The 62,278-nt window shown below is 32.8% G+C and overlaps 3 long non-coding RNA genes across 3 annotated transcripts; 1 reads left to right on the top strand and 2 right to left on the bottom strand.

Moving 5' to 3' along the window:
* Positions 1-18,190: 18,190 nt before the first annotated feature.
* Positions 18,191-24,708, bottom strand: LOC134258335 (uncharacterized). Its single transcript, XR_009990147.1, has 4 exons — positions 24,544-24,708; positions 23,407-23,495; positions 23,232-23,287; positions 18,191-18,972 (listed from the first exon to the last, which is right to left on the bottom strand). It is a non-coding gene; the product is annotated as an uncharacterized LOC134258335 (long non-coding RNA).
* Positions 24,709-49,256: 24,548 nt separating this feature from the next.
* On the top strand, positions 49,257-50,280 carry LOC134258336 (uncharacterized). The gene is made up of 3 exons (XR_009990148.1): positions 49,257-49,419; positions 49,808-49,911; positions 50,078-50,280. It is a non-coding gene; the product is annotated as an uncharacterized LOC134258336 (long non-coding RNA).
* Positions 50,281-52,146: 1,866 nt separating this feature from the next.
* Positions 52,147-59,094, bottom strand: LOC134258337 (uncharacterized). The gene is made up of 2 exons (XR_009990149.1): positions 58,956-59,094; positions 52,147-52,461 (listed from the first exon to the last, which is right to left on the bottom strand). It is a non-coding gene; the product is annotated as an uncharacterized LOC134258337 (long non-coding RNA).
* Positions 59,095-62,278: the final 3,184 nt, after the last annotated feature.

Here is a 62,278-nt window from a genome sequence, read left to right on the forward strand (position 1 = left end):
AGCACTAATATTCGTGGAGATTTTATTTTAGTGGTTTTTAAGGTATGAAGAGACGCTTAAATTTATGTCTACCACGGAATGCAGTTTTTCAAAAACAATTCTTCAAAACAAATTTTTCATCCAAGAAATCAAATTGCCTTGAACCAATGTATTTGTCTAAATCCACGAAAATTTGACCCCACAAAAATATGTGATTTCGCAGTATGTACTGAATGTGCCATCTTCTCGATGAAAATGATAAAGAAAATGAACAGTGATCGGCCTTAGAAAAACAATACAAATCTGTGAAGAGGGCGTAAACATTGAACCCCTGAATTTCCAGAAGTTGGATCATGTGTTTAAATACATAAGGTTTGCTTCCGCGCTGCTTTTACGATTACTGTACTTCCATTTCGCTCCGTTTTACAACTTAAAGCTGAACACGACTCGTAAATAGGCATACGTCATTTTCGATAGCATTATCTACGACACATCAATACTAGGGTATACTCGTCGCATTCGTTACACCTGACTGCTTTATTGTCACGGGTTGCGCCGTGGAATGGCGACCCGTGTTCCTGCTGGTTATCTTGCATTACCTTTGTTTATATTTTATTGCAGTTACGTTTATCTGTGTTGTTTGTATACTGCACTTACTTATATACAACTATAATTGTAGACTTATTTTGTATCTTATTTCCCTGCATTAGACGAAGTAAGTAGGCATGTTTGCATCTTCCTAAATCGAAATAAATGCAATTTTATTTTTTTCAAAATCTTAAGTGATCAATCTGTGTCGATTGTGAGCTTAATTCAATTTAAATTTAACTTGTAAAGGATTCATTGAAGGTTCATTCATTATAATTTTGAATTTCATAATAATTTTCTCCAGCTATAAAATGCAGTCTGATGCACTATGTATCAAAGGGCAAAAATTAAATTTAATCAGTAGTCAATTTATTTTGAAAGTCAAAATTAGTCATACGAATAGAGCTCTTACTTTATGTTTTGATCAAATAAGAAATATATATTACTTTTAGTATAAACTTTTAAAATAAGTAATTAAAGGGAAAGTACACTTAAATGGACTAATCCTCGGACAAAAACATTACATTTTTGTGAATATTATTTTTGCAAACTGTAAATTTCACATAAAGTGTATTCTTACGTTTTCGTACAGATTTCGAGGAAAAGCTGGAAATGGGGAAATCATTTACTACAACACCGGTGTTTTCTATTCAAAAATATTCAAGAAACAGAAAATGAAAAAAAAAATTACAGACAGACAGACGGACTACAGTCAAAATATGATCAGAAAAGCTCAAGCTTTTCCTCGTCAGGTGATATATTAATTAATATATAAATTAATATAAAATGAATGTGTATTGTGATTTCTAATAGTTGCTGTCGGGATTTCTAAGAATTTTATAAATATTTTCAAAATGTTACGAAACAGTTTTATATAACATGGTAAATATTGGTTACACCTGACTGCTTTATTGTCACGGGTATCGGCGTGACTGGCGGCCCGAGTTCGTGCTGGTTATCTTGCATTATACCTTTGTTTATATTTTATTGCTGTTACGTCTATCTGTGTTGTTTGTATACTGCAGTGATCTGTACAACTATAATTGTAAATTTATTTGGTATCATATTCCTGCATTACTAGCCATTAGACGAAGTATTATGTTAGCTTATAGCTGAACATGATTCGTAAAAGGAATCTGTCCGCCATTTTTGTTCACGAGTCTCGCCCACTCTGCAGACCCCCATAAATAAGGCAGAACTTTGTCACTGCTCATTGTAATCAGTCGACACCGGTGAAGACGGAGGTATGCTATACAGAACTCGGTAGATAGAATTATAACGTAATACTTCGAGGAGTATACCTTAGTATTGATGTATCGTAGATAATGCTATCAAAAATGGCGTATGACGAGCCGTTTTCAGCTTTAAGAAATACTTAATCAAGAGAGGTTACTCTGATAAGGAAATTGATCCCATTATCACTGCAATGGGCAAAGCAAACAAAAAAAGTACTTACATGAAAAAATCATGAAAGAAAAAAATATTAAGATTACCAAATACAAGCCATATATATCAAGGGTTTTTAAAAAATGCCTTCTCAAACACTGGAACAATCTGCAAACAGACACAATTTGCAAAGTTGTTTATCGATGAACCAATAATCGCCTACAGTATACACAAAAACATACGCGAAATGATAATTAAGTCACGCTTACAATAGCTTTTAAAGACTTATAAATAAAGTGGGGTCCAGATGATGGCGGGCCTTAAGAGTAAAAAAATAATTTCTCTTTAAAAACCGCCGAAGCACTCTTTGCCTTCATAATAACATTTTTATTGAAAAAATCATAAGTGGCCTAAGAGTGTCGATCCCTGCTTGATTGATTGATGTCTTTTTTCCAAAACAATGACAGTCTATAATATAAATGTCTGTTTTTGACATTTTGAAAATGTGCTTATGAATAAACATGAATGCAGGATTCAACGAAAAAAAATTTTCTCCCCTGGTTTTATTTTCCGGGGACTTAAAATTGATGTGAAGTACAATTATTTATGAATACCTGGGACAAAAGAAGGTACTAAGATAATTATCAGTTTTCCTAGTGCCAAAGACCAAAATTTTCAGAGTTTTACATTAAAAAAAATGACTCGTTTTATATTTTCCGTGTAATATAAAACTGCCTCGTAACATTTTGAAAATATTTATAAAATTCTTAGAAATCCCGACAACTATTAGAAATCACAATACATATTCATTTTATATTAATTTCGTTAGGAACGGAAAATAATCTAATGATATAGTAATTTTAAATAAAAAATCCATAAAACAAAAATAAAAAGATGTGGAACACATGCATTAAACAGAGATGCAATATTGATTTTTTTTTCTCTCTCTCTATAGATATATGACTGAGTTTATATGGTTTAGTTGCATTCCCATGGCAACCAGACAGGAATGGATTGACTACGTAATGAGAAAACAAGAATGTACAAGGTAATTTTTATACGGTAAGAAATATTATTTCAAAATTTGGAATTGTGTTAGATTACTTACATGTTGATGCAATTTTTCCTAGAACCATTTTTCCACAGAAGAAAAATACCGGTACAAATTTTCATTGAATGAGGGTGGTGGGGATGGACTTTGGTACAAGTTCCCTTCTTTAAAATAGCGCTTTGATCTTATAATATCGAATATATGAAGTAAAAAATAGATAATTTGAATTAAATTTTCTTTTCTTCCCTCAGTAGCTGACCAACCAATTCGATCTTTCGTAGAATTTAATTCCTATCCTCTTCATCTGGTCAAACTGTCCTCTAAAAATGATATAATGTCATCGTTTGGACAGACGTTTTTAAACTGTATTAATGGAATTCTATTCATAATGGATTTTTTTCCAATGGTATTTCAAACTACATGACTGTACGCTGTGTCTCTCCATGTCTCTGGCATAGGCGTCGGAAGCAAATTGAAAGTGTGAGGAGTTAGAATAGGTGTCTTAACCATAAATTTAAAATCAAGCCATTTATTTCTTTTAAAAGATGACATTTTGCAGATCTTGAATGTTTGATCGATCTCAGCCTTCGAATTCAATATAACATACTTGGGGTCAAGGGGATATACTTATGTTTCGGCTTGCAAAAGCAGTCTTTCTCGTGTTGAATTTTTTTTTTTGGTTTTGTTTTTTTTCCTCGATCTTTGATTCAAAAACTCACAAAATAGTAGGTGGTAACTATCAACAGGATAAATTGAGTTTAGATCACCTGACGAGGAAAAGCTATAAGCTCAAGTGACCTAACATTTCAGAGGCCTGTTCAGCAGAGCGAACGTTCGCGAGCGCTCGTCAAAATTCCTGATACCTCCAATAGTAATTCTGGCGAGCGCTCGCGAACGCTCGCTCTGCTGAACAGGCCTCAGGTGTGTGTTTCTTATCAATGCAAATTCAACACACCTGAAATGTTAGATTTTTGTCGTCTATGCAATCGTTTCACAAACTGAATTAAAATAGTAAGAATACGTAGGAGAGGTTGTGAAAGTTTCACTTCCTGAAATTTGATACATACTTAAAAATCTGTGCCTTTTGTTAATACGGTACAAAAATAGTATGTCTCCCTGTAAGTATTTTAGAGCTTCAATCAAGGCGATCTAAATGTCTTTAGTGTTTAAAAATATGAAATGGAAATTAAATATCGATAACACCATAGTAATCTTCTTTGATATTTCACATATCAATAAAATACACTTTATGTGAAATTTACAGATTGCAAAAATAATATTCAGAAAAATGTAATGTTTTTGTCAGAGGATTAGTCCATTTAAGTGTACTTTCCTTTTAATTATTTATTTTAAAAGTTTATACAAAAAGTAATATATATTTCTTATTTGATCAAAACATAAAGTAAGAGCTCTTTTCGTATGACTAATTTTGGCTTTCAAATTAAATTGACTACTGATTAAATATAATTTTTGCCTTTTGATACATTGTGCATTAGACTGCATTTTATAGCTGGAGAAAATTATTATGAAATTCAAAATTATAATGAATGATACCTTCAATGACTCCTTTACAAGTTAAATTTAAATTGAATTAAGCTCACAATCGACACAGATTGATCACTTAAGATTTTGAAAAAAACTAAAATTGCATTTATTTCGATTTAGGAAAATGCAAACATGCCTACGGCCTTTAAAGCAAGTAGAGACATGATACGGACATCCTAGTCTAAGAAGTACACGTAGTTAAACCTGTCGGTAGTTTAAGGGGCTTTTTTTCTATTTATATTTTCTAACATGTATATCTTAATATTAGGATATGGAGTGGAGAATTTACAATGTTTTTCAATATGCTGAAATTTTGCTAAATTTAAGGTATGATTTCTTTTCAATTTATTTTCTAAAGGTAAAATATATCGTTAATAAGCAAATAAAAGTGTTATAAACGAACATAAAGAACGAGGATATAAAACAGGGATAAATTGCTATAACATGATTTGAATAATTTCAAATAAATATTTTTATGTTTGAATGGCTATCAATCACGCAAAAATATTAATATTATTTAAATTGCATTTTTCATCTTTAAAGAGAATGAAACTGATTTATTTTTTTTTTTGTGTAAATTGATAAAAAAAAAAATGGAATGAAATTTGTATTATGTGTTGTGACCATTAATTGTACAATAAAGTGTTAACAAAAATCAAGTATAATACAGATCAATAGAGGAAGTTTTGGCCCTGGAATCATGAGACTTAGATAACGATAAATTTGCAAAGTGCATGCAATTGCAAATAAAATGTTGAAGCCTTATACCTCAAAGAAAGCTTACATGTATGTAATTACAAGTTAAGTACAGTACTATAGATGAAAGAAAATTTAAGATACCGAACAGTTATCATAGCAGTGCAGAAAGAAACCAAAATAAACATGGACATCTAAAACATCACAGATGAGTCAGTATCCATAGAGAAGTAAAAAGCCCCTTGTCGATCGGTCAAATTGATATGTGCTCCGGTGTCATAATTAGACGAACAGAAAAAGCCATAGAAAACTCAATGTAAAATAATTATTAAATAGTTAAAGGGTCAGATAACATTGCATTATTAATGTTAAGGTAGTACAATATTTTACATTTGACGATCAGACAGTCGTTCTGATTTTATTGGTTTTCTTAAAATGAATGATGTCTTTTTTATGGAACTGTACAAGTAGTTCGAGGAAGAAAAAGTGTGACAGACGGACGGATGCACATTCTTTCAAAAGTGCGGGTATAAAAATGAACGGCATCGAGCTGCTTGGTATAAACCTAGGTACAATTTGATACAGACACTGTTATATAATAAAATAATTTAACCAGAACATGTCACACAAGTGAAATAATTTGCAATAATTAAGGTCTTCCGTTTCAACGGTTAAGGTCTTCCGTTTCAACAGAAGACCTTCTTATTATTCCTTTGTTTCTTTTCAACTTTTCTTATTATTATTCTTACCAATTTTGTGCAGGAGATTTCTCGTAAATGTGTCAATGGATTTTCATGAAACTTTCAGCATTGATGACAAATTGTATGAACTTAAGGCGTTTTTTTAAATTTGATGACGTCACTTCCGGTTCGGAGTTTTCTGCGATTAAGTGAGTTTTAGAAGGTCATTTTGTCCAGCAGTTTTCTCAGAATGCATTTAACACAGAAGCATGAAATTTTCAGTGCTGATAGAGCAACCGTTGGAGATGTGTATTTGGTATATCTCAAACACCGGAAGTACGAAGCGCCGACGCTCGCCATGGCCCGAAAATAGTCCTTTCGCAAATTTCAAAATTTCTGACACCTTTTCTTCCATATCTTTTTACCTAGAAATATTTTGTTAAAACATATAAAACAAAAGAAGTGTGGAATTACATGATCTTTCGAATAATATCTCGAAAAAAGGGCTGGCCCCTATAATTAAGGGCCGAGAGGGGCCGAAAGTTTTTCCTTAATATCTCAAAAAGTATTGAGAATTTGTAATATGTTAAAGAAGCAATGTTGTTCAATATGTCAAGATGAATCAAATGGCATCGTCAAAAAACGTCCGGTGACGTCAATTCCGGACAAACCGGAAGTAGTCAGAAATTGCTTATTTTTGCCGTTCTTGACAAGTTTTTGGGTAACATCTGTCACTGGAAGCATAAAATTCAATTTACTGTCCGTCGTCGTCACTTCCGGTTAAACTGGAAGTAGCAAAAAATGGCTTATTTTTGCATTAATTAACATGGATTTGGAGGATTTAAACAATGTTTAGACACAGGAAGAAACAAGACCTTTCAGTTAAAACTGAAAGGCGGCTTTCAGTAACTTTTCAGTGGCCATTCAGCCACTGAATGGCACATACATTTCAGTGACCTTTCAGTTGCCTTTCAGTCACATTTCAGATACCTTTTAGTCACCATTCAGCGGACACATTTCCGTCAACTTTCAGTGGCCTTTCCATCAACTTTCAGTGACCTTTCCATCAACTTTCAGTGATCTTTCCGTCGTCTTTCAGTGACCTTTCCGTCGACTTTCAGTGACCTTTCTGTCGTCTTTCAGTCCGCCACCTTTCAGTGATATTTAAGTCTCAATTTAGCAATTTTTTCACTAGCGTATTATTTTATAATCAGATATTTTTTCTTAACAAGGAAGCAATATTTTGAATAAAGATTTATTATTCAATCTTAATTGTGTTTTTTTTTACTTATCGTGATCAAATTCGGGTACCTTAGAATATGTCTTAGTAATTATTATTTTTAATTACAAGAATAAATAAATCGTTTATACATGGCTCTTGTAGAAAAAAAATATATATTAGGAGATTTTAGTTTTCTAAATAATATTGCTTTAATAAAATCATTCTACTAAGTTTCTAGATAGAGAATTTACAACGATCCTAAATCTTTGACACAGGAACAGGTGCCTGTCTCTGATAATTGTCATCATTCCGATAGAAGATGTGTCATTAATTAGTCTGTCCCCAAAATTAAATGTGTGAGACCTATTCAAAATGATTTTTAATTTTCTATTTACATTTAGAAAACAAAAATTCTTCAAGTGATAAAAAATGATGATCCGATAACCGATTCAAAATTTAAATAAATGCATAACATTCTATAGTGCTTATACGTGTGTTTTTTCATGGAAATATATAGTTTTGATTGATGAGACAGAATTTATATTATTTAAACCATTTCTGGAAGATCGCAAGTATTACTGATCAATTTCGTTTCTTAATTATGTCATTGTCAAAACTGCAGGATATTTAGTTTTTGAAAGACATTATTTTAAATTCATTTTTAATTACAAGAATAAATAAATCGTTTATACATGCCTCTTGTAGAAGAAAAATATATAGGAGATTTTAGCTTTCTAAATGATATTGCTTTAATAAAATCATTCTACTAAGTTTCTAGATAGAGAATTTACACGATCTTAAATCTTTGACACAGGAACAGGTGCCCGTCTCTGATAATTGTCATCATCCCGATAGGAGATGTGTAATTAATTAGGCTGTCCCCAAAATCCGCGCAACTAACATAGAATATACAAAAGATATACAAGATATATACACATCGCAGCTCCTCGATACAACAGGTGAACTGATTGTTCCATCGATTTCTATAAATTAATTGATTTTAAATCTTCATTTCTCAACAAGAAGTCGTAGCGTAATTGATAAGATCGCGGACACCTAAGCAGGAGACCAGGGTTTAATTCTGGGCATGGGAGCAATTTCTTTTTCTTGTATTATTTTTTTTCCTATTTTTTTTATTCGGAATTAGATACATTTAATGCTATTATACCAGGAAGAAGTGAAATAAAATTTTTAGGCAAAAAAATAAGCCGATTATTCAATAAAAAGATTCAACTGAATGATCACGGAAAGGTCACTGAAATGTATGTGCCATTCAGTCGACTGAATGGTAACTGAATGATCACGGAAAGGTCACGGGAAAGGGTCTTTTCAGTGACCTTTCAGTGACCATTCAGTGGCCATTCAGCCACCATTCAGTCGACTGAATGGTGGATTTTCATCCTGTGAGATGTATTTAGTTATTTTTCTTTAAAATGAAAGTTACTTCCTGTCAAACAGGACGGAAGACCTACTCGTTGCTTTGCAACGAGCTTTGCTCTAGATACTATTATCTTTGATGTGTGCTCTTCAATCATCATCTGAAATATAAAAAAAGAAAGATTTTTGACAACATGATTACACCTATTAAAACTATGTACATGAATAAGGTAAAGATTTGAATTTTCCAGGGAAAAAATTTCGTAAATTTGAAAAAAAAAAAATAAATAAAAATTGTCTTTTCATAGTGTATTTTTTTAAGATGAAGGATATGGAGATAAAGAACAGTATTCATTATCAAATTCCATAAAACAATACAAAATAGGAGCAGAACATATACAGACCTCAAAAACATCAGAGGTTGGATCAGGTGCCATGGAAGAGTGTACATCTCCTGCTACCGGTACGCATCGTTTATTACATAATGTGAACAATACGTATGCGTAAAACAATATGATGCAATATTCACATTTATAGTCATAATTTCGTAAGTTCTTTGGTAATACAATTTATCATTGAGTCGACTGCTGACTGACGTTTTTCATATTAATTGTTAGTCCATTATTTATACACTGAATTGACGACGGATTTTTTCCTTTATTTCCCGATCATGACACGGAGCACAAGGCGGGTGTGACCAAAGCCTGTTTTCCAATACTAAGATTCTCAAAATGAAATTTTGTTACAGGAAAATAAAGCACTTCCTTTCTACTTTATTTTGATATATGAAATGGGAAAGAGGGTGGTAGGTTATTAATCGTTATAAGGACAGGGCCATTTTATGCATAAAGTAAAGCTAGCTCTTTCAATGTTTTAACTAATGCGTCAACAGTTACTTATCATTTATTGAAGAAAGATATGAAGATATCGAACAGTATTCAATCTTAAAGTCCATTAAGCATCATTCATTATCAAAGTCCATAAAACAATACAAAAAAGGAGCAGAGCAAACACGGACCCTCGAAACATCAGAGGTGGGAACAGGTGCCGTGGAGGAGTGAGCATCCCCTGCTGACCGGTCACACACGCCGTTTGCTCCTTGTCATGATAGCGGGAAAAGAGGAAATAATAAGAACAATTTTTTCTTTCAAAATCTAATTGAAAATTGAAAAAAATAGATGGAAAATAAATCAATAAATAAAAAAAAGTGAATAGGTAAATAACAAGATTGATTGATTGTATATTGTTTAACGTCCCTCTCGAGAATTTTTCATTCATATGGAGAGGCCACCACTTGTCGGTGGAGAGCTGCAAACTTTGTCCAATGCTCGACACTCTGGGCCATATAGCAGGAAGGGATCTTTTTCGTGCCAGAAGCTACTGCGACACGGGACCTATGTTTATAATAGTCTCATCCGAAGTACCGGTCTCCACGACCCACAGATAAATAACAAGAAAAAAAGAAGCAAAGGATAAGGTATACGCCTTTATATTTTTGACAGTCTATTGCAGTGTTTTAATGGAAACAAAAAAAATTATTTCTTTTGAATACTTCTGTGATTATCAGTCATTTTTAATCAATATTGATTGATGCAAATGCCTTACGAAGATAGCTTTCTTTCGAATTCCATAACATAAAATAGAGAAAATATATAACCATTGAGTCTATCTGAATATGCTAGTATATCTAGTTTCGATTTTCGATCAATGTTGTTCAGATTAATATATATACGTATATATATATATCTAAGTGTTGCCAGCAACCTCCATTTTGTATTTAGGTTCCTAAGAGAAGCAAATAAAAGGTAATTGTTTTTATTAGGATACACCTTGTTTGACAATTATCTGTTTTAAAGTACATTTTGAAATAATAATAGATATGTACTTTCAAGTGTGAAATGCATTATATACAACTTTTTATCGAATTAATTCAATTTGTTATTTCTTGTTCATTAAAATATGAAAGTCAAGGTATGTTCATTTTGCATCATTTCGTATTATTTTTATTACAAAATATCATAGAATTATATTGAGTCAATGAGTTTAGACTGCCTTTTAAGGTCTAGCTTCATTATGACGCCATAATTGATTTAAAGTGGAACTAACGTAGTATGATGTCAAATCTAGAGTATGTGTTTAGCCTGTCTTTTGTGGTCTATATCCATTATTAAGTCATAATTAATTTAATGTTACTTTTCTCAGTGCTTCACAACTTCAATAAGATAATGTTGAAAATAAAGCATTTCGAAATTCGTAAAATTCAATTTAAAATCATTCTAAATAATTCTGAAACATCTGTTCAATTTATATATTTTAGGTAATTTCTTAAATTTGGTTTTATGTTTGGTTTCATTTTTTAAAATAGAGAAACTAGGGGAAACCTTTATGTCTAAATCTTGACCTTTAGTGGACAAATCTAAGCTGATGTCTCATGTAACAAAATTACACAACTTACTATGATAATGTAGATGACATGCAGCTATTTTGAAGATATGCAAAGAAATCTTGAGTATCCGATTATACAGTAAAATAATATCTTGATGCAATATGTCTGAGACATGGATGTGTTTCAGATTGTGTGTAAATTTTGTAAAATCTATCATGAAATGATGTGCATGACTTTTAATAATTATTTATTAATAATTCATGTGTTTTATTTATGGTTCGTGTTTAATAATATTTTTTCTCTGAAATAGGGTCAATTAACGGTAAATGCTCTAATTGTAAATCTGACATAATTTCAAACAGTCAATAAAAAATAAAACTCTGTGTAAGTGCAAAAAATTCCGGAAAAGTACATGTAGCAATGAAAATAAGCTCTTTTATTAATTTGCTAGGAAGGGTATATATTCTTATCATTTTTTTGTAATCATTTTGGGTACGATTTTTATCATATCGAATATTAAAAACATTCTGACAAAGACTTGTGAAATATTTTAACAAATTTAGGCTAAAAATTGACTAGAAATAGAGTTCATTTGTCTATTACCTAATTTTCGAAATTTGGACTTAATATATATTGACGATTGGATAAAAATAATTTATACTATGTTATATTGCTTATAATACTATTCAGTTTATAAGGTCTATTAATGACGAAGTTTAAAAAAGTTTTTTTTTTATGTTTTATCTTTATGACAAATACCCCCCCCCTCCCCCCAAAATGAAATGAACGTGTGCAGTCGGAGAGTGTAATTATCATTCTAATTCCACAGGTTGCTCTACATTCTATAGCAAGGAACCGTGACACGCGGTAAGTGATCAACAATTTTATAACTTCTTCAGTTGCTTTTGTCATAAAACCGCGAAAGAGACGCATTCCTCCTTGTTTTAGGCCAGAGAGATGCAGATAAAACAAATGAAGATAACTAACAGTATTTTAAATCACAGCCCATAACACAATACAAAAGAGAAGCAGAGCAGACACGGACCACCAATACATAAGAGGTGGGATCAGATGCCATTGAGAAGAGAGCATCCTCTGTTGACCGGTCACACTCGCCGTGTGCTCCTTTTTATGATCGGGAAATAACAGAAATATCCGTCGACAATATAGTATATAAATAATCATGACTAACAATTAGTATGAAAAACGTCAGTCAGCATTTGACTCAATGATAAACTGTACTTGCTGACGAGGTCATTGTATCGACCAAAGAACTTTCAAAATGATGGCTTTAAATGAGACTGTTGATATTCTTGATTCATCACCTTGTTTGTCAATAATTTACCTTGTTTTAGAAATTGTTTATACGAAGAGCATGCTCATGCATATCGAATCAAATGAAATATATTTACACCTTATGGAGGTGATGAAGGTATATTGCTGTATAAGTAAGAGAAGCGGGTGGTAGAACAGTTTAAGTCATCACGTTTATTATAGAGTTGTTATTGTTATATAACCATAAGCGTCTTTTTCAAGTAAAATATCCAAATGTGAAAAAGATGTGTCAGATAAATGATACGATTTATACTTTGGATAGTAAGAAAATAAAAAAAAAAACTAAAATTACTGTGATATAACAACTAGAATGATAATGTCCTCGACTTTTACATATTTATAATTATTTCATTTTTGCCTGGGAAACCAGATTATGTATCCATTCCAAAACGTTAATAAAAGGTGCAAAATGACACAATGTAATAAAAATTCTGTGAGAGTATGAATAAATTTTATATCGGAAGATTTTTGGATAAAAGTAAAATACTTCAAATGTATAGAAATATTCAAATTGTCTGTTTTGCAATTTGAAATTTAAATTACATGTATGTGTCAGATCGGTAGTAGCAAAGAGAAGGCACGGTTAAACTACCTAATAGGAATTCTGTAATGGTTTCATTTTATTTTATTCAGACGTTCAAGGAATGCTTTGAATAAGTTTTAAGTATTTCCTATATTTTGGAAAAATAGCCCTGTCGATGTCTTGTTATGTGAAACCTGAAATAAGAATTTAATCAAAATAATTAAAAGGATGAGTAAAATTTTACATATATATCAACATGTTATGAATCATTGAATTACATAGTTCATTTTAATAGCGGGAGGGGCAAGTTAAAGTTTGGGTACCTTAACCTCAGCAGACGGGTGGACATCGGATAGATAGAAAAACATCCCACCACTATCAAACCTCTAGTGTTTGGCGAGCGGTGGTAAAAGAAGTTTAACGTTTCAGAAATTAAACTGCTGTGTTTCAAGAATGTCTATGGTTTTTGATTAACAAATATTGAGGATCTGTGCACTTATCGGTTCGATTGTATGTTTCATACAAATGAATATTTAATAATTTTGATTTGATTTTTTTTTGTCTTTTTTGTTGACTATATGATAATTAAATATGGAATTGAATAGACTAATGAGAACGATTTCATCTAAGCTCATTTGAGTTGAATAAATAGTACTAATTGTTTTCTCATTTGGCAGATAATTCTTTAATACTTTTCTATTTTTAAAATTTGTTCAACTTAGAGTTCCATTCTAAACATTTAAATTCTTTTAAGTTTCTAATACAGCTGTTACTTGTGTTTTATAATACAAAGCCACGAATGTTTCAAAATAGCTCCATTTTCTATTCTTAGCTTCATAAATTCCTATGTTATTTTTGTGAAGCAATTTATAACGTCGAGTAATATATACAGACTGCCGTTGGTTAACTTTTTTGCTAAGTGTTATATTCACTTAGCAATAAAAACACATTAGTGAAATTTCTATCTACATTACTTGTTGCATTACAAAAAATTATCATTTCTCGTAAGTTTTATATGTAAAGGCTCTGTCACACCAAACTGCGTTCACACAGAGTCATTACGGCTTTGTTAAATTTTTAAAATCGCCATGGAACCGCAGGGAAATTGCACAAATTTCTGTAAATTTTTCACAATGTGAAGATGTCACGGCATCCCTACGGCGACGGACGCAATTTTACGGCCTTCTACTGCGTTCCCACGGAGATCTCTCGGCGATTGACTGCATTCACAATACGTTCACAATGCGTTCTATACCCATTGATATATATTCAGAAGGAATGTAAAACACTTTTGTTAAAAGATTCAATTTGCAAGTTACGCGATGTAAAGACTACTAATCTTGCCAAGAAATTTTCTTAATAATTAAAAATGTTCTATATGAATAATTTAGTACTAAATTTTTAGTAGCTATGTGATCAAAAACCTTTTTTTAATTTAATCTGTTCAGATGTTTTGTTATATTTTCTTTGACTTTTTTATGAATGTAAGAAAAAAAATAAGAACATTAAACGTTGCCACAAAATTTAAGTGAAACAACAGAACAAGTTCCGATGTAATTTTCTCTTCCATATTTTATTTTAATGCTCCTAGTGCAACAAATATGATGCCATTGCTCTTGTTTTGTGAAATGGCTGACAATGCTTTAACAACGCCGTGATAGCGCATTGTGATCACCACCTGACGCTGTAGAAACGTCAAGGAGCGCAACGATCGCATTGACAACTTCCTGTTTTCATGTGTAATTGCAGTCAAAAAGATAAGACAGTTATTCTTATTACAAGCTCCGTAAAAACGCAATAGAAATGTATTGACATCTCCGAGGACTCCACGACATCTCCGGAGGTCAACGTTGAAGCGCATGTGCGTCTTCACGGCGTTCATACGGAGCTCCCATTCCGTTGTCGGAAATCTCACCGCGCTGCTACGGCGAACACACCACGTTTCTACTGCGACCTTAAAACATTAGTATGACATCATCTTTTGTTCTTTTAATGCTTTCTATTTCTTGCAAGGCCAAAACAGTCCAATAAGTTACCTGAACTGTCCAATAAGTTTAAAAATCTGTCCATTATTAAAAATAATGGACAGTTTTCAATAACTTATTGGATGGCTACAGGTAACTTACTTGATTAAGAAAACACAACACAAATAAACACAAATAAATATTTTTCAGACATGAATCCAACAGTTTCACAGTGTAATTAAATAATCCATTCTAAGTCACAAAAACTGAAACTTTGTAATTATTCCAATAAATGATGAAATGTATATTCCAGCTCACAATGAACATCAAAACTTAAATTTGAAGGAAATATCTCGATCTGAATACTATTAGAATGTAATTTGCACCAACAACACACGAGGGGATATCATTTCTCCTGGCAAGAAACAGTCGCTCCTTAAATTCTTATTTCTCACTAGTACTTTGAATAACTGCTCATTTTTCTACAGGAGCACATTCATTGTTTTTCTGCTACAGGAATGCAAGGGTGTTTTGTCAAAAGCCTTGTCTACTCAACTCCCGATTTGTTTCTAATTTCGGCGAAGAGAAAGCTTATAATTTTGTTGATTCCTTTATCACTGAACACCTTAACGTACATCAACGTTGGGTACAATGTAACGTCATTCTCTCTGTCAGTTAAAAAACACAATAAATACCCGTTTACATTTCTGCTCTGATTATCCTCTTCTAAATCATCTGAATATTGTTGATTAAATTACGGAAACCTTTCTACGTTCCCTTTGTTTTTCTGCATCCTTAAAAACCCTTAACCCTTGAGAAACAAATTAAAAAATAAAACGTCCACCTTGAGCTCAAAGTTAATTTTCTTGACAATCCTAGGCTCAAAATGTCACAAGAATGACATACCCCGGTATGCATTGCCCTTCATATCTGAAGTTATTTTTGCATCAAAATATGCTTCCTTGGAATAAGACATGCTTTCACCATTCACAATCACATCAAAATGGTGATGGAATCTCATGCCTTGTGATTAAATATTCTTTAGTCAGTTGTTCAAAAATTGCACTTACCTGTAACTGTCCATTAAGTTAACAATAACAATGAATACAAGTTTCTTTTGACTTCTTTTGACTGTCATAAAACCCTCACCTGAGACAGTCCAATAAGTAGACAATGCTAACTTAATACAATGGATGAGAAAAAGTTCTAAGAGAGTACATTATGAACATAATAGTGTAAATGTTTTAAGTAGGTTAAAGGCCTCAAACTGTCCATTCTGTGAGAAAAAAGAACTATTATCGGGCCTAACGGCCCTTCAACAGTTCTTTCTTCTCACAGAATGGACAGTTTTTGGCCTATAACCTTTACTTAGAACACGATCACACGACGCGTACTTTGTGCATGCCCAAAGTGATCGCCGTCCCCTGGCATTCAAGGAGTTAATACGCGACCCTGCCGCGTTCAGTGAAGATCTCGCCGCGCTGTAGGAGACTTTACTGCGATCACTCGGCATTTTGCATTTTTATGGACGCCATGCGATCGCCGTGACGACGCAGACCCGGTGTGACAGGGGTTTAATCAATGAAATTTAAGGTTTAAGAATTCCAAATTCTAAAAACAGTGATCCATCAGTTCCCTAAAGGAATTTATTCGTTTTCAAATTCAATTTAAGGCATAATTTGGACTCTGTTAGGCCTATGATCATCAAACTTTGTCAGTTGATGCATCTTGGGTCCTTAAAAAATGTCAACTTAAAAGTAGGTCACCGTCACCTACTGTTTGAACTTTATGTCTAATCCTTGTTAAAACATAAAATCCCATTATTTCAGACACTGAGAGGTTTAGTCATCAAATCTTGTAAGTTGATGCATCTTGGGACCTTAAAACAAATTTATGAAAAAGTAGGTCACTGTGACCTACTTTTTGCATTTTGCAAGTATTTGTTTTTTAATTGTTTAAAAGGCATAGTTACTTTGATTACCTTCAGATCTAACCTACTTTTGAATATCGCAGGTACTTATTGCTTAGAATCATCAAACTTTGTCAGTTGATGTATCTTGGGTTTTCGAAAATTGTTTACTAAAAAATTAGGTCACGATGAACTACTTCTGACATTTTATTGCTTCGTTACTTTTTGACTTAGAATCAGCAAACTTTGTCAGTTGATGCATATTGGGTTTCCGAAGAATGTAGATAAAAAAGTAGGTCACAGTAACCTACTTTTAAATATACCAAATACTTATTGGCTTAGAATCTTCAATCTTTGTCTATTATTGCATCTTGAGTCCTCAGAAAACTTCAATTTTAAAGTAAGTCACTGTGACCTACTTATGATTTTTTGTATAGCTTTATCAAAATTTCTTCAGTCCTAATTGGCCAAGAATCATTAAACTTTGTCAGTTGATGCAAGTTGGGTCTTAGGGTACTTAGGGTTAGAGGCTTCAAATAGAAGTGATAGATTGATTTGTACAATTTATCAGAAGAGCGATTCAAGGCCCTTGGACCTCTTGCAATTAGATTGTGCTTAATCACGCTTGTTTAAAAGTCAAGAGTTTTAAAAATGTGTACGAAAAATTTACTTTTGGCAATTTCCCTTTTGTTATATGTGTATAAAAGAGTCTGACGCAGCTGATAAATATGTATTTATTTTTGATCCTTCGAGGAAATCTGTAAGAAGATTTTATTTTCTGAATGAACATTGTGAAAAATGAGTGATAGCTTTGTTTTAAAACAAATGTTGATTTTGAGTGGAAATACCCTCAAATTTATTGGTGAGTTGAATTTATTGTGATATATTTTTGTGCCAGAGTAATAGTAGCATATAATTTTTCCAAAGCTCGACGAGTTTATTTTGTGACAAAAAGTTAATAATAATTGTGTTTATCGGTTACATCGAAACGATTAATGTGAAATATTTAAAAAATTATAAATGCGGTACATAAAGGTAATCAAAGACGTCATTTGATTTGATAAAAAATATCTTTTTATATACCTGATATAACTAAGAGAACTCTGTTGTTTGTAAATACTTGACTTACAAATAAAAATGATAAAAACGATCTTGCAATGAAGTGTTATGTTTTAAACGAATGATGTTTTTTTTCTTATTGTTGAGTATTTTTATTAGGTTCGACACACAGAGGTTCAGTTGAGAGGGAATGTTACTCATGGGCGCCTTGTCCCACCTGTGGAATTTTCGGGGGTCCGTGTTCTAGTCATCTTCGCAGTTTTGTTTGTAGTTTTTGTTTAAATATCGAAATCAGGGGGGGGGGGGGGGGGGTCACACTTTAAAAGAAAAAAAATGAATAACGTAATGCTCGAAAAATCTTTAAAAGCTGACAACTTTATTCAAGTATTTTTATGATAAATGCTTGACGAGCTTTAAATGAATTGTCAAATGCCTTAAATTGGATATGATTCCTAAAAAAAGATAGCAGTAAAGTCTTTAATCAGTTATATTACAAACATTTTTCTTTAAATTTACTATTAGACGGATAATATTTAAATGCCCAAAAAGTATTTTAACGAAAAAAAAGCTTTATATAGCTCTTTGTGATAAAAGGAAGTTTAGAACTCTTTCTGCATGAAATACAGTAACTATATAAAATTTTACAACGCATAAAATTGGCATGTCATATTGGTTTCTCTGCTGAAAAAAGTTTTGGAGATTTGCTTAGCACCAGATTTTTATTTCGTAGATAATGATGTCAAATTTGCATGAAGTCCAATAAAATCCTCTACGGAGTCCATTATCCAACTGAAAACAGATTGCACTCTTTGTAGTGATTTTTCCCCTGCAGTGCATTTTACATGTTATGTATTAGCCATAATAGGTAGTTGGGACTCCATCACAACATTTTCATTCACTGCGTTATCTCCGTTTGATAGGCACATTTGGCATTTTAACCTCCCTCCTTCGAAGTATATGTGTCTTCTACGGTATGCTAAAAAACGTCCAACCACGAAAAGAGTTATACCAACTACTGTACATACGATAGCTATTACGATAGCTTCATCCGACTCTTGCGCGTTGTCAAGAGACACTTGTATGTTTCTAGGAGACCCTTGTTCGTTGCTAGGAGACCCTGTAGCGTTGTCATGAGACCCTACTGTGTTGTTTTGAGACCTGATTTGAGACTCCAGGCTGTTGTTCTGAGACTCTTGTGTTGAGGTTGTCTCTTTAGGGCATTTTTTAAAACCAATCAGAAATGTGTTTCCGCATTTAAGGAGGCCTATTACCCTAAAAATTTAAAGAGAATACTATTTCAATTGTCTTTAGAATAAACAATCAATTTTAAATTTAGTAATCTAATGTAATTACATGTAGTTTTCTGCCCAATTTAGTAATATTTCACCTGCTTTTAACTGTGATACGGTATCTTTCTACATGGATAATTTTAACCATGTAATGAATAGTACATGTAATACATGTATTAAGACAGAAAACATGAGATAAAAAATCATATCATTAAATAAAGTTAATAAAACAAAACCATACAAACTTTTTTTTACATGTATTCTGAATTATACTGAGAGCCTTTGTTGGAAATTTACAAATTCATAGCCTACATTTTCATACGTTATTCAAGAATTTATGCCTTGTGTTTAAATAATCAGATATTTTTGGTTATTTTATATCCCTGAAATGAATTTGGAAGGGATACATACACTGTAATGCAACAATCGTTTGTACAAATGTGTATGGTGAGGGAGAGAGTGCGCAACGGAATAATAGAAGTAGTTAGAGCAAAGCTCGTTGCAAGTAGGTCTTCCGTCCTGTTTGACCGAAAGTAGCTTTCATTTTTAACAAAAATGAGAAATAAGGCCCAAAAATGCTTTGAATCCTCTAAAGCTATGTTAATTAATGCAAAAATAAGCCATTTTTTGCTACTTCCGGTTTGACCGGAAGTGACGACGACGCACAGAAAATTAATTTTTAAGCTCCCAGAGACATATGTTATCCAAAATCTTGTCAAAAATGGCAAAAAGACGCGTTTCCCGACTACTTCCGGTTTGGCCGGAAGTGACGACGCTGGACGTATTTTGACGACTCCATTAGATTGGGCTTGACATTTTCAACAACTTTGCTTCTTTGATGTATACCAAATTCTCAATACTTTTTGAGATATTTGGAAAAAACTTTTGGCCCCTCTAGATCCCTTAATTTAGGGGTCAGCCCTTTTTTCGACATATCATTTGAAAGATCTTGAAATTTTGCACAAATTATGTTCTATATATTTTAACAAGATATTTTTAGTTTAGAAGATAAAAAGCAAAATATGAGTAATTTTTAGCTCTTTTAAGCGTTCTAATTTTTGACCCCTATATAGCGCCATTTTGAATAAAGAAATCGAAAAACAAAAACCGATGTGCACAACTTCAATCCTTCTATTATCTAAAATCAGTAGAATTTCTGCTCCAGCTTTAGCCGTCTCTGAGCCTTTGTCTGGAAACGAAAGCCTATAATTTTTCGTTTAAAGGGCAATAACTCAAAACCGGAAGTGACTTTTTGAAAAATTTGAAGGCATTCTGATAGAGTTTAAGAACTGTGCGAAATCAGTTGAGAAATGAGTGAAATAGGAGGCTTCAAATGTGGCATCTAGGAAGTAGAAGAAAAAAAAAAATAACTAGATGAGATCTCGTTGCGAGCAACGAGTAGGTCTTCCGTTGAATTTCTCGATAAGATGAGATGTGATTTTGACTGAGATATTAGTTAAAAGAGAAAGACATTAAGTTTTACTTCATCAAATTTGAAGTTTCTGATATTTATCACGATAGTCTGAACATCTTTTGTTCAATATGGCTTATAAAAATGTTTCCCCTTTTCGAGACGTAAAGCATAAAAAATATAGCATTTTGGCCCCTTGACACCCTAATATCCATAAAATATGACCAAAATTTTATAATATATTGTTGCAAATCATTAAGATGACTATACTTTTGCTTCAGTGATGTATAACAAAATATTGATCATAAGAGAGTTAACGATTAAAGAGTTTTGGCCCTTCTGAGCCCCTAATTTGAGGGGTCAGCCCCATTTTTTTTTTTTTTGGTATCAAATGAAAGGTCTTGTGATTTTGAAATTTTTTGTTCAGTATTTATTTGTTTTTAAACGTATTTAAACGAAGATTTTTATTCGTTGTGGAGATATGCTAAACGGAAATGTTATGGGGCCATCCCTACAAGTCCTTAATGGGGTCGTTTTACAAAAATCCAAAGTATGGATATTGTCATCGTCGCAAACCACGGCCAAAATGTACGATCCTCTCCCATTCTGGCCGTGGTTCAACGAGGAGAGAATTCTTCGTAGTTCATTAAAATATTGACCAATGCGAGTAAAGCATAGTCGGAAGATGAACTTTATCGCGACCTTTCCATATCCAATCACAGTAAAGGAAATATTTCTCGTATACTGTTGACGTCAGTTGTTGATTTCAATTGCGATGGAAACAAAACTTGCCACTGACTGAATATGACGTCACAATAGAGAGGCGTAAATATTCAAGATTACGACACTTTTTGTGATCAAGCAGCCATGGGTAGGAGAGAGCTATATGCGGACTCCGGACCGTGGCTCGAGATGATGGGATATTGTTTAGAACATTATTCTGACCATCCTTTGTTCAATATTGCTATTTAAAATATTCCCCCTGTTTGAGATATAAAGCGTCAAAGATTTGACTTTCTCCCCTTGTGACCCCTAATAACATATCATATGATCAAAATTTTATCATATATTGTTGCAAATTGTTAAGATGACTACTTTTGCTTCAGTAATATATAACAAAATATTGATCATTAGAGAGTTATAGATAAAAAAACTTTTGGCCCCTCTGAGCCCCTAATTTGAGGGGTCAGCCCCATTTTTTTGGTATCAAATAAAAGGTCTTGTGATTTTGAAGATTTTTTATTCAGTATCTATGCAGAGATTTCTTTTCGTTGTGGAGATATGCTAAATGGAAATATTTAGGGGCCACCCCTACAAGTCCTTAATGGGGTCGTTTTACAAAACTTCAAAGTATGGATATTGTTTAGAACATTATTCTGACCATCTTTTGTTCAATATTGTTATTTAAAATATTCCCCCTTTTTGAGATATAAAGCGTCAAAGATTTGACATTCTGGCCCCTTTTGACCCCTAATTACGTAACATATGATCAAAATTTTATCATATATTGTTGCAAATTGTTAAGATGACTACTTTTGCTTCAGTAATATATAACAAAATATTGATCATTAGAGAGTTATAGATAAAAAAAACTTTTGGCCCCTCTGAGCCCCTAATTTGAGGGGTCAGCCCCATTTTATTGGTATCAAATGAAAGGTCTTGTAATTTTGCACATTTTTTTTTCAATATGCTTTCACAAATTATGAACAGGTATGAAGATATGAAACAAAATGTGTCAAATTTTGTGAGATATTTCTGAGACATTTTTTCGTGCCCCACTGAGCTCCGGCGCCTTTTGCGCTAGAAAGATTTGGATACCCAATTACAACTCACCAAATCTTCCTTTATTTTCACTGAAAATCTTAAGTCGATATCTTAAGTCGTTTCGGAGGAGTTTCCTGGACAAGCCGACCCTCTGAAAATAAGAAAATCCTAAATATCTCGAGATAAGAAGTGACGTCATCAATCAAAAAAATTTCCAATAAGGTTCAGATCAATACCTACCAGATCTGAAAGTTTCGTGAAATTTGGACGAGTCGTTTCTGAGAACTTGCGTGCACAAAATCGGTTGGAATAATAAAAGGGAAAAAGAAACCGAACGAAAACAATAAGGTCTTCCGTTGGAGACGGAAGACCTTAATAATCTTTACCAACAGAATCAGAAGAAGGTCTTCCGTTGGAAACGGAAGACCTTAATAATAAATTTATATCGGGATTGAAATATTCTTAGCGATGAGGGGGGTCTAACTTGGATGGATTTCTTTTGTTAAAATTCTGTTATTAATATATACATTTCTTTTAAACATCTCTTAGCTACATTTATCAATTGAAAACTAATTCATTGCTTGTAAAATTTTACCTTATCCTAAAGGTTTATGAAAATGAATTTAGTTTTTTCGATTAAATCAAAAAAGAAGGTTAATGTGGAAAAGTACTTGTACTTAAACACCACTTTTTTCCACTGAGTTACAGGACACCTTATTTTAAAAAAAAAAAAGATATTAAATTGACATTTTCTGATTATTTTAATTTCTATCTGTGAACATAATATGACTCATTGTTAGAAGGGATTGGTCTGGGATATATAATTTGTTTTTAAAATCAAATAATTAGCATGCTAAAACAACGTCTGTTGTCTTCAATTTAATTCATTAAATTATTCCAATTATTAGTAAACGAAATTCATCGATAGTGAATATATATTTTAAATATATCAATGTAGTTGTCAAAAACTACTAACATAGTTAGAGGAACGGGGGGTCTATCTTACGAGCACATATCAAAACTCTGCGTATATGACGTATAAATCGGTCATGTTCATCTTTACTTACCAAGCATGTCCCAATAAGAGAAAGAGTATGCAGGCCTGATAGAGGTACATCGGTATCTAAAAGAAGGAACCTTTCATTTTACACAAAATCAGGAATTATAAAAATTATCGATATTGTATAAATATTACCTTTCCGATGTCATTAAGATGTTAAACAAAAAGATGCATATGCATACCTGTTTTTAAAATGTTAGAGAGAAAAATTCAATATAGCCATGTCTTTGCTTCCATAGTTTTGTTCATCTGTTTGTTTCTAGGTCTACAACTGTAAAAGAAAATAAGGTTTTGATTAAGATTTTTTATATTCAAGAAGAATGTTGATAAAATTCTCCTAGATAACGAAGGCAAGGCTCATCTCCATTAACAATCGAGTTAAAAATCTTAAGTACCTTAAGGTCTTATAATAATAATTTATGTTCAGAATCCGCAGTGCGTCATTAAAATGAGTCAGTAAAAGAGGAACTTTAAAAGTATTTTGTAGAAAAAATTTCAGCTATGAATTTTTATTAATTTTAGAAACTTCTGACATCGCCTTATATTAATGTGTTTATCCACGTGATAAATGCAAGTAGTTTTCATTGTATTTTGTTTTATAAATCATTCATTGAATTGGTATTATCGGTTTATTAGCTCAATTTTGTGAATCTAGTTTATATATTTTTTAATACTACATGTATCTTTGTAACCAAGACTTGTTCTCCCCCGTCTGTATAATTAGTAAAGTTTTGATGAACTCAAAATTAAAATTTTGAACAAACAGAAATATAGTAGATTTTACTTTGAATTGAAATCTGCCAGTAATGTTTCTTCTATCTCATTAATGTAACCGGTATTCTAGCTTTTATTTTTACAAAAATGGCTAATTGAAAAAAATTCAATGTTAGCACTAAAGTACTAATTATTTGGATATTTATTATTCGCACATCTAGAATCTTTATTATCAAAGCAAAAACAACATCTTTGTAATACATTAAATATGTGTAGATAACGATCAGTATTCGAGCTTTAATTAAAGTCCATTTAACAGTAAAAATTAAAATAGGAGCAATCCTAGGACCTGACTGATAAGGATGTAACATGTAAATAATGAAATACATCACGGTAAAATAAAAAAATAAGCATGAATAGCAGATGGCATAGGTAGAATAACTTATGTAAAGTGATTTTAAAAATAGATACATCACATGCTACACGGTTATTAGCATAATTATGGGTTTTCAAGTTGTAAAAGGTATTTACAGTTGCCTTAAAATATATTTAAAAACCAAGTAGAATATATTTATGTGTCTACAATTGTCTATTTTACTACTTACAAAATGATACAATGCATCTGTACGTATGTGTTAGCATTTATAATCCCGCTTGAAAAATGGGAAGGTATTTAGTGATCAAGATGTCCGTCCATCTGCCCGTCTGCATGTACCCTCTGTTATGATTTCATGTTCCTTTCTCGTATACGCAATTTCTCGTATACCACTGATGGCACCGTGTAATTCATGGACTGGAGTTACATGTATTGAGTTAATGAAATTATTCAGTATAAAAGTTTTCTCGCATATGTCTTGGCTGTTCATATTATTGTCTTGTCGCATGAGTTGGCAATTCGTATTATGACCTAATTAATTTTCTAAAGTTTCTGACAGTGATGTATGTATTTCGAACCTGCAAAAATTACATATTGTGAATAGACCAAAGTGATGCTGACATGACAACCCCCTGTTCTTTCAAAATGTTTGGAAACTGTTCAACATTATTGATAGATAGATATCATTATACCCCCCGCAAACGAAGTTTAGGGGGGGTATATTGGAATCACCATGTCCGTCTGTCCGTCTGTCTGTCTGTCCGTCTGTCTGTCTGTCTGTCTGTCTGTAGACGAGATTTTGTCCGGACCATTACTCAGAAACTATTGGAAGGATTTGTCCGAAAATTTGTACAAAGATTATTCACCATATGAAGTTGTGCATCTGCTTTTTTCATCTTGATTCGATTATTATTTTGAATTTTGCAGGTGTTTTTCCATTTTTATTTTGTGGTTTTGTCCGGACCGTTTCTCAGAAACTATTGCAAGGATTAATCTGAAAATTTGTACACTTATTATTCACCATATGAAGGTGTGCAACTGGAATTTTCATCTCTTTTTGTTCATTTTTTTGCATTTTACAGGTTTTATTTTTTATTTTATTTGACTTGTTCATTTTGGGCTCATGTATAAGGTTTGAGACATAGAATCTAGAATATCTTTACAAAAATACTACTGTATAGCTTGAAACAACTCATATAAACTTAAAAAAAAGAACATCATCAAGTGTTAAAAACAGTTTTTACATTGCACAGAAGATAATGTAATTTTATTTATCTCTTGAGAATAATGACTGGACATGCATCCAGTTAAAGATAAATTAATGAGTTTGGTGTGGGAAGTTGAACATTAAGGCATCTCATTATCAACCATGTGTAATCTCATGGGAATCAGGCACAAGAATTAAAGATCTCTTCTCTTATTCTCTTAATTGTAATTTATTGTCTGTCAAAGCACTTCATTATTGGATGACCAGCTCTTTATTTTCAAATGAATTTGATATAAAGTTATCAAGATTAATTTGATTTTGTATAATATGATTTTTTTTCAACAATCAGTTTGCAGAGTGACAAAACACATAATTGTAATATATTTTTTTCATGCAGAAATAAACAAATTAAATAAAAAAAATAATGTTACAATGGATTTACAATGTATTAGTGTTGATGTTTCATTTGGTTGCACCTTTGTTTCATTCAGTAAGAAACATGATGAGCAATTATATTTCACAGACTGCAAATTTTTGTAAGTAAATTGTGAACACCTCTAGATCCATAAAGTATTTTTGAATTGGCACCTTCTCTGAAAAACCCAGCGGGGGGTATTTGTCCCTATTGGACAGTTCTAGTTGGACTTACTGGTTGTTTAAATACAGTACTAGTGTTACTGAATGTTTCAACAAATCTGTCAAGGGCTATTAGGTTCAGAGTTTATACCATTTTTAAAGATAAAAAGGTAGTTTTAAAATAAAATACAAAGATTATATCACTATTTTTCATTCTATTTATTATATAGAAAGGTCCACTTACACTCTTACTTCACCCTGCATTAAAAGTGACATAGCTAATCTAAGTTTGTCACTCCCTCACCCTCAGAGACAACAAAAATAGATATGGGCCGTACCATATTTCCAGTGAAATTGTCGATTGATTTTGTAGCAGTTCTTTTTCCTTATTAATAATTGACAGTTTTCAGTGAAAGCTCTTTAAGAGAACATTGGCTAATAGGGAAAACACCACCACGTTTCAGACATGCTTTAGTTTTGTATGTGAGCTATTACTTAGTTCTCTACAACATGCATGTACTAACATCATTGAATTCTGTAGTATAGTTTATACAAATATTATGCATAATACACAACAGTATCATAATAGTATCTAATTATTCAAATTTAGGTATGAGAATTGATATTCTTAAATTATTTAAAAAGTTGCATATTAAGAAACCAATTTTATCTAGAGAAATAAATCTTTGAAAAATCTTATTCTTATATAAATTTCACCATGGAGGCTAACAATGTAAACTAATTTTCAAAAACAACCTTGTGAAAATTTATTGGCATTTAAAGCTGAACACGATTCGTAAAAGGAATGTGCATTTTTGCTCTGATAGGTATTTATTTGGTATACTACATATACATTTTTACAATGCATTATTGACAATTAATTTTATGATATATATGAAAGTTGGCACTAAACAATAGATTCAAGATAAAATATCAGAATCAATCCGTTTTCGAAAGACAGAATATATGTATGATTCACATTACATTCATATAACCCATGAAAGCCATTGGCTTATTTCCAAAGAGCTCTCGATACCCGCAGACCCCTTTATATTCTCAGTCGACACCGGTGTAGACGGGCGTATACTATACAGCACTCGGTAGCGACAATTATAACGTAATACTTCGTCCAATGCAGGAAAGTAAGATCCAAAGAAACTTGGAATTATAGTTGTACAGGTCAGTGCAGTATATAGAGATACACGTAACTGCGATAAAATACAAACAAAGGCAATGCAAGATACATGTAACCAGCACGAACACGGGTCGCCATTCCAGGCCAATACCCATGACAATAAAGCAGTCATGTGTGGCGAGTCTGAAGAGTATGTACCCTGATGTTGATGTATCGTAGATAATGATATCGAAAATGACGTATGCTTATTTACATGTAGTTGAAATCACAGAAATCAGCAACACTGAAGCAATTACAATCTCTTATTGGAATGCTCAATTTCGCTTGTAAAGTCGTTCCACCTGGACGCACTTTTCTCAGACGACTAATCGATTTGACAGTGGGCCTGAAAAAACCTTATCATCATCGTCGACTGAATTCCGAGGCCAAGGCTGACTTAAATGCCTGGGGATTATTCTTGGATCATTTTAATGGAAAAGCACTCTTCCCATCAGGCATCACTCACTCTTCTGCATCCCTACACTTATTCACAGATGCCAGTGACCTAGGATAAGGCTGTACCTTTGGCAAGCAGTGGTTTTTTGGACAGTTTTCTAGCAATTGGCTTCAATTTTACATTGCAGTCCGCGAATTCCTCCCAATTGTCATTGCATTAGAAGTATGGTGTCATCAATTCAAGAACTGCACTGTGATTCTACACTCGGATAATATCGCTGTGGTGCATGTGATTAATAAAAACAGCTCAAAGGACCCACACTTGATGACCCTAATGAGGCGTCTTATGCTCCTCTCCCTTCAACATAATATTCATTTTGTTGCTAAACATGTTCCAGGCGTTTTAAATACAGCGGCTGATATGCTTTCTCGTCTACAGGTAACAGAGTTCCAAGCTCGTTTCCCTCACATGCAGTCCAGACCCACGCCGGTTCCTTCGACGCTTGTCAGACTCTGAAAGTAACACAAGACTATTTGGTGCAGAATTCATTATCCCAGTCTACACTCTCTGCATACAAGTCAGCTTTCGTTACCTATAGAAACTTTATTAACATGCATTTTGGATCAGGTATAAATCCTTTACCCCCATCCCCCCAGCATTTGTCAGCATTCATTGCCAACTGCTTCCTTAGAAAGCTAGCTGCCTCATCAACACGAACACTGGTATCATCTCTAAGTTTCATTTTTCAACTTGGGGGCTACCAAGATATTACACAACACTTTATTATTAAAAAAATGCTGATAGGGTTTCAAAAATGTAAACCATCATTGGACTCGCGACTTCCCATAACGCCAGCAATTTTGATTCAATTGGTAAATGCCCTGCAGCATACTTCATCTTCTGCATTCCTTCGCTGCTTACTAAGAGCCATGTTCATTTTGGCATTTTGTGCATTTTTACGAGTTGGGGAAATCACAAAAACAACTGGCTCTGCACAACATTTTTTGCGGTTTGAGCATATCTCAATCCATAAGGGGGTAGACCATTTACAAATCATTGATATTAATATTCCCCACTTTAAGCACTCAAAGTCTAATGTTACCACTTTGCGCCTACATCAAAATACGAAAAATCCAGTTATTTGTCCTTGTTTAGCACTTACCAAGTATCTCCAGCTAAGAAAGCATGGGTCTCCCTCAGAACCTCTTTTCTCCTTCATGGATAAATTACCAGTTTCTAAACAATTCTTCACGCACCATTTACGCACAGCCTTAGCTTTTTGCAATCTCGATTTGCAACGGTACCAGTCTCACAGTTTTCGAATAGGTGCAGCAAAACTGCTGCTTCGTTAGGGTTCTCAGAAATTCAGATCCAAAATATGGGTAGATGGCGCTCAAATGCATTCAAAAAATACATTCGCAGTCCTACACTTAATTTGTGAGTCCTCACCCTGCTCTCTTTTTGAAACGTAACCCTCTTAATGTTAAGTCATGTCATGCAAACAGGGGTTGCATGCCAATTTTTAATTTGTTTTTTCTATTTTACTCATGTTCATTCTTGTTACCCTCCAGTCAGGGGCTGGAAGGTGATTCATTGGCTTAACAGTCAGGGGCTGTAAGTCAACTCAAGTAGTTGTCATGTTAGGACTAGCTATTGTTATAATTGTACATATCATTGTATTTAGGTGCTAAGCAATAATGGAGGCATATTACGTGTGTTACAGTCGCATGTCTCATCATATTTCTTCAATTTGTCAGATGGGTTTTGTAGGATGGGGCGTTAACAAGCTAGCCAATATTTGTGCTACCATTAACTCAGCAAATTTTGACTATCTTGTTAAGGTGGCGATGTAACGCCCCATAACATATTTTGCATTATGTAATGTTATTGTTTTTTCTAGTCCCATTAATGTACTAGTCCAAGTATTTTTTACTTTTTTACTTAAACATATACATTTACATGTTGTACATAACTTATTTAGCAGATGGAGAATATGTTCATGCAATCTTGTATTTTTCTTAGTAGGACTGTTAGCCTAGTTGCATGCTTTTTGATTGAGCATACTGTGTATTTCATGCAACAGGCTATTGTGTGTATTTTATTTGTTTATTGTCATTTATATTCAATAAATGACCTGTTTTATCTTTATGGAGGAGTTGTTCTATTTCTAATTATGAGTGGTAGGCAGACAGACATAAATGACGTATGCTTATTTACATGTTCAGCTTTAACGAGACTTTCACAGAATCTTTGTTACAACGTGCCATTGTGTACACCCTAATTTTACTTTTTTAGTAAACACATATTCCAGGTTTCTCATAGCAAAACATACACTGTAGATGCTGCCTTTTTTTATGATATTGAAGGGTACCCATTTCTTATCTGCAATTTATCCTTTACCCTGAATAAAATATAACGATACATATTCTTCGTTACATAATGCCAATATATGCACCTATTATTTTACTTTTTTGTTCTTTCACTTATATGGGGTTTCACAGAGCAAACATGGTCTTTGTCATTATAATTTTGGAAGCAGGGGTATCAATTAGGAAACATAGTACTCCAAAACGTAACAGACGGACGGACTAACTCACGTACACATATTGATGGAAGAATTTAACGAACAAACGTACAGACGGAAGGAAAGAGACATTCCGATCACTATATACCTTCCCACCACTTTTTTTTAAAATTGGGGTATAATATATGAATTATTAATTAAATGGAAATTGAAGAAATCGGATCCTTCGGGAATCATGACCGAGATCATCATATTAAATCTTTAAAATAAAAAAAAAAATTACCTCGATATAAGCAGATATGTGGAATATTATGAAATACCTGTGTTTCGTTTTTCTTTTCTAAAGTACTACTTACTACAATACATATATACCACAGCAATTAAGTGGTTATCCTACCAATATTTTCGGGGTTTAAATCTATAATCAAAAAACAAATTTGCCAAATTTACAAGAAAAACCTGCAAAATATTACAAATCAGGGACAGAGCAAACACTGTCCTCTTAAACGTCAGAGTTAAGATTATGTCGCATAGAACAGTAAACATCCAAACCTCGTTGTTAGGTTTTAAGTTACGTCTTGTGTCCATTTTGTTTTCGATAAATTTCGTTTGGTTTGGTTTCGTTAATGCCCCAGTCACACATTCACGGATCAACTCCACGGTTCTATTACGGAATATTTTCCACGGTTGACACCGGAAAATCTTATTATCGTTAATTGATACGGAGTTAGTACGGATGCACTACGGAATTGATACGGATTGTTACGTACTTACAAGAATAGGGTAGAATAAAGATAAATTTAGTGCCTGTTTGAAACGGTTTGCTTCGGTAAAATACGGTTTTAATACGGAAACAATACGACTTAATACGGAGTGACAAGTGCCAAGTCGACTGCACTACGGATGAATACAGTTTGCTACGGTGTAGGTAAGGATTCATACGGATAAAATCGGTCTTTTACGGGACGCCACGATTCACTACGGGGCTTCTCGAACAATCACAATTATTACACAGTCCGTGGAATCCGTGCACCAGTTTAGTTCTTTTCCAAACTCTATCGAATAAAGATGCCACCCAAAAAAAGATCTTGTAAATGAGTAATTGCAAAAAGTAAAAACCAGGCGGTGGATGAAACTTGTATAACGCAAGCAAGCATTGCTCCGGAAAATAACACATTTTCTGATACTGGAGTAGCCAGTAAAAAGACCCAGCTTCAGCCCCTTTATACCCCTGTTTAACACCTGGATCTGTCTTGTCCGTATCTTTCACCCGCAACTCCCCCTAAACCACTCGATGAATTTTCGTGAAAATTTCACACAACCTTTCTTATATAAAGTAGATGTGCCTTTATGATTGATTAAGCGAAGGGATTTTTTTATTAAATGCAGCTAAAAAATTTTCTCTTTGGGGGGGGGGGGGGGGGGGGTTCTTTTTTTTTTATTGTTTGTTATATCTTTTAGTTTAGTTATTTGCCTGTTTCCGCAAAATTTTTCAGAAAATTACTCCAAATTGTATGAGGCTGTATACACAAATACATAATGTAATAATCAAAAATATGAAACATGGGTCGTTCTGGTAAAATTTTCCGTACATGTTAATATGTAAAAGATTTGAGATTCGGCATATGAGTAAATACATGTAGATTGGTCTTGGTTTTGTAGTTTCCTATACACTTCATGTTCTTATTTACTTTCACCTATCAATTTTTAGCTAGAGCGTCATTGATGTGTCTAAAATATTTTTTATCCGGTACATTGTTGTAAGAACGAAAGACTAAAAGGGGCATTCAAATCTCAAAGTTCATTTTTGTCCCCCGCTTTCGCGAAAGCGAGGGGACATTAAATCTCATTCGTCTGTCCGTCTGTCCGTCAGTCTGTCCGTCCGTCCGTCTGTCCGTCCGTCACAAAAACTTTAACCTTGCTCATAACTTTTGATTTAGTGGAGCTATGACTTTCATATTTCACATGTGTATTCCTTGTGACAAGACCTTTCTTTGGGTTTCACCAAATTTGACATTTTGACCTTGGAGTTTGACCCACTTTTACACAAAAATTTCAAACTTTTACTTTGGCCATAACTTTTGAATAGTAGGTATTAGGACTTTTATATTTCACATATGTATTGTTTGTGGCAAGACCTTTCATTGGATAACAACAACCTTGACCTTTTGACCTTCACCTTGTAGATTTACGTACTTATGAATAAACTTTTACCTTGACCATAACTTTTGAACTGTGAGGACTAAATCTTTCATACTTAAAATATGTAATCCTTGTGAGAAAATCTTTCATTGGATATCAGCAACTTTGACCCTTTGATCTTGACCTTGGAGTTGACCTACTTTTAAACAACTTTTTACTTTGGTCATAACTGTTTAACGGTCATGATTAGGGTTTTCATCCTTTAAAAAATCAAATTCAATGTTACTTTCTAAATAAAAGACACCAAAAGCGGGGGACCACAATTCTTTGAATTTACCTGTTAATTTGTTTTAATAACTTCAACTTTGAGAATGCAAAGCGTGCTATTGACAAATATTTACTATTTCTACACTCAAATTAATAAGCAAGCAATGACCAAATTATGTTTTAATGATAAGAAAGTTGTAATAATCCATTGATTATTTCTGACTTTTTAACAATACTTTAGAACAGTCACTTTATCATCTTGTCCTGCCATGAAACAAACCCGACTGGGGAATTAAGGTAATGTTTTATATAAAGCCTCTTCTGTTTATCGTCAAATGTGTCCATATTTCCACCCCTGGTAATCTGTAAATCATCCATGTTAACACCATCTCTCCATGCCCCAGGAATTACCTGGTGCCTTTCGTCTTCCTGGTCAAGTAGAAGGTTCTGGTCCCCAGGGTATCTCATTCTCATGATGTTATGAAGGCACACGTAGGCTGAAGCTCTGACGTGCACAGTTTCGGGCTCCTGATTCATGACTGATAGTAAGCATCTGAATCGATTTGCAAGAATACCAAACGCATTTTCAACAACTCTTCTACTTCTAGATAACCGATAGTTGAAAATCCTCTCGTCATAAGAAAGACCTCGTCTAGAGAAAGGTTTCATAAGCCAGGTCCTCATACCAAAAGCATCGTCTGCGATAATATAGTATCCAATGGGTTTATCATCACCGGGAAAAGGGGTCACTGTTGGCAGTCCCATTTATCCTCTTTCAATCGCTTGTTTAAGATCACTCTGGTTCCAAATCTGGGCGTCCGAAAATCCACCTTGAGCGCCAATATTAACCCATCGGAACTTGTAGTCAGCGTCAACTAGAGCCATCAGTACAATAGAGTGGTAACCTTCATAGCTATAATACAACGATCCTTTTTTTTTGGACACCTAATGGGTACATGTTTTCCGTCGAGAGCACCTAGTGTGTGGGGGAACTTCCACTTAGCCTCAAACTGTTTTGCTACATGTATAGCTTTCCACTGTTCAGGTTCCGTGGGTGTCAAGAGAACGTCTTCTGAATAAACAGACACTATGGCCTCGCATACCTCTCTTACTATACCACAAATTGTATAGTGAGCAACTCTGAAACCATACATCTGTGTGTGGTAGCTGTCCGCCGTAGCTAGGTACCTCAGAGTAATTGCTAGTCTCAAACCAGGGTCAATAGATTTCCTTTACCAAGTGTTGCGCTTGTTAATCTTTGGAGAAACCATGTGTAACAGTTCTTGAAACATAAGAGGGTCCACTCGTACAAAATTCCTATATGCAGATAGATCTTCTGCATACATATCGGACATTAAGGCTTCATACTGGCCATGGATAGGTCTTCGGAGAAGCCAATCTCTCGTCCACCATCTCCGCTGCCTTCGATCACGTCTCTGGTCTTGGATGGCCCGAATCATTGCCCTGGCATTTTGTGAAATGTCAATGTCTAGTTCTAGCATTTCCAAAGCAAGCATCAGTTGTTGATTATTCATGTTTGAAAAAAATTTTGCTACTGATGGTCAGACACACAGTTTTTATAGGGTTTATAAATGTCAGCTGAATGACTGACATTAAAATGATAAGCATGGCAAGCATGGCAACGCTCCATATCCTAGAATTTTGCCTTGTGCCTTCGTACTCCGTACAGTGTCGCTATAAAACGTATAAAAACGTAATAAATCTTAAGATTCCTTTGTTATTCGTAATAAAACGTAATTGGCCCGTGTCGCACCGTAAAAAGATCTTAGCAAACTCTTCTTATCCGTAGTAAATACGTACTAGAACCGTATAATCACGTAGCTCTCCGTATCAAATCGAAACAATCCTTGACAAATTGATACATACGAATTACTACGGATTTATACGGAGTTAAAACGGACTTCTACGTTCTAAAACGGTTTAGTAAGTATTACTAAGGAAGTACTACGGTGGTTTCATCCGTAGTGGAATTTTGAACATGTTCAAAAATTGTCGCAGCTATACAAGTATTGCTACGTTTGGATACGATAACAGACGGAAAAGCCACGGGTCAATACATATCGCCACGAATGATGCCGGATCGCTTCCGTAGCTAATCCGGCATTTAATCCGTGAATGTGTGACTGGGGCATAAGCTTCGTTTCGCAGTTTACAGGTACCTTTATTTAAACAAATCTAGCTTGGAGATGAACTCCAAGAACACATTTATTTAAGACATGTGACATGTTGCTGACTGGAGGGGAGTCTTTGTGTTTGACTTTCATGATTTAAAACCTGACAGGTACCCGGGCTACAAGGACATAATTCCTATACAGCAAAACTCGGTTATAACGAAGTCACTTGGACCTATCAAATTACTTCGCTATATTCGTAATTCGTTATAACGGTATAAGAATTCATTAAATTTAAATAGCTGGGGATCCAAGGTGACTTTGCTTTATCCGTAAATTCGCAATGTCCGTGTTCGTACTAAACGAGTTTTACTATTAGTTGTTTTACTTGATGCTTGTGCACTAACAAGATTATCGATGTGAATCCACAATGCGGTTTTAAATGACAACAATGGCACTGTTATTGAATTCCAAGTAATTGTGACATTTTTTTCAACATTTTTTTAAAACTGTAGTAAACCTACAAGAATATGCATGCATTTAACTCATGTTATCTAATATGATATATTTTTTTCATGGAAAAGATTGTTCTATGAAAGGCGATAATAATATACATCGTCTTGATTAACGGGTAAGTTGTATTTAAACAAAATGATTTGTTCATCTTAAACTTTTTCCTTTTATGATAATATAGCAAAACAGAACCAAGGATGATGGGGCAACCACCCTTTAATTATATATTGTGTATTATTGCCAGGCGTTTAATTTTGTCTATGAATTTTCTCAAAATGGGTGACATAACTTTTATGAATTTTCATAGGGGTACTAATATAATTAGAATCACCAAAAATTTAGTCCTTCTTTCCAAAATATTTTACATTGTTAAGACTATTAAAATGAAACAGAAGAAGTATTAAAAATAATAAAGTTAAGTATACTCAATTGCTGTCAATAAGTGGGCAATCGTTTGAGAATTTAAAAAAAAATTACCTGTAGTACTCACTGCTGCTAAGTGCTACAAACTGCTTCTGAATGAGAACTTTCAATGTTATTTTTTCATTCTCCTGTTCCACGTTATTGTATAGCGACCCAACCGTATGAAGTCGATAATTGTCTTATCTATGTGTATTCATTATTAGAATTTTGTATCACTTAAATAGTATTGATGACACATTTTTCTCTGTCGATTTCGTCATTCTTAGCTTGTTTTAAAGGGACCCGATTAAATAATACTTGATTGAAGTCTTTGTAATGGAGTTATGAATAGAAATTTTTTTAGCATACTAATTTCCGAATAAAACATTTTTCCCTCTCTCTCTAACGAGGAGATTTAAAAAAAATGTGACACTTTGTTGATATCAATTAAGGTATATTTATTTGTAGCAAATGCATTCTATATTACTCTGCTAACCCTTTATCAGATAAAGAGACATTTATATCATTTAATGCAATATTTACCTGTGTAGGAAGTTTAAAGTTTTGAAGACAGAAGTGTTATCAAGATAAATTTTTATGATCAGATAGTATAAAATAACACGCCATTTCTTTTCTCTTTTTTTTGTGATTGATCGATAAAAAAAAACCTTTGTAATATAACATATACTGGTAATAAAAAAATTATTCTGCTATTCGATAGGAAAATGATAATAATAAGAATGTAAGCAGATATTTCCCTATTCCTATTCAATTTAAAATTTTATATTCCTTAGCCAAAACGCCCACCTACAGTATATTCGTTGTCTCTAAAAATAAAACGTGTAGGGAATTTACACACTCTAAAAATAGATATCGTGGTTTTTATATTTAGGCGCATGAATAACAAGTACGGAAAACTCAAAAGGTCATACAAATTCTTCCTCGCGCAAAACTAAAATATTAAATGAAACCTGTATATAGAAAAACTTTACAAAATGCTCAGCGATGGCTATAATACATGTGACAATGAATGTATTTCAGCTACTGTGAATTAATGAACAGTCAGAAGCAACATATTGCATTATTTTACTAACTATAGACATTTTAGAATTAGAACTCTAAAAATCTGCAACAATTAAAAGCTTGCAAATAAGTTTTAATCTCAATGAAAAGAATTAAATTAGTAAGATTTGGGATCTATTGGGTGGGTGGGGGGGGGGGGAGTCAAATATTATAAAATTAAAATGATCGTGGAAATGATGTCCTCTATTACATGCATTATAGATTTTATTATGTTTAAAACAAGAAGCATATACTTTTCCTTCAAAGTCTCAATAACGTGAAAATTTATTTAAATTTGTGTCATTGGAAGTATTGATCTACAATTCTACAACAAAATGTTTCTGACATACATGTAGACGTAGTCCAGAGTTTCTGACGCTTCCTGGCTTTATTACGATTTGTTTATTTATGTGCCAGGAAAACGTCAGAACCGCCGCCATTACGAAAACTGGGAATCAGCCGCCTCTAACCGGAAGCGGCATTCTCGAGTTGACTTTAGATACTTGCGAACCGAATTAAATCTCAAACTGACAAGTTATCAATAGAAAATACTTTTGGTAGCTACCAATATCGTTTTACTGAATCGTTTATAAAATAGACATTTCGAGGAAAAGGCGTTATAAGACTGACAACCTTTATCTTCTATTTGTTCCATTTAAAATCTGCCCTGAAACGAAATGTGCAGTGGCATTTTCTTACATGTATCATTGATATTGTTGAGTACGTACTATAGGCATTGTGCTAGTGATTTATTCTGATTTCAGTATTTAATTCGTATACCAAGTATCAAAAATCCGGTTGAAAACAGAAGTATTTCGAGTTTTCAAAATGGCACGGGTTCTGAAGTTTTCCTGGCTCGTAAAAAAATCAAAATGGGTACAAACAAGGAAATGTAAGATATTTTGGACTAATGTAATTTAATAGTTAAAGTATTTAAAAACCCTATAAAATAAAAGTGAATGCATTGTCTGTCATTGACGTTTCTAATTAGCAGATGATAACAACATTACTTGTATGCAGAAAAAAAATATTCTAAAAAGTTACATTTACCGTGGATGAAATTCTTATTTATCCAAAATATAGAATATTGACTGCATATATTTTGTTTTGAAAAATTTTATAGGCGTGGTGATATACCACGTGATAAATCCATGTGTATAACCATTTCGCATCATATCGTTGTATTTTTCAATTACTTATCATTGATTTTAGTACCCAAATATGAGCTACTTTTCATTTTTTGAAATATATAGTCCAACTCCTTGCTTATATAATATATAAATATTACATAGCTATCAAAAAGTATTAAAACTAATATACGTATATGCTTTACATAACAAATTGCACGCAATTTATTATTCCCCTATAATAGATTAAAATGGAATATTTCATTACACTTACATGTATGTGTTTTAGTGTATATGGAAGTTTTTCTTGTGCAAAAGCGAAGTGAGGTATTGTAATTTGTACGGGATCGATGTCGAATGGTGTTCTGAGTAATAAATACTTGTTTTGTGAGGAGCTACTTCGCATTTCGAAGCCCCCGTTTCATTTAAACAACCTTCATCCTTTCATGTAACTGTCACACGGAAACTACTTTGCTTAGCGTTCGAAAAATTGTTTATTTTTATAGGAAACCTGAAGATACATTAAAGTATTCCTTAGACAGAAATTACAATGTTAATTGAGTAAACCTTCAGGTTGGAAGTCTCACATTTATTAAAATGGAAGTATTTTATGAAGGATTGAGGGATTGCATGGGATGTCGTGGTTTAAAAACATCAGAATGGGAACAAAATAGTTTTCAGCTGCGGAAACTTTTTTATAACCAAGTGTCTGTTTGGTCGTTGTTTCACATCTCTCTCGAGAATTTTTCACTTATTTGGAAGCAGGCTAAGAAGCAGGACTGAATTAAATTCATTGAATTTCCATATAGTTTTTAAACCTTATAGTTTCCCATAATAGATCCTTTAACAATATACCATTGCATATTTTGAAATTAACTGTCTATGATACCCAGGTATGTTATTTTAAGATAATGAGATAGGGTTTGTATTTTATATCAGAGTTTAATTAAACTAATAATTAAACTAATAAATAATAGAATAAAAAATAAAAACAACGGAGACAAAGAGAATTCAACATTTAGGAAAATGACGTTGTTAAACGTATTAATTCTCAACAGCAGCAACACCTGTTGATAAGAATAGGGATTTCATACTTTGTATTTAAAAGTATTATCGCCAAGTCATATAAAGCTAATATTCAACTCTTTTATGACATGTCCTTATGATATTCGATATAAATTTTGTAGAAAAAAATATTTAAAGAAATAAACGGTATCTCTTTATTCTATAAACCTTTAGTTAAACAATTTAACATAATAATGTATTACTCGTATCATAAACTACAGGTTTCTGCAAAATTCAGCTGAAATTTTATTATTTAATGGAAAATGATAGGACCTATATACATGTATATATCCATTAATTTGACTGAAAAAAAAAATCAGGTACACTCGTCGGAAGGAAAAAACAATGTCATTTCTGAGTCGCCGTATGTAAGTGATTTGATTCTGTATTGCTTGGGATGACTATATTTCTATGAAAATTCAAAGAAATGTGCCAGGAAGTTAATAAGGTATGTTTATTGTAAGGCTCTCCATTGTCATCATAATTTGATGAATGAATTTAAGCACGTAATGTATATATATATCGGTAAATTAAATGATGTGTGATGTTGAAATATTGATGGAATTATACATAAAGGCTTCAAAAATGTCCTTAAAATCGAATATAGAAAAAAGGTCAGGTTCTAATTTAATTGAAGAAAAGTTGAAATTTAAACCCGAAAAATGCCTTTATAATTTTAATAAAAGAATAAAAAAAAATGACCTTTTTCGAATTGAAATAAAATTGTTATGCTAAGATAATATCAAATTAATATAATGAATGCTTTAAAAGAACAAGTTAATGTAAATAGAACCATATTGGTTGAATTATAATAACCACGGTCGTTGAATATGAAGAGAAAAGAAAAGCGAAAGCTAGAGCTAAGAAATTTCACTAAAACATGTAACAAATACGTATTTTAGGTTAAACCAAACTGCATAAAAATATTGCTTGAAATATTCAAATTAAATCTGTTTTTAAAATTTGTTTCAAAAATACTTCAAAAAGAAAAGGCTGTAGATGTCTACCTGAACTAAAATTAAAGTATTTATGATAAGATGAAGTTTATCATAAATACGAAAATTACCTTTTAGTGAATGTACATTTACTATTGATCTAATCAGGGAATACCTTCCCAAGAGGTATAGAAGTAAAAGGCTCCTCAACTCAGATATAAACTAAATAAAACTTTTTCATTTTCATGTTAATCCTTTAAAATGTTGATTTATGGATTATTGGTACCCTGTTAGGATCATCTGATTGGTCACGTGCAGTAGTTTGCCTTTGTTTAAAAATCGGTCGATTGCATGCAGAGTCTGCGCAAACAATGAATTCGAAGAAGTCAAGACCATGTGAAAATGATAGAACTGCTAAACAAAGATGAAGAGTAATATGTGATATAATCTACGCAATTTAAATTTGGTTTTCTTTTATCAGGGAAAAGAATAATTAATACAGTGACTATAATTATCGTTTTCGTTGAAACTTCCAGTCCTTTGTTTCGTTACTGTCTTATCATTTACAATATAAGAAACTCTGCTTGTGTTTTTATTTTACATTTTAAAACAGTATCGTGCATGTCAAACAACCCTGTAGACATATGAGCGTTATCAGCGAACTTGAACTGAAAAGGTAAAAGTGGCTTTTAAATAAGGCAAGATCTAATCTCTATTTTCTTTGAAAGTCTTCAAAGACATTGAATTAGAAATATTTTTGATTTCAATTTTTATTTTAGTAGAAACTATGTTAATCTTTATAATACTTCCTTCACATTTTGGGAAAAAAAACCAAAGACTGAAAATGACGGTCAGTCCACTGATCTAGGGTAAATGGACAAATGTTTTTTATTTAAAGCATTTCAGGTAAATAATTAAAAATTTTTTGAATTTAGAAATATAAAATAAAATTTACTTGCATGCATTTATATTATTATAAATAATTAAACATGAACAGATAAATCAATAGCGAACCTGACAGTTGGGAACTTCTTAGAACTTGTACTCGTATATATTAATTCATAAAGTGAAAGCTTATAAGGTCTATTAAAAGGTTATGCTTTTTTTTTGCTTTTCTTTTTTTTAACTTCTAGAGTAACAAAAAGGTTTTTATACCGTTGAAATGACCTAAGAGACAAAATATTTGTTAAAACAACTCAAAATTGTTGAAATATATTTTGTGCATCAATTCCAGATTGGTATATATGATTTTTTTAATGGTGTGTACAAATTCGAAGACACTACAAGAATTTAAAAACGCATGTTATTTACTGAAAATTGAGATTTCTATTCGTGACGTTCTTACTAATCTAGCGCTGCGTCGGACTGGGCTGTGCAATTAGTGTATACAAACTGTTTATTTAGATGACGCTCGTCAATTTTTGTGCATTGTTTTGAATTTTAAAAATTAAATGAATTATAATCTATACTTAAAGATTATCAATATCACTTTGAAGTGCGTTGCGCCTTAAAAAATAAATGAAGTATGTGTCCATGAACATTTGTTAAGTCAGAATCCAAATGTTTGACCTTATAATAAAATTAGTTTAATGTCAGACTGGTCCTTGCGTACAATTTGCGATCTTTAAAGACCCCGATTCTTAAAAAAATATTAAGTTTCATCAATAAAAATTAAACCAATCTGAAAAATATTTTGATATACAATAGGTGCATTCAGAACCATTTATTTTGACAAAAACATCATTGTGCACGAACTTTTTGGACAACCCTAGTGAATAGGAAGAAAATGAAGGCAGAAATCTGACATAAGCGTGCGTAGTTCTTTTTCATTATATCATCAGGTCAAATACTGACAGACATTTTTCATACCGATTGTAATAAATATTAAATTGGACTCTGAGCGTGATGTTTTATACAAATACATATAACCGTGAACCCTGTGCGCATATATTCTGCGTAGTCGCTATTTTTTGTAATATCACCAATTCCACCGTTGACAGCTGCTACGCTGGAGAGCGTTGCTTCAATATTCAGCGGGTAATAGTGTTTTTTAACAAATGTATCTCGACCAATCAGATTCGCCTTCTTATTCCCATGCGTATTACAGGTGACAAGCCTTCCTTTGGATACGAAAAAGTTTAACCTTGACATTTGAGTTTGATAACTTTTTTTTAAAAACTGATTTAAGCCACTTTTAAATATTTAGTTACAAGACCTTCATATTTCACATGTTCATTCCCAGTGACAAGGCATTTTATTGATTATACCAGTTTTGACCTTTAATCTTGACTTTAAAGTTTGAAAACTTTTTAGAATCTTTACCTTGGCGATAACTTTTGAATAGTTAGTGCTATAGATACCTAGGCTTTAATATATAACACGCATTCTCTGTAAGTACCAACGAATTTACTTTAGGGCTTGGAAACGACATGTCTCGGATTCTGATGAAATTTTCGCCATAGATGTGTCTTAGTACAAAACTAGTAAATATGGTATCGGAGGTTCCACACGTGCACTTGGTTGCCATGGAGACGGATTCATTGATTTCGGCCATTTTTGGCCCTTTTTGACTAAATAAAAACATGAAAATTGAGGAAATGTAAATAAATATTTATCGGTATCTTATATACTCTAACAAGAATCATTGGATCATATGATAACATGAACTTTTAATGTACACAGGGCATATCATCGTTTATTCTAGAAATATTCCTCCTGTAAGAAAGAGGTCATGCAAACTGACATGGTTTCTAAAAAAATGAAAAATGGGGAAATTGGCATTTTTTGAGAGCTTTAAGGCTAAATAAGAAAAATTGTCGGCGGACATTTTCCAAATCTTACGTGTGTTACTAAACTTGGGAATAAGTATTGTCATTTCATGAAAAAATATCAGTGGGCTTTTGATCCTATTTTTAGTAACATGTATCTATAAATAGACATATTTTAGAAAAATGTGAAAAATCAAATTTTGGCAAAGTTTTAATTGTCAATGTTACATAAATAGGAGGTATATTGTAAAATTTGAGATTTTATTGACAAGACCAGGACACCACTAGCTGGTGTGGATAATAGTTTAGGGGAATTCCCATTTCTATTTTTAGTATCAGGTGGCTAAATATAGATATGTCTCTGAATAGTAGGAAAAATGGCATTTTTTGTCTAATTTGAAGCTTCATATAAAAGGTCTGAACAAATATAAAGCTGTCCACATTATCCTTTCAAAATGTACATGTGTTTGTACAATAATTACCACAATATTGAAAATGGATTCTTGTTTCATTTTATAGCAACAATGGTCTAAAAATAGATTAGTCGAATAATTGAGAAAATGTCGATTATTGCACTTTTTCAGGCACTTTATTGATGTAATTGCTGCATAATTAGGAAATATTTTGTAAAATTTGAGATGTCAATGACAAGAGCTGGACACCACTAGCTAGTATGGATAATGGTTAAAGGGAATTCCCATTTCTATTTTTGGTATCAGGTGGCTAAATATAGATATGTCTCTGAATAGTAGGAAAAATGGCATTTTTGTTCTAATTTGAAGCTTCATATTAAAAGTCTTAGCAAATATAAAGCTTTGTACAATATGCTTTCAAAATGTACTTGTGATTGTACAATAATTGCTACAATATTGAGAATTGACTCTTGTTTCATTTTATAGCAACAATGGTCTAAAAATAGATTACTCGAATAATTGAGAAAATGAAGATTATTGCATCTTTTCAGGCACTTTTGGGATTTAATTGCTGTATTATTTTGAAATATTTTGTAAAATTTGCTATGACAGTAGCTGGCCGACTCTAGCTAGTGTGGAAAATAGTTGAAGGGGGTGTGTCTCATTTCTATTTTTAGTATCAAGTGCCTAAATATTGATATGTCTCTGAATATTAGGAAAAATGGCAATTTTATGCTAATTGGAATCTTTATAGAAAACTTCTAAACAAAGATAAAGATTTCTACAATATGCTTTTAAAATGAAGACGTGTTTGTTTAATAAACGCTACAATATTGAGGATGGACTCTTGTTTTTTTTTTATAGCAACAATGGTCTAAAAATAGATTCCTGGAATAAACGAGAAAATGTAGATTACTGAAGCTTTTCAGGCAATGTTGGAAAGAAAAAAATTATGTACTAGTTACCGTTAACTAACAAATATAAAAACAATGCTGGTTAACAGTTCTACTTATATTTGAAATTTGCGAAATCAATGAGTATTTCCAGTTCTATTTATAGAAACAAAGAATAAGGTACAATTTTAATACAAAATACGCTCTATATTTTTCTAAAATATGAAAGTGATATTGGAAATCGAAATTCATTTTTTTAATCATAGGAATTCCCTGCAGTAAGATTACACAAATCGTTTTTCTCATATGAACTCTTAAAAGCTAATTGTGACGTCATTCATTTGTTTTTCTGTATTTTCTTAAAAAGTTGCAGAAGACATCAATTTTCAGTGGAATATTTTCTTTCAGAAAACATACTATGCTACTCTGGGCCCAGAAAAATTTTGAGATATGTTATTTTTCAAGGCAGTTTACATAATATATCCAAAAATGAAAGAGAGCGACGGTGGCAGACACTATTTTCTAAAGAAAAATCAGCACAGAAATGAGTCATTTGAGGCTTTTCTACATTAAACTTAGAAGTGTACCAAATTAATGACGTTATATATCCAGATCAATCCCCCTTCATGTCATATTCTTTTATAATTTATCATATTTATCTACTCATCGACTGTTAAAGCTAATTTCACAACTTTCTAAGATCATTAAATTTCAAGGGCACAATAAAGCTCAAACCGTACCTTCTTCTTATACAAGAGGCCAGAGGGCTTCAACATGCACCTGAGATTAACCATGTAACGGATCAGTGAATTGCAATTTAACAAGACCTTGTTATTAGAGATTAGATTCCCAAATATATCCTATTGTTTAAAGGGAATATCCCTATGTTTGACATTAACGAACATCCTTAGATACTCGGTGACAAATTTGACAAAAAATGACAAAAAGGTTCTTGAAATATGGTGAATATCAAAAAAAAAATATGCAGACTACAGAAACTGTCACAGAATACGGTCTTTGAGACTTTGTCTAAAAAATTAAGTCTTCGGACAAAATAAAGTTGTAGATGCAGATACATGTACATTGTCAAAGACTATAATTAGGACAATCGGGAATTAGTTTACAGAACAACTGAAAAGATTTTTAAAGTTTTTCCAATAAATGGCCTAAATATCTATATTTAGGCACTTGATACTATCAAAAGGCTTAAGGGCCTTGAATCGCTCTTCTGATAAATTGCACAATCTATCCTAACATCCAAGATGCATCAACTGACAAAGTTTGATAATTCTTAGCCTGTTAGGACTGAAGATGTAGCTGTAAAATACTATAAGTATGACATACGTTTTAATTGAAATGTTTTGAGGACACAAGATGCCTTCATTGACAAAGATTGATGATTCTAAGCTGATAAGCACTTGAGGTATTCAAAAGTGTGTCACAGTGACCTAAAACCCAAGGTGCATCAACTGACAAGGTTTATCAATTCTAAGCCAATAAGTACACTAGAATACTTAGATATAGCCGTAAATAACACAAGTAAGTCACCGTGACCTATCTTTCTCCAAAAATCCAAGATGCTTCAAATTACAAAGTTTGATGATTCTAAGCCAATAAGTACCCGAGATACTTAAATATAGCCATAAATGTCAAAGGTAGGTCACCGTGACCTACTTTTTGGTCGTGAATCTCCGAAAACCTAAGACGCATTTACTGACAAAGTTTTATGATTCTAAGACAATCAGTACCTGCGATATTCAAAAGTAGGTTATCATGACCTAGCTTTTGGTTGACGTTCTCCGAAAACCCAAAATGCATGCACTGACAAAGTGTGATGATTCTAAGCCAAAAAATACCTATGATAGATAAATCCAGCCCTGAAATGTCAAAATTAGGTCCCGGTGACCTTCATTTTGGTCAACGATCTAGGAAAACCAAAAATACAACAACTTACAATATTTGATGATTCTAAGCCAATAAGTACTTGAGATATTCAAAAGTAGGTCACCGTGAACTAATTTTTGGTCGACATGCTTCGAAAATCCAAGATGCATCAAATGACAAAGTTTGATGATTCTAAGCCAATAATTACCTGAGATACGTAAATTTAGCCCAAAAATTTTAAAAGTAGTTTTACTGGCTGGTGGTGGGGGTTAATGGGTCAGTTAGCAAAAGCACTGATTGTGAGAAAATGTATTATTAACTTAAATACATCCTGGGTTCAATAAAAAAAATACACAGGTTTCAAATTTCATAAGTTGAGAAGAGGGTTAATGAGGTAAGATTCGGCTCCCGAATATTTACAGAACATCAAACCAGGTCTTTATCAACAGAGATACTTTTAATCTTTTATCTTTGGCCTTGTTATAAAGAAGACTTTATATACATGTACATATACTATATTGAATTTGGATTTACCTTACCTACAAACATAAAATGTTGATCAATAGGCAACAACCCATTTGTAAAACTTCTGTAAAAGCAGAAATATTTGTGGGGGATTAGATTTCATTTATTTCATTATTAACAATTATCAACAAAAAAAGAATCCCACACAAAATTTTTATTTGACTATATTTTGCATTGGTTTAACAAAACAATAAAATTTTAAGTCCACAAACCTTTTTTAGATGAAAAAATAAGGAAATGTTATGCCCACAAAATTTGTGTTCTTACAGTATTTTTTTTCCAGACTTTTATCTTAATATAGTTTTCTTTTTTATTTTTGTTTTGAGATGAAATTATTTCAGACAAAATCAATTTATAACCATGTATATTTATTTCCTCCCGTGTAAAATATGCCTAGGCTTAACATGGACCAATGATTTTTTTTGGATGAACTTGCTCACTTTGCTGTAGCCAGGTGAAAACAAATCCTATACTTGAATGAAGCTAACCATAATTAACAAACTTTAGAGAGTTCAGGGGTACATGAAACTGATCCAAATGAATATAAAAACGAAAGCCCGTAAAATTTAAAAGGTAGGTCACCGTGACCTTTTTTTGTTTTGACATGATGTGAAGTCCTGAGATGCATCAACTAACAAGATTTGATGATCCAGGTCTTTATAGTAAAGCAAAATATCAACATTTTGTTAAGTGTAAATTTTGGTCAAATTTGAAGTAACCTTGAGACCACGCCCTTTGCCCAAAGGTCATGCTTTGACAAATTTGACAATGATTGGCCAAGGGGTTCTTGGGTATGGCCCATATTCTACAAAGTTAACACATACCGCAGACGCATTTCGCACAAATGGCCTTAGCATTAGCTTTTTTAGCCTTTTGCTCAGAAGAGCTAAAATAGAAATAGGAACCCCCTCAAATATTGTCCACACTAACTAGTTGTGACAAGATACTGTCATTAACATCTCCAATTTAACAATATAATTCCTAATTATGCAGCTGTTGCATCTACAAAGTGCCTGAAAAAGTGCAATAATCTACATTTAATCCATTATTCCAGGAATCTATTTTTAGACCATTGTTGATATAAAAAAAACAAAAGTCCATCCTCATCGTCTCAAGCCACGGTCCGGAGTCCGCATATAGCTCTCTCCTACCCGTTGCTGTTTGATCACAAAAAGTGTCGTAATCTTGAATATTTACGTCTCTCTATTGTGACGACATATTCAGTCAGTGACAAGTTTTGATTCCATTGGAATTGAATTCAACATCTGACGTCAACAGTATACAAGAAATATTTCCTTTACTGCGATTGGATATTAAAAGGTCGTGAAAAAGTTCATCTTCCAACTGTGCTTTGCTCGCATTAGTCAATATTTTAATGAGCTACGAAGAATTCTAGCCTCGTTCAACCACGGCCAGAATGGGAGAGGAACGTACATTTTGCCGTGATTTGCGACGATGGTCCATCCTCAATATTGTTCAAACATGTGTACATTTTGAAGTCATATTGTAAGAAAACTTTATATTTGTTTAGAAGTTGTATATAAAGATTCCAATTAGCATAAAATTGCCATATTTCTTGATATTTAGAGACATATCTATAATTAGCCACCTGATACTAAAAATATAAATGGACCCCCCCCCCCCCTTAACTATTGTCAACACTACCTAGAGTCGGCCAGCTACTGACATAGCAGATTTTACAAAATATTTCATAATTATGCAGCAATTACATCTAAAAAGTGCCTGAAAAAGTGCAATAATCTACATTTTCTCAATTATTCGAGTAATCTATTTTTAGACCATTGTTGCTATAAAATGAAACAAGAGTCCATCTTCAATATTGTGGCAATTATTGTACAAACACATGTACGTTTTGAAAGATAATGTGGACAGCTTTATATTTGTTCAGACTTTTTTACATGAAGCTTAAATTTAGAACAAAAATGCAATTTTTCCTACTATTCAGAGACATATTTATATTTAGCCATCTGATATTAAAAATAGAAATGGGAATTCCCTTTAACCATTATCCATACGAGCTAGTGGTTTCCAGCTCTTGTCATTGACATCTCAAATTTTACAAAATATTTCCTTCTTATGCAGCATTTACATCAAAAAAGTGCCTGAAAAAGTGCAATAATCGACATTTTCTCAATTATTCGAGTAATCTATTTTTAGACCATTGTTGCTATAAAATGAAACAAGAGTCCATCTTCAATATTGTGGCAATTATTGTACAAACACATGTACATTTTGAAAGGATAATGTGAACAGCTTTATAGTTATTCAGACTTTTTATATGAAGCTTCCAATTAGAACAAAAATGCCATTTTCCCTACTATTCAGACATATCTATATTTAGCCACCTGATACTAGAAATAGAAATGGGAATTCCCTTTAACCATTATCCATACTAGCTAGTGGTTTCCAGCTCTTGTCATTGACATCTCAGATTTTACAAAATATTTCCTAATTATGCAGCAATTACATCAATAAAGTGCCTGAAAAAGTGCAATAATCGACATTTTCTCAATTATTCGAGTAATCTATTTTTAGACCATTGTTGCTATAAAATGAAACAAGAGTCCATCTTCAATATTATGGCAATTATTGTACAAACACATGTACATTTTGAAAGGATAATGGGAACAGCTTTATATTTGTTCAGACTTTTTATATGAAGCTCCCAATTAGAACAAAAATGCTATTTTTCCTACTATTCAGAAACATATCTATATTTAGCCACCTGATACTAAAAATAGAAATGGGAATTCCCCTAAACTATTATCCATACCAGCTTGTGGTGTCCTGCTCTTGTCAATAAAATCTCAAATTTTACAATATACCTCCTATTTATGTAAGGCTGTTTAAAATTAAAACTACGTTTAACGTCACCCGCGCGCGTAGGTTTATGAGAAATTCGTCTTTGAAAAAAACAAACAATTCGGAATTCCGTATGTCCGTTCCGGTTTGGTTCTTCAATTAGCGACTGAATTCTGCTTCCCGTAGTGACAGAAAATGTGCTTTGATAGCCGCAGTTAAGGCAGTTGGTGTCTTATTAATGAAAACTAGAGAATTAAAGAGTTTGGGACCATAAATGTAAGTAAAAAATAGATTATTTTATGATTATATTAATGACAAAGTCTTGTTTGTTGATTTTTTTTTTTGTCAGTCTTCGAATCATATGTACAGACTGACAGTGACAGACTCTCAGTTCGTGATTCTATTGGCTGAACTTTTCATTGTATTTTGGAGAGAATCGAAAAACTTTTTTTACTGAGTGGAAACTGTGTCAAAAACCAAGATTTATATACAGTGAAAAGCATCATTTAAATCTTACTAATATGTTTCATATTAAAAATATTTCTGTAAAAATCGAAAGGAACAGTAATGAGTAAAGTAATTGATTTCTTCATAATTTATGTACCTACAAATAGAGCTACAATTTTTGGGAAAGATAATATACTTGTCATAACCATTTGAGCAGGGAGAAGCTTACCGAAGATAGGGCCTTTCAAGTGAAGGAGAGTAAGGAAAGTGGTTGGGGTATTCCAAGATGTGAAGAATCCTGTCTTTTGTGTGGAATTCAAGGTATTAAAGATAATCTAACAGCTATCAGTATGGTCCAAATATTAGTATTCACACTTTCAAAACTTAATGCTAGTAGATCTAGTACTAAGAAAAAATACGACATAATTCAATTTGAGGATATTTCATGAACACTTTTAAATATTGTCATCAATAATTTTGATTGTAGATATTGATCAACTTTTCCCACAAGAAGAAGCATTTGCCTCCAGGGTACCATGGACGTGTGGCAATATAAATCCAAAGGACAACTGAGGCCTAGTTAAAAGCCACTTTCCTGCACATTCAGTCTTAGACTACATTGTTTGCTAACAATAGGACTCAAACTGATTTACATACTAAGGAAAATATTACTTAATTGTAATGTTTTTAATGTACTGAATTGGTTAATTTGAATAAATTCACAATTGTTTGAAAATTTTGTTTGTTTATTTTTTTCCTCCCTCCCTCGTAGGTTTTGAACTTTAGATGTGACGTTAAACGTAGAATTAAATTTAAACAGCCTAACATTGACAATTAAAACTTTACCAAAATTTGATTTTTCACATTTTTCTAAAATATGTCTATTTATAGATACATGTTACTAAAAATAGGATCAAAAGTCCACTGATATTTTTTCATGAAATGACAATACTTATTCCAAAGTTTAGTAACACACGTAAGATTTGGAAAATTTCCGCCGACAATTTTTCTTATTTAGCCTTAAAGATCTCCAAAAATGCAAATTTCCCCATTTTTCAATTTGTTAGAAACCATGTCAGTTTGCATGACCTTTTTCTTACAGGAGAAATATTTCGAGTATAAACGATTATATGCCCTGTGTACCTCAAAAGTTCATGTTATCATATGATCCAATGATTTTTGTTAGAGTATATAAGATACCGATAAATATTCATTTACATTTCCTCAATTTTCATGTTTTTATTTAGTCAAAAAGGGCCAAAAAGGGCCGAAATCAATGAATACGTCTCCATGGCAACCAAGTGCACGTGTGGAACTTCCGACACCATATTTACTAGTTTTGTACTAAGACACACCTATGGTGAAAATTTCATCAAAATCCGAGACATGTCGTTTCCAAGATTTTTTGGTGCTTACAGAGAACGCGTGATAATATGTGTAGTTTGTATGGCAATGTCTTTTCCTAGCCCAGCATCATTTAATTTAAACCTTTGAGTTTGGAGTTTGACCACATTTGAAAACTTCAACTTTGACCATACGTATATATCATTATTTTCAAAACTCAAATCAATTTTCGTGAATGAAAAAAGATAAAAGATTTTGATTTTTATTAACATAAAAAATAAGTAAAATAATATACACACATCTATTAAAGTATGCAGTCATATAAATAACTTCAAAGAATTCAAATAAATAATTTAAAAAAAATAGACAGAAAAAGTTCTGAAATCATTTATTAACGTTCAGTAAAAATTAATCCCTTTTTTCGAATGAATGCACACATACATTTTTTTCTTGTTCACATACTCAATACTTTAAAATACTGTCATTTTCAGTATCTGTTTTATGATTTATGAAATATATGGAGAAAACAAACAGTATTTAAGCTAAAAATCCAATAAACAATACAGAAAAGGAGAAGAGCAAACATCAAAGGTGGGATCAGATGCCATGGAGGAGTGAGCATCCCCTGCCGACCGGTCACACCCATCTCCTTCTCATGATCAGAAAACCACAAAAAAGTTTTCCTTAATTAAGTGTTTTAATAATTTACTAACAATTAGTATAAAAACGTAAGTCAGCATTTGACACCATGATAAATTGTATTTGCTGACATGGTGATTGCTTTGACCATAGAACTTAAGAAATGTTGACTTTTAACAGAGATGGCGGAAATTCTTTTTTTTTTAATTGTACATACGTAGAGCATGCTCTTGCGCATTGAATCAACTGAGATATATAAACTCCATATATAGGTGATGAAGGTATATTGCTGCATAAATAAGGGAAGTTAACGATTAAATAGTTTAAACCATCACGTTTATCAAAGAGCTTGCTAGTTACATTTTCCCCAAGTCAAATATCTAAATACGAATCAAATGTGTCTCTGTGGTATTATTTATCTCAAGCTCACCGGGATACATCCTAATCATTGTTAATTTACAATAATATAGCTAAATGTCGAGTTGAAGGCCACAACAAGGGTTTTGTTCTCTTTACTCATAAGATTTTGGAAAAGCTAAATATATATATCACCCACTCAGAAATGCATTCTCATTGTTATTAGATTTCTTTTTTGCTTTATTGCATAAAACTGTGACAGAAAAAATACACACAACAACTGGAACTTCCACAATTGGCCATATAATTTTGGAAAAAGATTTCTTATCGATTGAAGTAAATTGTCTATTTGCATTCGCCGTTTTCATTTGCGTTGCCGTAGAATTTAAATCTGGCTGAGCTGTTGTATCAGATATGGCTTGGGTTACTGCCCATGTAGCAGTAATATTCTGGTCCACTGTTTCATTATATGGGCATTCTCATCTGAACATTAATATTACTCCATCACAGATGATAGCACCAGTACCAGTACTGCAATACATTGGATTATTATCAGAAATATAAAACTAAATGCATTTGAAAGTGAAAGGGAATTTTTAATGTCTGAAATTTGTTTGTGTATTAGATGAAGAGTATTGTTATACTTCTACATGTATTTGGTTCTACAAAGACATGAACTGTCTTCATACATTATATTATATACTTATATTTTTCTTGAATTTCATGAAATTACAAATAAAGACGTGTGTTCCTAACGTGAATTTATATCAAATAATCCATGGAATAAAATAACTTTAAATTGACATCTTTAATCTACAAAATGTGAAACATATACTTATAGAACTTTTTGTTTGAGTATCCCTGTGAAATAAATGTAAAATGCATATTTGAAGAGGTCCATATTTGCTCTGCTTGGCTTTGAGAGTGATTATTGTTCGTTTTTTTATTTATCTAAACTACTGGATTTATTTCAACGGCAGGATATCGGAAGCCGAAGTATAAAAAAAAATCTATAACTAGATCTGTATAAGAGAGCTGAAGTAAGAATTTCTGCGACTGAACGGTTTGTAATCACACCTTTGTTCGTGGGGGGACCAACGTTAGTGGAATTGTGGGATACTCTTTCTTTCAAATTGAGATTCAAAACGAACATTCAATAACTCAGTTTGTTCGTTTCATTTCCGTTTTGAACATTGTCGAGTACGTAGCGACTTGTTTCTTTAGGGTCCGATAAATTGTAATATTATTATATATAATGTGTATCTATTATATACATGTATGTAGCATATAATATGTATGTATATACATATGTATGTTTATAACATGTACATGTATAAAGTGATGGTATTCTTCATAATGTTTTAGCTCACCTGAGCCGAAGGATCAAGTGAGCTTTCCTGATCACATTTTGTCCGTCGTCCGTCTAGCTGTCCGTCCGTCCTTCTGTCTGTCCGTTTGTCTGTCAACTTTTCACATTTTTGACTTCTTCTCAAGAACCACTGGGCCAATTTTGACCAAACTTTGTACAACGCATCCTTGGGTAAAGGGAAATTTAAATTGTTAAAATGAAGGGCCAAGTCCCTTCACAAGGGGGAGATAATCAAGAAAAGACAAAATAGGGTGGGGTCATTAAAAAATCTTCTCAAGAACCACAAGGCCAGAAAAACTGAAAGCTATGTATGGAAGCATCCTAAGGTAGTGTAGATTCTAAATTGTACAAATCATGAGCCCCGGGGGTTGGACGGGGCCACGATGGGGAATCAAAGTTTTACATAGAAATATATATAGGAAAATCTTTAAAAATCTTTTTCTCAAGAACCACAGAGCCAGAAAAGCTGAAACTTATGTGGAAGCATCCTGATGTAGTGTAGATTTTAAATTGCACAAATCATGACCCCCGGAGGTTGGGCGGGGCCACAATGGGGAATCAAAGTATTACATAGAAATATACAGGAAAAATCTTCAAAAATCTTCTTCTCAAGAAACACAGGGCCAGAAAAGCTGAAACTTAAGTGGAAGCATCCTTGGGTAGTGTAGATTCTAAATTGTTCAAATCAGGACCCCCGGGGGTTGGGCGGGACCACAATGGGGAATCAAGGTTTTACATCGAAATATATAAGAAAAATCTTTGAAAATCTTCTTGTCATGAACCACAGGGCCAGAAAAGCTGAAACGCATGTGGAAGCATCCCGGGATAGTGTAAATTTTAAATTGTTCAAATCATGACCCATGGGTTTAGGGCGGGGCCACAATGGGGAATCAAGGTTTTACATAGAAATATATAGGAAAAATTTTGAAAATCTTCTCCTCAAGAACAACAGGGCCAGAAAAGCTGAAACCTATGTGGAAGCATTCCGGGGTAGTGTAGATTTAAATTGTTCAAATCATGATCCCCGGGGGTAGGACCGGGCCACAATGGGGAATAAAAGTTTTACATAGAAATATATAGGAAAAATCTTCAAAAATGTTCTTCTCAAGCACCACAAGGCCAGAAAAGCTGAAACTTATGTGGAAGCATTCTGGGGTAGTGTAGATTTTAAATTGTTCAAATCATGACCCCCGGGGGTAGGGCGGGGCCACAATGGGGAATCAAATTATTACATAGAAATATATAGGAACAATCTTTGAAAATCTTCTCCTTAAGAACAACAGTGCCAGAAAAGCTGAAACCTATGTGGAAGCATTCCGGGGTAGTGTAGATTTTAAATTGTTCAAATCATGATCCCCGGGGGTTGGGCGGGGCCACAATGGGGAATAAAAGTTTTACATAGAAATATATAGGAAAAAATCTTCAAAAATGTTCTTGTCTTGAACCACAGGGCCAGAAAAGCTGAAACTTATGTGGAAGCATCCTGGGGTAGTGTAGATTTTAAATTGTTCAAATCATGTCCCCCGGGGGTAGGGCGGGGCCACAATGGGGAATCAAAGTATTACATAGAAATATATAGGAAAAATCTTTGAAAATCTTCTTGTTATGAACCACAGGGCCAGAAAAGCTGAAACGCATGTGGAAACATCCCGGGATAGTGTAAATTTTAAATTGTTCAAATCATGACCCCCGGGTTTAGGGCGGGGCCACAATGGGGAATCAGAGTATTACATAGAAATATATAGGAAAAATATTTGAAAATCTTCTCCTCAAGAACCACAGGCCCAGAAAAGCTGAAACATATGTGGAAGCATCCTGGGGTAGTGTAGATTTCAAATTGTACAAATCATGAGCCCCGGAGGTTGGGCGGGGCCACAATGGGGGATCAAAGTTTTACATATAAATATATAGGAAATATCTTCAAAGATCTTCTTCTCTTGAACCACAAGGCCAGATAAGCTGAAACTTATGTGGAAGCATCCTTGGGTAGTGTAGATTTCAAATTGTACAAATCATGACCCCCGGAGGTTGGGCGGGGCCACAATAGGGAATCAAAGTTTTACATATAAATATATAGGAAAAATCTTCAAAAATCTTCTTGTCTTGAACCACAGGGCCAGAAAAGCTGAAACTTATGTGGAAGCATCCTGGGGTAGTGTAGATTTCAAATTGTTTAAATCATGACCCCCGGGGGTAGGGCGTGGCCACAATGGGGAATCAAAGTATTACATAGAAATATATAGGAACATTCTTTGAAAATCTTCTCCTTAAGAACAACAGGGCCAGAAAAGCTTAAACCTATGTGGAAGCATTCCGGGGTAGTGTAGATTTTAAATTGTTCAAAACATGACCCCCGGGGTAGGGCAGAGCCACAATGGGGAATCAAATTATTACATAGATATATAGGGAAAATCCTTGACAATCATCTCCTCAAGAACCACAGGCCCAGAAAAGCTGAAAACTATGTGGAAGCATCCTTGGGTAGTGTAGATTTTAAATTGTACAAATCATGACCCCCGGGTGTAGTACGAGGCCACAATGGGGAATAAAAGTTTTACATAGAAATATATAATAAAAATCTTCGAAAATCTTCTTGTCATGAACCACAGAGCCAGAAAAGCTGAAACTTATGTGGAAGCATCCTTGGGTAGTGTAGATTCTAAATTGTTCAAATCATGACCCACGGGGGTTAGGCGGGACCACAATGGGAAATCAAAGTATTACATAGAAATATATAGGAAAAATCTTTGAAAATCTTCTCCTTAAGAAGAACAGGGCCAGAAAACCTGAAACCTATGTGGAAGCATTCCGGGGTAGTGTAGATTTTAAATTGTTCAAAACATAACCCCTGGGGGTAGGGCGGGGCCACAATGGGGAATCAAAGTATTACAGAGAAATATATAGGGAAAATCTTTGAAAATCTTCTCCTCAAGAACCACAGGCCCAGAAAAGCTGAAACCTATGTGGAAGCATCCTTGGGTAGTGTAGATTTTAAATTGTACAAATCATGACCCCCGGGGTAGGACGGGGCCACGATGGGGAATAAAAGTTTTACATAGAAATATATAGAACAAATCTTTAAAAATCTTCTTCTCAAGAACCACTTTGCCAGGATACCTGAAACTTATGTGGAAGCATCCTTGGGTAGTGTAGATTCTAAATTATACAAATCATGACCCCCGGGGTAGGGCGGGGCCACAATGGGGAATCAAGGTATTACATAGAAATATATAGGGAAAATCTTTGATAATCTTCTCCTCAAGAACCACAGGCCCAGAAAAGCTGAAACCTATGTGGAAGCATCCTGGGGTAGTGTAGATTTCAAATTGTCTAAATTGTGAGCAGTGGGGTAGGGGGTCATAGTATGTATTACAAGGGGGGAATCTAGTAAAGAACAGAATGGTCAAAGCTTCTCAGGTGAGCGATGTGGCCCATGGGCCTCTTTTTTTTAATATTTCGATCATCACAAAGTATTCATTTTAATTATTTGAAAATAAACATCTTATTTCGATTTTTTAAAGGCAAATCAAGTCAATGCAATCATGCACTATTTTTAAGTGACCTAGTTTATATGACATGGTTACAATAATAATTAACTGCGTATATGTTTTGAAAGTGTAGAAATGAAAGATGCGTAGTACTTTACTATAATTTTAACATACCCTACATGAAGACGGATAATTATTACAAAAGTAAGTTTTGCAACTTCTCTTATAATTGCTTTTCCTAAGCTGTAGTAGGTGCAATATACTAAATACATACAAGAATGAATATCACGGTAAACAATGAGAAAATATTTTGGGTCAAACTGAATATAATTATAACCCCCCCCCCCCTTGAAAGGCGGAAGAGTAGATATACTGATATAGTGGTCAGGATGTCTGTGTATGTGTACGTACATTTTCCTCCATCTGTCTCTAATCCGCAACTCTTCTTAAACAAATGAATGATATTTGATACACGTGTAAGACTTCAACAAAATCTTTGTTTAGTGCCATTTTGCACCGACTGTTTTAGTTTTTGATCAGACACATGTTTTCGGTTTCATAACAAAACATGGACAATGCCATTCTTTCTATTTAATATTGAAAGGTACCAATCTCTTATCTGCAATTCTTTCAATACCACGTACAGTCCAGTCCAATACGAAAATTCGTAATATTACGAAAAAACGTAAGATTACGAGAAAGCGTAATATTACAAGTTATCTTAATATAAAACTGATGTTACAATTTTTCGTAATGTAGTTAAATTACGAATACGCGTAATATAGCAGATTGAAAGAGACTACATTACAAGTTTTTGCAATCCAAGACAAATTCAAGCATTGCAAGAAATTGAGTGGCGGGTAGCAAAGTATGACGTTTACTACGAGATGTCACGAGCGATAACTTGCACGGCTCTTACTGAGGTTTGAATTCGGTGTATTTCAATAAGAATTGCCCGAACAGTTGAATTATGAGACGAGGGTGTGATTTTTAGGGTAGACTTCGCAAGAAAAGTAGGGAGTTCGGGTGATTTAGACCAATGCGACCAATCTGCTATATTATGCGTATTCGTAATTTAACTACATTACGAAAAATTGTAATATAAGTTTAATATTACGATAACTTGTAATATTACGCTTTCTCGTAATCTTCCGGTTTTTTTTTTTTTTTTTGTTTTTTGTTTTTTGTTTTTTTTTTGTTGTAATATTACGAATTTCGTATTGGACTAGACTGACGTAATAAGATGGAAAAATACTTTGACGTTTTCATAAAACATCTTATTTTACTTTATAATCTGCCAATTATTTCATGTCTTCCAGAGCAAAAGGCAGACTTTGCCATTATAATCATATAGAAGGCGGGGTGGGTGGGAATGGCAGGGGTGTAAGAATTATTTAGTTAGCTAAATGTTCAAAATACATCTAGTTTTATCTTGATTTTAACTTTATTGAGCACTGAATTGATTCATCCGATTTTGTTCAATCCTTTTTTGATTAAAGAACAGAATATACAAAGAGTTATGTTGCTAGTCTGACATTTGGAAAATTGTTTAAGAGTAACTTTAAATGTATCTTAAATGAAAATAATTCTTATTTCATTGACAAACAAAATTTATTTGGGAGATAATATAGAGACAAAAAAAAAAACAATCAAGAGAGCAAAACAATCAAGACAATAAAGAAAGTACCAACTTCGAAACAGAATCAATTTGTGTAACATTAATATATAAAAATATGATTTATACATTGAACATTCAAGGGAGCAAAAAGGTGACATACATGTGTTTATGGCTGAAAAGGTTTTTGAGAATGCCTACTTTGACCTTATGTGGCCATTCTTTTTTATATAAATACAATGTATAACTTAAAATTTATTTAATAGATTTTTTTTATTTACATTATTTTATCAATTCTATCTCAAATGTTTTTGAAAAGAGATGTTCGATACCATTAAAAAATCTGAGAACAATAATCGATTTTTAACCTTTAATCTCTTCTATTAATTTGTATTTAAGCTTGTATAATCCTTCATTGTTTTTGTTCGTCAGAGATAAACCTACCAATAAATAACATACAAACACTGCATGATTTTCATCCTTTAGAACATGCTATAAAGTAAATTATGATCGATGAATTTTCAAATTGAATTTTATAAATGTAAACACTTACCTGAACATATACGCAATGTTGAAATCAAAAATGTTAAAATTCCGTTTTTAAAGACCAGAAAGATAAACAATCCCTTTCCTTTTTCATGTTTTTGTTAATGAAAACTTAAAATATCGAACTGGTAGCTATATGCTTTCTTAAGTTTTTAAGGTCAATGGAAGACATATCTAGAAATAGATACACGTTACGCAGTGAAACTCTTTAAAAATAGAACTGTAAATACCCATCATGCTATTCTTAGATTAATTGAAGTCTGCAGTTTATTGATCTTTTTAGTAAATTCTCGCTAAAGAGCGTATATGACCTGTATAGTTCTGCAAATTCTTACAGGTGGTTGGCAAGTGAAAGTAAGAGGAAGGAGGGGAAGGAAATACTTTTTTTTATTTGAATGAAAAAATAAAATAGATTTTTTTCTTGTTTTAATAATACTTTTTACAATATATAAATAAATTAAAAATCGTTAGAAAATAATTTAAAATTTTAAAAAGGTAATAAAAAAAGAAGATGGTACGGTTTTGGCTTGATTATGCCCTAAAAATTTAATGTTCTGAAAAAGTTCTCAAAATGCATTAAAAAATAGTTGAGTCTAGATGAATATGATAAATTAATAAAGATTATAGCATGAAGTAGGACCATTTTGAATATACGACGTCACTAATTTGGTACATTTCTAAGTTTGATGCAGAAAAGCCTCAGAATGACTCATTTCTGTGCTTCTTTCCTTTAGAAAATAGTGTCTGCCACCGTCGCCCACTTCAATTTTTGGATATATTACATGTATAATGTAAACTGCTTTGAGAAATCACATACTGTAAAATCACATATTTTCGTGGGGTCAAATTTTCGTGGTTTGAGGAAAAAAATTTGATTCATGGGGATTTGATTTCGTGGATGAAAACCTTTTTAGTAGTTGTGCATGTAGAAATTTACATTTCGTGGTGGACATAAATTCGTGGGTCTCTTCAAACCACGAAAACAACGAAAATTAAACCCCCACGAAAATTAGTGATTTCACAGTATATCAAAATCTTTGTGGGCGACGGTGGCTGAGTATGTTTTCTGAAAGCAAATTCCACTGAAAATTAATGTCTCCTGCAACTTTTTAAGAAAATACGGGAAAATGCACCAGTTCATGTCGTCACAATTACCATATAGGAGTTCATATGAGAAAAACGATTTAAATATTCTGACTGCATAAGAATTCCTATGATTCAGAAAGAAGGAATTTTAATTTTTTATATCACATTCATATTTTTGAAAAATACAGGGCTTAATTTGTATTGTAACTGTACATTCTTCTTTGTTGAATATAGATGTGTAACACAAATGCTTGGTAAGTACAGTCATGGAATGAGTTTTAGGCGATACATATAGACCCTTAGGTCAAGTCACACAGGTCGTCTCACATTCTACATGAATTATGTTTGATCATAGTCCAAATTTAACCCCGATTCATTCTGTGTCCCACGTTATCCGTTTCATTTTCTGTTCCAAGAAAATATGCATACATATAGTCGATAGCAGAAGGGGTAAGTTCTTAAATGAGTCTAAGTTGAATTTTTTGACACATAGGTTTAAAATTTGAATATGTTCTCTTCACAAAATACAACCAGGTTGGCTATTTGGACTATTTTATATTCTATATTTGTTATTCATTATTTCAAGATATATGTGGAAAAAACGAACAATATTCAAGCTCTGATGTCCATTCTAACAAAATAAATGGAAGTGTGTGCGGGAAATTATGGGAAAATTAACCGACAATTCAGCGTGTTAATAATGGCCACAATTACCTATATGTAAAATGTCAGTCAGCATCTGACGCAATGACAGATTATATTAAAGGTTTTCTGACAAGGTCATTAAATTGACCATAGAACCTTCGGAATGATGTTTTAAACATGACTTGTGATATGCTAGTTCTACCAATTTGTTTGTTACATAAAACACATTTGTTTAAAATTGTTATATGAAATATTTGGAGATAACGAACAGTATTCAACATCAAAGTCCATAAAACAATACAAAATAGGAACAGAGCAAACGCGACCTCCGAAACATAAGGGGTGGGGTCAGGTGCCATGGAGGAGTGAGCATCCCCTGCTATATATAAAGCACATTGCGATTTACATCAACTGAAACAATTATGAGCCCCGTTTGCAGGTGACAACTTACAAATATTTTTTATGAATTTCTAAACACTGTGGAATCCTTATTTTATACATTGACTATAAATCACATAATTTGAATGTTAGTTGATTCTTTACTAAACATTTTATTTTCATTTCTGCATCATTAAAATATATACATATATAGCGAATGTATTTTAATTCTGTATGTATGATTCCATAAACTCCGTAAATATCCGTTCTTTTTATACAGGGACCATCTAAATGCAATTTTACTCAAATAACACTGTATTTCATTATGTCAATTTTGTTAGATTTCCTAAAGCACACTCAAATATACACATTACAGAAACCACCAAGTTCTTTTTCAATCAGAAATATCACTTGAACTCGTTCACTTACTGTGTGAAATATATCTTGAAATTACAAAAATAAGTTACAAAATTTCTTTGGAAATATAAAGTTTCAAAATGCATCCATCAATAGAAACAACTTTCCGTTCATAAATCGTCTTTGTTATCTTAACTAGCAATAAATTTTAATTTTTACTTTCATTGACGCCAAGAGAAAAAATGATTATTTTTAACGAAAATAAATAAAAAAATACAAATTTCAAAATTAATGTACATCGTGAATTATCAAAGAACAGGAAAAATTATTTCAAAATATAAAACGCATACGTGAAACAAGTTCGAACGATATAGTTAATTTCATTAATTGTCCATTGCTTTTTTTCCCTTTTTACCTCCTTTGAAAGACTTCACTTACAGAAAAAAAACAACATTGTTTATATTTATTTGGAATTTGATGCAAATGCATAGTTCAGCGTTTTTTTAAAAACGCAATTAATATTACACATTTATAATAGACTTTTATACAAAAAGCACCTCATGATATTATACAATTCAACAATTTTCTTGTGTCAGGTAAATCATTTCCTTTTTTACAAAGAAATAACTCATCACAAGACAAAATGTAATTAAAACACTTTCATAAATTCAAGCATACAGTATCATACAGAAGTTAACATACATTGCAAATATAAATTTGTACAAGTATTGTCTTGTCAAATAACCACGTCACAACTTTTATTTCTGATCTTATTACATAATTGTTTTAGCTTACAAGTCTGTTTTCTTCATTGCATTACTCTTAATACTGGTCAGTATACTCTATCCAAGGAACATGCAGTAG

The sequence above is a fragment of the Saccostrea cucullata genome, unplaced genomic scaffold (genome assembly GCF_032062105.1).
Source record: "Saccostrea cucullata isolate Sc308-1 unplaced genomic scaffold, CSIRO_AGI_Scuc_v1 ctg523, whole genome shotgun sequence".
In the NCBI taxonomy this organism is placed as follows: Eukaryota; Metazoa; Mollusca; class Bivalvia; order Ostreida; family Ostreidae; genus Saccostrea; species Saccostrea cuccullata.